The following is a 72,089-nucleotide window of genomic DNA, read 5'->3' on the forward strand; positions in this document are numbered from 1 at the left end:
TACTTATAAAAATATTTATGAGTGCTCTCCTGAATCTCAGTTTTGAATGGCAGAAATAATTTGCTGAAAGAAAAAATTCCTAGCTCAAATGTACCTAAGAGAATGGGGAGTTTATCCAAAAGGCTGGCCTCTCATATTTACACAACCTGTTTCAATGAGCTACATGAATTATATCCTGGGCACTGAAAGTGGTGGGAACATTCTGTTATTTCTTCATAAGCCAAAATGTGTAAATGTGTCAACAATGCCTGCAGATTTCTCAGACACTGCCTTCCAGATTGTCTCTTTATTCTTCTTCTTTATTTTCTGCTTCTTTATTAAGACAGATCTACAGGACAGGACAAGCATTGACTTGAGACCTGAGTCTTTGGGGTTCCTTGTAGAACTCCCACTGACCAACAGTGAGCTTCAGCAATTCTTCGTTATGGGGTCCTGATATCTATTTGTAAAATGAAGAGCTGTTAATGGATGACTTTTAAGATCCCTCTTACCTCTAAAATTCTAGCATAAGTGAATGAACAAATGAAGAAATAAATGACCGAATTAATTATTGAGCATTCTGGTCTAGTTCTACCTAATTTGTCTTTCTTACAATCAAATTGAGTGGCATTACTCCAATATGCATTTTTGAAATGTATTTAAATTATACGCTAAATGTTGATTGAATATTGTTGACTTGATGTAATAAATGTTTATTGAAACCTTTTTTGCCAGACATATGTGGAAGATAAAAGAAAAAGGCAGTCAGTCATTTAAATATTTAAATATGTTGAGTGTCAACACTATGAATGCAGCTTGAGACCAAAATTAAATATCAATTAAATAAAATTTGATTAAATACAAATGCACTATATCCATAAGGAAGAATTTGGAACAAAGTATTAAACCAAGTCTGTTCCAATGAAAAATCCCATGTCAGGATTTGTCCAAATGTCTTTTACTCCTTTTCCTAGAAATCTACTACAGTCGATGTGAGAGAGCACCAAGAATACTCCCACCAATATATACATATGCTGTGTTGTGCTAGGGCGCACAAATCCTGCCTTGATTTACTCATGTGCAACTCCATTAACACTGTGAGAAATTCAGGGCAAAGTTTAGTTTATTTTTCAAAAAGGATCATGTTGTTACATATTCCAAATAACACACAAACTCTTTTTGACTATAAAACCGATGATGTGCAGCCGTACACATTTAGGCTACTCAGCTTTTCATTGACTAAATGTCTTACTTGTTTGACTCATTCTTTATGGCAGATATTTTTAAAAGCACGATTTGACAAAGAGAAAAATGAGGTGAATTTCTAGAACCATAAAAGCATGGAGGCAGAAATTATAGGAAAAATCTGAAATTTTAATGCCAAAACATGGTGAACATGCTAAAATATGGGAAAATGTTGCATACATTATTTGGCTTGAAATGGACAAAAATTATCTATGTGTTTGAGATAATCTCATTTGAATGTTGTCCTTTGTTTAGTCAGATGGAGTAAGTGCTGCCTCTTCTGTGCTGAATTTGGAGAAGTTGATAGAGGGGGATCCACGTATAGATGTTGAGCCCTGACAAGAGATTGGAACCAGGAAGTAAAGGTAAAACAGGAGGTCCTTCTCTAACTTACCTTGCCCTGAAATCAAACCTTGTATTTCTCTGTGAGCAAATGTGGGAAGTAGCAACCTTAGACAGTCCACACTCTTTGATGTCCTGCCCCCTGAGCACACACAACCTACTCAGTCAGAGTCACATGGTAATTGACAAACAGAGTCAGCATCATTGACTATGAAGTAGGAACTCACCAAAGGAGTCTGTCCTCACGTTTTCTGACTCAACACCTTGTTAGCTATATGACTTTGAAAAGCCTTTTTATTTCTCTCAACTGTTTACATCTCTTAAGAAAAAAGAGATTTTTTAACTTTGCCAATGACTCTTCCTGTCCTAAGTTTCTGTCTCTAAAAAAATTTTTAATGCTACATAAGTTGACATGTTATTTTACCATAGCATTATTAAATATAAGGCAAGATATAGTGTGTAAGAATATAGTGTGTATATTCTGTACTGTAGCATTATTAAATATAAGGCAGAATGTATTGTGTAAGGTAGTTAGTGAAATAGCAAAACAGCTTATGGTCTGCTCAAATTTGAACCTAAGTGAAACAGGAAACAAAAAAGGGGTTATCCACATTAATCCTTGGGTTATTTATTGACTCAGAACCAGGCTGTCTAGATCTATGTTGTTCATGGGGATGGATAATGTTGGCTGCTTTCAGATATATATAAAGCCTCGAAACTGAGTATGTCAAGTTAATACAAATGTACTAAATACACATTATGTCCCTTTGGCATTAAAAATACAGAAACATAGGTAATAAAAGATGCTACTGCATTATTAAGTTTTGACTAAATATTGATATATTTATATTCCAACAGGAAATGATTGAAGCATATGACAAGATAGTCTCTCTGAATCCAAGGAGCTTAGGATGGGATGCTGGGGAGAAAAGACAAACACAAACAAACCTGTAATGGATCCTCCCAATATAATAAATACCAATGTTAGACACATATTCCTATAACAAGTCAACTTCTATAAATATAATAGAATCAAGGACAAGAAAAACAGATTTTTTTTAATTAAGGAGAAGGAAATTGGCTAATTGGGGGATAAGTGAGGTGGGGTGACTGATAGAGTGAAGGTAACCAGGATCAGAATCAGAAAACACAAATCAAAGATTTATATTTTCTCTATTACAGATTAGTGAATTTCAGAGTGAAGTGATTACTCTTGAGGAAACATGGAAAGGTAAGATCTAGGAATATTAACACAGAGACCTAATATCTTATAGTGCTTAATATGTGTTAGGCACTACTCTGAGTATTTACATATATTAGCTCATTTAATTCTTTCAACAGCCATTTGAAGGTAGTACTAATATTATCCCTATTTTACATGTGATGAAATGGACATGGAGAGGTTTAATGACTTGCCCCATGTCTGATAGCTAGAAAGTGGCTGAGCTGGTTATAGACCTGGGCAGTCTATGTCCAAAGTCAGCACTCTCAACCGTGATGTTGTATAACAGCCAAACGAGTAAAAGAGGGTGTCCATTAAAATTATAACCTATGACAGCAAAAGACTGGAGAATGGCAAATACTCTGGTTCTCAAAGAGGAAACTATGTTATAAAATACTTCAGAAAACACTCTTAAATAGATTATTAAATTATGTTTTATTAATACTTGAAAAACAAATTGTTGATCATGTGGAGTGAATGTTGTTTCCTCTGGAATAAATTATGCCAAACTCAACTCATCTTTTTTATCTTTATGGTTGTTATAACTGATAAAATGTGATATAACAGGCATATTGTACCTTGATATCAGCAGAAGTTTTTCTGTTTTAATAAAGATTACAAAAATCTTCAAAATGATCTTAAAAATGAAAATTAAATAAAATCTTGATGATTTTGTATAAATAGATTCATAGATAGCTACAATGCCTCAAAAGTACTTATAAATGAATCAATACAAAGATGAATGGATGTCTCTAGTGATGCATGAAAACTTTTGTATTTGGGTTAATATTATCCATAATCAAGAATAGGATGAGTGGACTGAGTAGGAATTTATATTTTTAAAAAATGCTAAAAGTTTTACTTGACTAAAAGTTTGACACATTTCAAAGAACATGATAGTCAAAAATGGTAATGCAGTCAAAGAGAGTGCTATCAGAAATTCCATGTACAGAACAAGGGAGGTAATAGATGGCATAATTTTAGGATCGCATGTAAACAATTACGTTCCATGTGAGTGACTCATAATGAAGGGAAATAATTAGGAGGGCAACCTGGATGGTAAAATTTTGAACATATCATGAATGAATAACAGAAGTTCAATCTGTAAAACGGGTGTGTGTGTGTGTGTATGTACGCATTCACATATGTATGTGTGGTCCAGACATAAGTATTGAGATTATGTTGATTTCTTTTTGAGAAACAGATGAGCATCATCAGGATGCTCTGATTCACATTTTAACAGGACCACTCTGTCTCTATTTGTGACAAAAGAAGAGTGAGGTAAGGATGGAAACAGAAAAATAACATAGATCAGCGGTCTCCAACCTTTTTGGCACCAGGGATCGGTTTTGTGGAAGACAATTTTTCCATGGACGGGGGCTTGTGGGGGGGATGGTTCGGGATGGCGATGGGGGAGCGGCAGATGAAGCTTTGCTTGCTCGCCAGCCGCTCACCTCCTGCTGTGTGGCCTGGTTCCTAACAGGCCGTGGACTGGTACCCCGGGGGTTGGGGAACCCCGACATATATGGTAATGATCTAGAAGAAAGATGAAGGTTACCTGGATTGGGATGATTCAGAATGATAAAATGCTATTTTTTTTTTAAACAACTTTATTGGAATATAATTGCTTTACAATGGTGAGTTAGTTTCTGCTGCATAACAAAGTGAATCAGCTATACATATACATATATCCCCATATCGCCTCTCTCTTGCGTCTCCCTCCCACCCTCCCTATCCCACACCTCTAGGTGGGCACAAAGCACTGATCTGATCTCCCTGTGCTATGCTGCTGCTTCCCACTAGCTATCTATTTTACATATGGTAGTGTATATATGTCCATGCCACTCTCTTTGTCCCAGCTTACCCTTCCCCCTCCCCGTGTCCTCAAGTCCATTCTCTACGTCTGCGTCTTTATTCCTGTCCTGCCCCTAGGTTCTTCAGAACCTTTTTTTTTTTTTTTTAGATTCCATATATCTCTGTTAGCATACGGTATTTGTTTTTCTCTTTCTGACTTACTTCACTCTGTATGACAGTCTCAGGTCCATCCACCTCACTACAAATAACTCAATTTCGCTTCCTTTTATGGCTGAGTAATATTCCATTGTAGATATGTGTCACATCTTCTTTATCCATTCATCTGTCAGTGGACACTCAGGTTGCTTCCATGTCCTGGCTATTGTAAATAGAGCTGCAATGAACATTGTGGTACATGTCTCTTTTTGAATTATGGTTTTCTCAGGGTATATGCCCAGTAGTGGGATTGCTGGGTCGTATGGTAGTTCTATTTTTAGTTTTTTGAGGAACCTCCATGCTGTTCTCCATAGTGGCTGTATCAATTTACATTCCCACCAACAGTGCAAGAGGGTCCCCTTTTCTTCACACCCTCTCCAGCATAAAATGCTGTATTGTTTTGGCTTTACCATATCTTTAAAGGTGAAGCCAATAAGATTTGATGGTATTACCTGTAGGATATGGGACACCATACGCCAAGATATTTGGCCTGAGCTATATTTTATTCATAATAAAATTCCAAAATTTAAAGGAACCTTAGAAACCTTCTAATCAAACCTTTGATTCTTCAAAGGAATTCTTTCTACAATAACCTGCTCCCGCTTGAACACTTCTGTGACAAGGAACTCACTATCTCACATGGCACCCATCCTATTTTAGAGAAGCTCTGCTTTTAAAAGCTCTTTTTCTTACACCAAGCTAAAGCCTGTTTCTCTGTGATGGACAAGTGTGCTATTATGATTTATAAAAAAGAAATATATAGTTGGTCTTCCTCCTCATTTCTCGCACAAAGCTCCTAAAACTCTTGGGAATTCATAAGTGATAAGAGCAATAAATGTATTTTGACATTCATAACAAACACCTTTCGAACACATCTGAGTTTATGTTAATAAGGTGATTTTGGAAAGCCTCTAAGGATGGGGGCTGGTCATGAAGGGAAACAACCATGTGAATAAAGGGTTGGAACTTCCAGTCTCCTTCCTTCAACCTCTGGAGAGGGGAAAGGGGCTAGAGATTGAGTTCAGCCACCATGGGTCAATGATTTAATCAACCATGCCTATGTAAGGAAGGCTCCATAAAAACCCAAAAGGTCTGGGTTTAGGGAGCTTCCAGGTTGGTGAACCAGAAGACATCTACATGCCACTGTGCCTGGGTCCCAAACTCCATGGAGACAAAAGAACCTGCATTCAGGACCTGGCCCTATGTATCTCTTCATCTGGCTGTGGATTCCTTTAATATCCTTTGTAATAAACTGGTAGTCTAGTGAATAAACTGGTTTCCTGAGTTCTGTGAGATAATCTAACAAATTAATTAAACCCAAGGAGGGGGGTCATAGGAACCTCTGATTTATGGATGGTTGGTCAGAAGCACAGGTAACAATGTGGACTTGCAACTGGCACCTGAAGTGAGGATGATCTTTTGGGACTGAGCCCTTATGCTGTGGATCTGATGCTATATCTCTGAGTAGATGGTGTTGGAATTGAGTTGAGTCATAGGACACCCAGCTGGTGTTGGAGAATGGCTTCGTGTGGGAAAAAAATCCCACATATTGGAATTCGTGTCAGAGAGTAACAAGTAAATGATAAAAGATGAAAAACCTGGTAGGAAGGTGGGTAAGAGAAAATGATGGAGGGACTGTATTTGTTTCTTCACACAAAACATGGCATGTGTCATTAGGTATATAACAAATATATTTTTCACTGCCTGAGCAGTTTGGAAGACTAGTATTGGGTCATAACGACCATAGGATATTAGTTCATTATTTCTTAATGAGGTTTAAAAAGAATAACATTAAAACATCTTCTCTATCCACTATGCTTATATATATGTCTTGTTGATTCAGTGAGTTTGTATGCGATGATGGTGGTTTTGAACAAATGAAAAATACCATTGTATTCTAATTTATGGTACCTTGGTGTCCTAAATCTCAGTTATATTTAAGTGTACATGCCTTTCAATAAGGAGTGATCTACAAAATATAAACCAGTAGTTTGGCCAGCAACTAATCAGAATGGATGCCAGTTTGCTTATCAGCTGCATATCAGCCTGCTTCAAACCAGGGGAGAATTAAACTATTTGACTGCTGAGCTTAAATACTGCATATTTCTATTTTGTCTTTATTGTAATGAGGAAGCCCTGTCTTTAGCTCCTGCTGTGCACTTTTGGAGGGTCTTCCATATGGTTGCTAAGTATTTTGGCATTTTCCCAACTGTTACAATTGGGTCAGTGGGGGGGATTGTGTGGGAGTAATAAAACAAGGGTGACTGCAGCAGGGAGGAATACGATCACTAGACACATCACAGCTTATTGCCTCTCAGGCACTCAAGCACAGCTCAATGCTATTCATTACAACAGGCAGCCAGGGCAAACCGCCTTTTTGCTATAGAGCTTACCCCAAGAAAGGCCGGGACTTGGGGGCAGAGGCTGTTTCCTGCTTACGTTTTTTTTTTTTTTTCCTGTTTCCTTACTTCTTCACCTTCCCACAATATCTCAAATAACTTGAGAAGGAGTAAGATACCTATACCTTGCATACTACTATGTTACTCTGAGAAAGTTTTCACGAGCAGACTCTTAGCTCAATTTTAGCAGCAACAGCGGGATGATCAGTGGCCCTGAGGGCTTTGATGTCTCAAGAGGGGGAAAAATGGGGAAGGAAAGTCTGACTACCCCAAATACTTAAAAATCCTTGAGACATGATTCTTAAAGCCAGAGGTGACTGATAATACCGATACTATTATTGAGGTGTCTTCCTATCATAAATCACATCTTTGTAAAAAAGTACTATAATTTTCATTCTGTGGAAGGCAGTGCTGCTTAAAGCACTAATAGATTGGGAGAAAAAAGTTCAAAGCAAAATTAAGATTCCAAATAGCAAAATAATATATTAAAGAGATGTGTACACACAGAAAGAGAAAGACACACACACACACACACACACACACACACACACTCACAAAATGAACGATGAACTCAAGGTCTTGATCCAAAGACAGTATTTCCCATATTTACGCTTATACACAGAAGGATTCTTGAAATAATTCATTATGCTTTTCCTTTTACATAATATGGAGCTTTTTTCCACAGTGAATACCAATGTACAGGTATGTAGCATTCTAATAGGTTCACAGTGTAGCCATAAATTTTTCTTGAGCAATTACAAGAAATTGAGATATTAAAGAAATAGAGTTGGAGACATTTAAACAGGTATACAACAAATGTGTATGGATTTCTTTTTTCATGTTTCCAGCCAAGAACATTAAATAAAAAATGTTGCCTTAAGGGAGCTGCTCCCATTCCCGTCCTCCCCCGCCACTCCCAAGCCTAGAAACCGGATCCCCGGAGACCCACACCTGATGGTCAGAGCCTCGGGCTCAGGGCCGCAGTGAGCGCCTCGGGTCCGGCAGGGGGCTGCGTGGGCGGCGTCGGAGAGACCGCTGAGCGAGTCAGGGCCCAAAAGAGCGTGAACTCCCGAGACAAATACCACCGGGGCTCGGACCTCAGCATTATCACCAGCCCCTGCACTTATGTATGCCTTGATACAGACAGCAAGGGGATGGTCGTAAATCAACTGGTTCCAGGACAACCCACGCTTGTCCTAGGATTCTGGGGACCCCCCCCCCCCACTTCCAGCTTCTCCGGGGCAAGAAGAGCGCTAAGTAAGGCTCATCTCTGTCAGCTTTCAGCACGGAACCCGCACCTTGAAGCCACCTGACACCGCCCGCAGTCTCCCACGCACTGCTACCACCTCAAGCCTCGCATGATTCGCCACACCGGGACGCTGCAAGCGGGAGAGCGGGCAGCAGCTGAAGTGAGGGCAGCGGCTGCAGCTTCATGCGCCGCAGTACGCAGGCGCACGCGCAGATCGCGCAGGCGCCGCCTGGAAGTGACTTCTCCAAAAAGTGTCTTAGTTCGCGGTCACCTGAGCTGAGGGCAACTCTGTTGCGGCAGGGTTCGTGGATACCCGCCCTCCGCGGGTCCTGCCTGGAGACCCCGCCCTCTTCTCTTGCCCATCCGCTCCGCTGTCCCGAGCCCTCCAAAGGCCTGTCCTTTCCCTCCGGTCTTTCCCAGTCGCGGGCCGGACCGGGCCGAGCCGGGCTGCCCGGGCGCGGTCCCTGACCATGGCGTCCCTCTTCAAGAAGAAAACCGTGGATGGTGAGTTCCAGGCCGGGCCGAAGGGGCCCAGCTCTGTCTTTCCCCGGCGTATTTTGGGGGCTTCCGGCCGCGATTCATGTTGCTGTCCCTGGGGGCGGGGCTGGATCAAGTGGCCCCACAGGTGACCACTTGACCTACCTCGTGCGTCACTTTTCTGTTTCCCTATCTCTTCTGACTCACCCCACCTCAACCTCACCTGGGCAGTCTGGCTTCCTCTCTCTGATAACATAGTCCTTAACAGCCCCGCCCCCAGGTTTCTCCTTTAGCGGGATCCTGAGCATCCAAGGAGGCAGGATGTGGCTGGCCCTTGAGTGTCATTAGACTTGGTGATTTGATGAATTTCTTATTGGTTTCCCCTGCTTGGTTTACTGCTCCTTCAGTTTGGAGCCGTACTACTTCTGGGCATCCAAACCGGAAACCTGTGTTGAGGTGGGGGAGGGTGTAATAGGCTACTGTTACAAAACGAACTTAGGTACGGGCCGGTCTTGCCCTAGGAACACCCCATCAATAGAGACGTGAACAAAATGCTTCTTGACTGACACCGGTAGAAAAATTAAAGAAATCCAGGGGAAGTGCCTGGATTTAGTTTTCATAGTAGATTTTTCTCCCTTATGATTGTCTTTTGCTATCTAAAGAGATATGGTATGCATTATCTGCCTAGAAGTTTACATTTTAAGAGACTTGCATTGCTTCAGACATTTAGCTCAATGTCATGTTAAGGGGAAAAAAGTGAATGTACAGGAACATACAAATGGGTATTTATAAGGAATGACTGTAATATGTGTTTATGTAACTGTTTAATTAGTCTTGATAATTTCATTGACTCTACTAGGAATCAAATTCATTCAAGTTATCTAAAAATCGTGTTTCTCATTACATGTTGAATCTAGGTTGTTGCTGGTTCAGTCGAAGAATCACTTCTTTGTAAGGGTCTAACTCTGCCACAAAAGGAGCAGTGGTAGCTAGACAGTGATTGGTACAAACAGGGTGGTCAGTCCAGACCTGGGGTAACTCCTTCATTCCTTTGTAGTGACTTTTCCAAGGCCAGCACAGTTATTTTGTGGAGGATGACAAAAACATATCTTTACCCTGCCACCCTACCCTTTACTTCAACACATAATGGCATTTTACCCCTAATTTATCACAGAGCATAATAATATTTTCGCTTATTCTGAGTGGGTGAAATTGGCCTTTTATTAACTGAGAAATACCACTTACAATACCTGAAATAACTACCAGGTTGGGATAGGAAGTAATACAGTTATGTGAATAGAGTTTTATGTGTGTTTTACCTGAGAATCCTATTTAATCTTTAACATGGCACTTTAGTTTTTCAGTGTTTCAGTACCAGTAATATGATTTTCAGTCATTGTATAGTACTCCAGGGGAAAAAATTGTTCATTTTTTTTGTTTCAGTTTTATAGAGTGAGAATTTACTAAACAGAGGAAAAGGGTTGCATCTTTCTTACTGTGATGTTACAAATTAAATTTTAAAAATTAACATTAAAAGCCAAACATCCTAGCTTTAATTGCTTGATATCTGTCAAATATTTACAAAGACATGAATATCAGTTCTATATTTTCAGTGCTGTGCTTCCTGGTGCTTTTGGCAATCTAGTGACTATTGTACTTGAAGTATAGAGCAGAAAAAAAAAAAAGACAATGAGGATGTGCAGTGAGGGTGTTTAACTGTATATTTATTTGAAGTTGGGTTAATTCATCCAAGAAATAATGTTTTTGCTAAATAGACTTATTTGCGAGAAAAAGATCCTAAGGACTTTTGGAAGGAACTATACTACTGTCTTAAAGATCTGTGTATGAAATTTCTGAATATAAATTTGGCCACTATGTACATTTACTATAACTACCAAACTGCATACTTGATGTTTTCTTAAATTATCATGTCAATTCAGATCACTTAATGACATCTTAACTGTCGATCTGATCTGTACTTTCGTTATTTTGATCTAGAGATTTACTGATGTTTTTATTCTTTGTTTTATCAAAAATAAGGTGTTTTGTTTAAAAGGTGACAGCATTCTTCTTAGCAATAATGAGGCTATATATTATGAAATTAAATGTATTCTTATGCATTTCTCCCAGATCCTTAGACTCGTTGATTATTGATCACAAGATCTTTTACTGTATGCTGTCTTTTTATCTGTTTCAGCAGCAATGAAATTCTGATATAAAAGGAAAATATGTAACTGCTTATAGAGCTGGAGAATAATTGAATCTTTTTGTCTCTTTGGATTGGCTAGAAGAGTTGCATACTATATCATTAAAAAATACTGCACATGTAAATTAAAAAGGGAGACAACATTACAGCACTTATTACTATTCAGAGTTATGTTTAATTCATTTTTGACATAAAGATGAACAAGTCTCTGCAGTATATACTTTGTTACAAAAATTAATGAGAATTGTACCTCAATGCTAAAGAGATTCTTTTGAATTTGAAATTACAGTTGAGTACTTTTACTGATTTATAAGATATACACATATATATAAGGCATATATATGGCAATGTGTTTATCTACAGTGTTTTTTTGTTTTTTGTTTTTCTTTTGTTTTTTTCCTAAGTGGACTAATGGTGACCTATTTATTGAAGCTAATTATGAACCTATAAATCAGGATGCCATGAGGACTTGTCATGAATGCACAACTAAATATGCCTCTTAAAAAGTGAAGTTCTTTAGGCACTATATACTTTTTGTCTGTTATCCTCAACAAAGACAAATTTGAGGTATTAGTCTAAGTTAGCACTGTTAGCATTTTGTATCAGTATCTTATTTAATTCTTACAAAACCTATAAGTACTATTATTATCCCCACTTTGTATATGAGGAAACTGAGAGGCAAAGGACTAAGTAACTTGCCCAAGATCACACAGCTACTAAATTAACTTGGCTACGGGCCGGTCTTGGGTACAGGCCTGCAGCAGAGCCAGGACCTCATCTCTTTGGGTATTACCATTGTTATTTCTTCTTATTGGAGAGCCTGTGGCACAGTTTAATTTTGCTGTTCTTGCTAAGTACATGGAATTCTCAGCTTTTGGTAGGTACCATGTACACCTACCTTTTGTCTGTGAGCCAGACTCTTTTCTCTCAGAATTAGTATTAGAACTTTAATTTCTAATGGTGGTAGAACTGGAAACAACCCTCCTTTTCCTGACTCTCCCTTAACCCAACATTTTCTTAGGAAGTATTTTCCAGTCTCTTTTTGCTCTTCATCGAAACCTCTCGAAGGAGTGGTGATGTCTCCTATCTTCACTTCTTTACTTCTCTGATGCCCCCCATTGTACAGCAGTTTGTTTTACATCTCATGTAATGAATGAGATCTTGCTAAGATCATCAGTGACTTCTAGATCACCAAATCCAGTGGTCATTTTTTAGTGATCATCTCTTGGGCTTATGTTTTGCATTTGATTTTGACAATAATTTCTTCCTTGAAATTCTCTTTCAGCTCGCATGACATAACACTGTCTTAATTTTCCTCAAATTTTTCTGACTACTCTTTTTCTTTTTCCTTTTCCTTTTATGTTTTTCTTTCTTTTTTCCTTTCTTCCTTCCTTCCTTCTTTCCTCCCTCCTTTCCTCCTTTCTTCCTTTCTTATTTGAACCTGCCCTTTAAATGTTAGTATTTTTCTTGGTTCTATCTTGAACTACCACTATTCTAATCGTACATTCTCTCCCTACATGATCTTATCTAAACTCTTATGGTTTTAGATATAACCCAAGTGCTGATGGATCCCAATTGTGTATCTCTAGATATATTTTTCTGAGTTTCAGACGAATGTATCCAATAGTTTGCTAAGTATCTCCGCCTTGATGTCCCAAATACCTCAAATTAAAACAGATCCCAAACAGAATTCATCACCATCTCCTTCAAGTCAGTTCCTTTACTGGGTTCTCCTCTTCTAGTGTTTGGCAGTTCTTGATTTTGCCCTCCACCTTCAATTAATTACCAAGTCCTTTTTCTTTTGCCTCTTAAATGTTTGGCACATATGATCTTCCTTACTCTTATTCAGATCCCATTTATCTTACACTTTACTATATCACTTTTCTGTGTTTCTTTCCTGTAACTTCATAGCCTTTAAATCATTCATCTATTGGGTTGGCCAAAAAGTTTGTTTGTTTTTTTTCTGTAAGATGGCTCTAGTAGCACTTAGTTGTCTTTAACTTCATTCGAAACAATTTTGTTAGATTGTATGTAATGGCTGTCATATCAGCGTGCATTTAAAAAAAAAGACTTATCAAAATTGGTGAATTTTTGTATAGCCATTTTAATATTGAAGATGGAAGAAAAAACAACATTTTCGGCATATTATGTTTTATTATTTCAAGAAAGGTAAAAACGCAACTGAAATGCAACAAATGATTTGTGCAGCATATAGAGAAGGTGCTGTGACTGATCGAACGTGTCAAAAGTGGTTTGCGAAGTTTCCTGCTGGAGATTTCTTGCTAGACGATGCTCCACGTTCCGGTAGACCAGTTGAAGTTGATAGGGATCAAATCGAGACATTAATTGAGAACAATCAATGTTATACCACACGGGAGATAGCCGACATACTCAAAATATCCAAATCAAGCATTGAAAATCCATTGCCCCAGCTTGGTTATGTGAATCACTTTGATGTTTGGGTTCCACATAAGTTTAGCGAAAAAAAGCTTCTTGACGGTATTTCTGCATGTGATTGTCTACTTAAACGTAATGAAAATATTCTGTTTTAAAAACAAATTGTGACAGGCGATGAAAAGTGGATACTGCACAATAATGTGGAATGGAAGAGATCGTGGGGCAAGTGAAATGAACCACCACCAACCACACCAAAGGTCGGTCTTCATCCAAAGAAGGTGATGTGTATATGGTGGGATTGGAAGGGAGTCCTCTGTTATGAACTCCTTCCAGAAAACCAAACGATTAATTCCCACAAGTACTGCTCCCAATTAGACTTAACTGAAAGCAGCACTCGACGAAAAGCGTCCAGAATTAGTCAACAGAAAACGCATAATCTTCTATCAAGATAACGCTAGACTGCATGTTACTTTGATGACCAGGCAAAAACTGTTACAGCTTGGCTGGGAAGTTCTGATTCATCCGCTGTATTCACCAGACATTTCACCTTCAGATTTCCATTTATTTCGGTCTTTACAAAATTCTCTTAATGGAAAAAATTTCAATTCCCTGGAAGACTGTAAAAGGCACCTGGAACAGTTCTTTTCTCAAAAAAATAAAAAGTTTTGGGAAGATGGAATTATGAAGTTGCCTGAAAAATGGCAGAAGGTAGTGGAACAAAATGGTAAATACGTTGTTCAATGAAGTTCTTGGTGAAAATGAAAAATGTGTCTTTTATTTTTACTTAAAAACCAAAGGCACTTTTTGGCCAACTCAATACAAAGTTGCCTGTGTGATTGATATATATGAAATCCAAATCTTACTATGCTATTCCTCAGTATAAATCCATTTGAGTCTCTAGCACTAAAAGGATCAAGTGAGTGCTCTTTAATAAGGTATGTATAGCCCTGCTTGATGTGGTCCTTGTCTTCCTTTCTAGCCATGTCATTTTACTCTCCAAGAGCACTTCTCATATTCATCTGTATATACCATACTCTTACCCACTCTGACATATTTTAAATTATGATGACTTTATGCATAGAATTCTTTTTTTTCTTCCTCTAGCTTACTTGAACTGTCTCAGGTTTTTTCTTTTTCTAGAAATTCTTCTTTGATGCCACCTCAAATTATGTTAAATGCCTCACTCCTTGTGTTCCCCCCATCTGCTTCCCGATTTGCATTCGCCAGAACCAAAGTAGATCCTCACGCACTTCCAAAGTTGGATTATGCTTTTTCTAAGTTTTTCCTTCATTCCACATTTGCAAGGTTGCAGAGAGTCTTCAGCATAAATGAAAATAACTGCAGCAGTTTAGAATTTAGAGACTAAATTCCAAAATAGTAGCATTTACTAACCAAAAGTTGTGTTCCCAGTATCCAGAGCTTACTATAGTCTACGTCCATATTATCGCCACTCACCTCGAACCTTAGTACAAGTTTAGAGATAATTTGAGGAATGTTACTGACAGTAGAGGAACAAAGCTTCTTGGGTTTTGCCTCATTGGGGTGGTATCCATGTATGCTAGTTTTCCAGAGTTCAGAACCTGTGAAGTTTTGACTAAGTTGGATAAATCTGTCAAGAGTCAGTTGTGATGCCACATTTTTTATAGCTCAAGAAGGAATAAAATTTACCATCTATATAAATTATATCCCCTTCAGAAACATTCTGCTTTCTTCCAAGTAAAATACAAAATTCTTATGGTGCTACCTACAGTAAGTACCCAGATCTTTCCTAGCGTGTTGTGTGTTCCCAGAGTGATTATTATTCTGAATATTTAAAAACTCAAATTACTTTCTGTTTGGTCCCTAAATTCTTGGCACACCAAAGAAAAATAATTGAATAAGGGATTCAGGAGCACCGTTCTCTCTTCTAAGCATTTTTCTGAGCAAAAATTCTCCATACTTTATTTATTTATTTGTTTATTTTTAGGAATGTAGACTATTCTCTTTTTATTTTGAACAATTTCAAATCTACAGAAAAGTTGAAGTGACAGTATTCAATGAACACCCATTTTCGCATTGCCTAAATGCACCAATTATTAACATTATGCCACATTTGCTCTCTCTCTCCCTCCTCTATGTGTGTATGTCTTCATATGTACTTATATACACATATGTGGGTTCTTGTTGAACTATTTAGGGTAACTTACAGACATAATGAAACTATCTCTGAATAGTCCACCAAATATTTCCCAAGAATAGGATGTTCACCTGTATAACCACAATGCCATTATGACTCTCAAAAAATTTAATAGTATACAATAACATTATTTAATATGGAATGAAATTCAAAATTTCCTCTATTGCCCCCCCCTCCCAAATCCATTATTGCTGTTTTTGTTGTTGTTTGTGTGTGTGGGAGAGTGGTTACCTGGGTGATGAAAAAAGATTTCCCTTCTTACATGGCATTTGAGGGAAAAACAGAATGTTGAGAAGAAATAGTCATGTGATGATCTGGTACGCGAGCCTCCTAGGCATAGAGAACAGCGAGGCAGGAGGCCCTTTCAGAAGCCTAGGAACAGATATTTCTGTAGGAAAATGTCTTTCCTCTGTATTTCTCCATCCCAAGCATGATACCAAAGACTGGTATTTCTTTTCGGGCTACCATTTTCTACCTTCAAGTCCATCCATATATCTGTGAGACTGTTCTTTCAAAGGATCATTCCCTCATTCCCTTACTTATCTAAGCTGAAAACTGCCGTTTGACAGTTTTCTGAAGCTGTTATTGATGATGATGCCAAAGGCTGTGTCTTTGAGAACCACATAAGACCCAAAGATCTGCCAACAGCTGACATCTCAAAACCTTACTTCAGCTCTTGAAAACACTGATATTTTAATAATAATGAACAAATTTATTTCAATGAATTCCTCAGGGCTTGAGTGACTTTTGAGACTTTACTGGTGGGGGGAAAAACATTCCTTATTGCTTCCTTTTATCCTACCTTAGGGCTAGACTCCTATTCTCTTCTTAGTGTTCTACCTCTTCCAGGTGAGTCCTGCTGTGGTTTTCAACTTCAGCCTGGTTCTTAAGTGGATCTATGTATAGAGTAAAGCTGTTGGCATGATTCTCTACTGTCCTTTCTGTTTCCTATAGTTTATTTATTTTTGTTTTTATTTTTTCTTTTTCATGTGTTTAAAACTGATTAAGCTGATACCTTTTCTCCCTGATTTCTCATATATCATGTCCAAAGCCTGAGAAACAAGTTTGCTTTGCATATCAAATACTGATTTCTCCTCACCCACTCTCTTATTGTCATTGTTCTTCTGCCTCTGAGTAAATTTGGCTTTTAGAGCCGGTATTTTCTGGTTACTGGCCTTTAGTATTTGTTTCTTACCCCTTAACCTTTGAGTTTGGAGCATTTTTCAGTTTTTTTCTCCTCATCAACCTAAGAAGGTGGTATAGTCCCAAATGGCCAGGACCCCGATCCCCCTTTATTGTTCATTGGTGAGCTCCACCATGACTGCTGTAGCTGAACTCACACTCCCAGCTCTTCTGTTCATAGCCATGATCAGGGTTTACCTAATATCCATTGTCCCACTATACCAGTGCCACAGTACCCACTATTTCCATCGATACTAGCTTGCAGAGCTTGCACATGAAATCTGAAGAGGAAGCTCACTTTCCTCTTGGATCTTGATCTCCAAAACCCAGTTAATGGAGATGGTAAAGCAGGATGTGGGAGCATTTTGTGCTCCTTTCTCAATCCATGTGATCATTAGATTCAGAATAATTGGTAGGCAATAAAGTTGCATAAATCAAAATGATTTTTCTCTGAAGAAATACATTTAAAAGCAGAAAAAATCTGTTAGATTAAAAAGTCCATCATGACCTTATAGTAAAGCGGCAAACCCAGTACACGGTAGTGCGGATGCTGTCTAAGAGACCAGCTTGAATCCAGCTGAGTGGTACAGTCGGTGAGTTGTGCCTTAGCGCTCATGGGGCAGTAATCCTGAACTATCCTGAAAGCTTGAGACAGGCCCCCTCCCTTTTCTCAAAAGATAGGCACTTTAGAGGATATTACTCACAAATTAATAAATGTCCATATTTGCAGTTGGTAACCACTTTTTGCTTGAATCCTCAGATGTGCAAATAGCATGTAAATGAGCAGGGTCTAGAAGGACAGCCATAATTCAAGTTGGGGCTTGGCCTCAAACCCCAGTAGAGAATTCTAGTGAGCTAGACCACATGGGAGGCCCTTTTAGATTTTATTTTTTATTTTTTGGCTTTTTTCTTTCTTTCTTTTTTCTGTAAGCAGATAGGCCTTATTGGCTCAGAACCAAAGAGTACAGAATGAGCTTTTCTGTCTGTATCTTCTTAAGCCCAAAATTTACGTCAGTGATCTTATCACTCTAATGTATACATGTGTTCTTTTGTTCAGTAAAAAGAGCCTGAAAGGCTTGAGACAGGCTTTAGTGCCCAGAGTGGAGCTGGCCTGAGTGGCTTTTTCTCAGTGTTGTGCTGGGTGTGGGTGAGGAGAGGGTGGTGGGTGGGGGAGTCCCCAGACCCTTTGGACCTCATCAAATGGTAACAGAGCACGCCACAGGCACTTCCATGTATTTTCACAGTTTGCAAGTTCCCTGTAGCCACCTGTTACGAAACGCTTCACAACACCGCACGAGGTAGAAGAAGTGCTGGCGTATGAGAGTTCAGGGAGTGCTCTTGACTCGAGGAGGAAACGGGATGGACAGGGAAGCACAGGATAGGCAGAGCCAAGCGCTCCGTCTCTCCTAGGTCAGCAGTACTTGCACATATTTCTGTCATGGTCATAACTCAGAATGAAAAAAGGGGACAGCAAAAAATTATAAGAGAAACACCTGATTATTTCAGTGTTACATTTTTCCATTGTAGAAAGGTATCTATCGTAGTTCAGATTTTACTATGATAATTTGTTAAATTATCAGCCATCTTTTTTGATAACCAATAGATTTTATTATATATTTTTAAAGAAATGTGTTAAATTATGACTATAAGGCAAATCCTTTTACATTTTGATATATATTTTTGTGCTGCCTTAGATTACTGTTAACTAATATATTGGTATAGTTGACACGAAGTAAAATGGGAATACAGATAGGTAAATAAAATAAAATGTGTTTCTTGCTCTTAAAGAACTTGTAATCTTAGGAATAAATCAGACCTACTAAGAAATAAATATGATTGGAAATAAACTTGGCCTTAAAAACATTAAAATAGTCTCAGAATCTTTCTCATATTATTCCTTCTGAATTATCTAGAAGACCAAATCATTAACTGGGGGTTTAGTGCAGGGATTGTTTTTAAAGAAAATTAAAGAGTAATTTGTTTTATAAGATACACCTATCATCTCATATGAAAAAATATTTTACTGCCTTTTCCTACTTACCTTAATATGTTTTAAAGTGTTATGACTCTGTTTTAGTATAACATTAGATGCTCTTGGTTTATAGCCTAGAACTGTTTAAATATTAATAGGTCTATTAACAATAGGCTGTGGAATATGCAGTAGTTAATTTTCTTTATTTTCCTTCTCTTATATACAGTGACAGTTATGGTACACATAGTTACATAAAATTAAGAAAAGTGAAGTCAAACTATTTTAATTAAATTATGTTTTGTTAAAATTTCATGTCATACTTGTTTTTCAACAAAGATGGCTATATCTGTTCTTTACTCTGATTCTCTGACACCAACTGGGTGTCTCCAGCAGTTCAGTTCAATCCTAGCACTAACTGTCTGGAGTTAGCACAGACCCCACACCACAGGTTAAGGGCTCTGTCCACAAGGCTGTCCTCACTTAAGAGGCCAGTCGCAGTCCTAGATTACCACCAGTACTTCTGACCGACCAGCTATAAATTCTAGTGTCACCACAACTCCCTCTTCAGGTTTGGTAATTCACTAGAACAACTCATAACTCAGGAAAGTGCTTTACTTAGTATTACCATTTTATTATAAGGATGCAACTCAGGAACAGCCAAATGGAAGCAAGTTATTATGCAGGGGGGGGTGGGGTGAGGGGTGCAGCTCAGAGCGTCTCTGCCCTCTCTGGACATGTTACCTTCCCAGAACATCAATATGTTCACGAACCCAGAAGCTCTTCCAATGTCTTTGTTCAAGAGTTATTATAACCCAACCTCTGGCCCCACTCCCCTCCCCTGAGGGATGGGGCTGAAATTCCCCACCTTCTAATCAAATATTTGGACTTTCTGGTAACCAGCCCCATCCTGAAGCTATCTAGGTGTACCCCTCTCTGAGTCAAAAGATGTTTCTATCACTCAGGAAATTCCAGGGGTTTTAGGACCTTTGTGCCAGGAACTCAAGCCAAACACCAAATAATGTATTTTTCATTATGCCACCCAAGTAATGAAAAAAATGTATGTGAATAACATTCTAGATCTTAGCAGTCAAGGCTTTCAGTAGTGTTTCACAGTGCTTTGCGCTGTGTCAATTACCTGGTCACAATTCAACTTATCAATACGGTGACTTCTCTTTCAGTCCAGTACTTTTGTAACTTTAGGAGACCGTCATCATTATTTTAATATTTCATCTTATCCTAGTTGAGTTCAGGGAGTTTTTAGTATACAAAGGGGCTGTACTCTAAAAGTTCATTTGTAATTTCATAGTTTTAAATTTAGGGCATATTTTCTATTGAAATAGTAGGATAAGTGGTGAATGTTTTCATACCAATCCATTGCCTTGGGCAAAATAGGGAACTAAGACCAAAAGATAAAAATTTGGAGGGTTTAAATGTTGAGGATGAAAAGGCTGATGATTGTTTTGAAAGGGGAAATGAGAGCTTTCTTTGTTATTTTGTTTAGTATGAATCTGTAGATGTCAGAGGAAAAATATCATGTGTTGTGGACCTAATTATGTCCCCTTAAAATTGGTATGTTGAAGCCCCAACTCCTAATGTGACTGTATTTGGAGATAGGGTCTTTAGGGAGATTATTAAGGTTAAATGAGATCATGAGGGTGGAGCCCTAATCCAATACGACTGGTGTCCCTATAAGAAGAGGAAGAGATACCAGGGATGGGCACACACAGATAAGAGGCCATGTGAGGACACAGCAAGAAGGTGGACATCTGCATGCCAAGGAGAGAGGGCTCAGGAAAAACCAACCCTGCCAGCACCTTAATCTTGGATTTACAGCCTCCAGAACTAGGAGAAAATAAATTTCTGTTGTTTAAGCACTCAGTCTGTGGTGTTTGTTATGATAGCCCTAGCAAACTAATAAGTCATGTTATTTTAGAATAGGATCCCGACCAATGCTCCATGAAACAGTTATATCTGAGAAATGTTAATAGAGATTTCTTAAAAGGGATCCTTGGCTTAATAAATTTGGGCAACAATCTCTCACATATTCTCCCCTTAAAGATTGACAATGTATATTCTTATGTTAAATGTTCTTAGAAGCCTTGAAGCAAAGAAATCGTTATTTTTTTTTTCCAACTTGAACATTTCCCAAATATATTTGTCTATAGAATATCTCCTTCCCTCTTTTTAAAATGAAACACGTTTCCCATCCAGAAGGAAGTTGGTGGAGGGAGAGAGCTCCCTCTCATTTCACCTCCCATGTAGATATTGTATGGTTTCATATGCTTATATTTAAGGAACATATAGAATGTGTTCTTAGTAAATCCTGAGCATGAGATGTCCACCAATATAACTTCATTGAGAAACAGAGTAAGTAAAGGAGGAGAAATAGATGTCTTGTATGTAGGATATAGGAGCTCTGGCATCTTATTTTAACTTTTATTCAGAAAGTCATTGTAGTTGATTAGTTATATTCTATATAATGACTTGAAATGTTTTTCATTCTGTTTTAACAGTGTTTTTATTGATATGGATCTATATTTATAAGGATTATATCTCTGATAACTTTACTTTTTGTTTTCCTAAAAACTTCACAGTGTAATAGCATATTTAAAATCAGAGGCCTTGGAATCAGAATGCTGTATGTGAATCCTACCACTTTTTCTCCCTTGGGCAGATTACCTCACCAAATATCAATTCCCCCCCTCTGAAACAAGTGAGATAATAGTACCTACCTTTGGGGGTTGTTGTGAAGCACTTACTATAGTGTCTATTACTCAGTGTAATTAGTTATTTGTATTCTGAGTAAAGTTTCATTAAAACAGAAATGTGTAGAATATAAGTTGTGATGCTCCATCACTAAAAAGGATAACGGTTGCTTGCTTTGCTGCTGTTTTAATTGAGATGAAAGTCACATGACATTAATCATTTTAGAGTGAACAGGTCTGTAGCATTTAGTACATTCACAATGGTGTATAACCACCATCTCTAGTTCTAAAACATTTTCATCACTTTAAAATAAAACCTTGTATCCATTAAGTAGTGACTCATCTGTTCCCCCCTCTCTCCAACTCCTGGCAACTATCAATCTGCTTTCTGTCTTTGTGGATTTACCTATTCTGGATATTTCATATGAGTGTAATCATAAAAGACCATTTGTAACTGGCTTCTTTCACTTAGCACGCTTTTGAGGTTTATCCATTTTGCAGTATGTATCAGTACTTCATTTTTTAAAATAACTGAACAATATTCCATTATATTATATGTATATACCACGGTTTGTTTATGAATTCATCAGTTCACGGATATTTGGGTTGTTTCCACCTTTTGACTATTGTAAATAGCGCTGCATTTGTGTAGAGTATTTGTTTAGGTACTTGTTTCAGTTCTTTTGGGTGAATACCTAGGAGGGGAATTGTGAGGTGATTTGGTAATTTTATGTTTAACTTTTTGAGGAACCACCAAACTGTTACCCACAGTGGCTGAAATAATTTACATTCCTACTGGCAAATCAACACTTATTTTCCTGTTTTTGATTATAGCCATTTTGGCAGATGTGAAGTGGTATCTGGTTTTCCTCATGACTAATGACATTTTGCATCTTTTCCAAGTGTTTATTGGCCATTTGTGTATCTTCTTTGGAGAAATGTCTATTCAAGGCCTTCACTCCTTTATTGAGTTGTTTGTCTTTTGTTTTTGAGTTGTCAGAGTTTTTTATATATTCTGGATACTAGACTCATATAATTTACATATATTTCCTCCCATTTTCTACACTGTCTTTTCATTTGATAATGTCCTTTAATCACAGTTTTTAATTTTCACGAAGTCCAGTTTATCTATTTTTTTCTTTTGTTGCTTGTGCTTTTAGTGTCATATCTAAGAATCAATTGCCAAATCCCAAATCATGTAGATTTACTCCTGTGTTTTCTTCTGAGTTTTATGATTTTAGCTCTTATATTTGGGTCATTAATCTTTTATGAGTTAATTTTTATATATGGTGTTAGGTAGGGGTCCAATTTCTTTTTTTGTGTGTGTGTCATGTGGATATCTAGTTTTCCCAGTGCCATTTGATGAAGAGACTGTTCTTTCTGTTGTGGTGGTGGTGGTGGTTTTAAATCTACCTCTTTACTAAAAAGGTACTCTAGTGAAATGATTAAGATCACTGATTCAGGAGACAACACTTGGATTCCTTGGGCACATTATTTAAACTTGCTAACACTTAGTTTTCTCATATATATAAAATAATAGAAAAACCAACTCCATGGCATTATTGTGAACATTATACTGTATACTGTATGTAAAGCACTTAGCAAGATTCCTGACAATGAGGGAAGAGTTTTGGCAAACATTACTATCCATATCTGTGATCCTTTGAAGAAATCACTATTTAGTAACAGTTAACCCAAATGATAGTCTGTCAGTCTCAGACTAATATTTTAAGTCTTCAAAAGGTAAGGCTGGGACTTCCCTGGCAGTCCAGTGGTTAAGACTTCACCTTCCAATGCAGGGGGTGTGGGTTTGACCCCTGGTCGGGGAGCTAAGATCCCACATGCCTCACAGCCAAAAAACCAAAACATAAAACAGAAGCAATATTGTAACAAATTCAATAAAGACTTTAAAAATGGTCCACATCAAAAAAATCTTTTAAAAAAAAAAAGGTAAGGCCGGTGGATCCAGATGAATTGAGATAAATGAGAAAGACATTAACAATGACTGGACACTTACAATATATCATGGCATTGTGTATGTTATTTACTCCTTAACAACAATCCTAATTTTGTAAGAAACCTGAGGTTTAGAGTGTTAACTAACTTTGCAAGGTATCATCATATAATTATCAAGTGGCAGAGGTGCGATTCAAATCCAGGTCTGCTTCATTGGAAAGTCGGCTGCTTCACTCTGTTATGATGACTTAGTGTAGGAAAAAAGATTTAATAAACACATTGCTTGTCTTCCTTCTTGGAATTTCATGTAATACTGGAGTAAGGAGAGATGAAAAGGGGGTGTGTGTGCGTGCGCGTGCACGTGTGTATGCATATGACATATATATATATGCCATATAAAACATTGTATAATAATCAGTTCTCTAAGGGAGTACTTTACTGTGATTTATATATACTTTTGGCTAAACTATTAGCATATTTGCATATTTGCACTTCTATAGTTTTTTATATAATCAATATTTATAATTTGTTTTAACATTTGATTAATTTTTAGTATATTGAATTGAAACAAAAAAAAATTTAACACCTTGTAAATTAAGGTTTATTTATTTTTTTTATTGAGGTTTCTGAGTCCAATATTTTAAATGGTATTGAAGAAGATTTTACAACTCATACATTTAGGTGTCTTTTGTGGTTCTCTTAGATGTAATAAAGGAACAGAATCGAGAGTTACGAGGTACACAGAGGGCTATAATCAGAGATCGAGCAGCTTTAGAGAAACAAGAAAAACAGCTGGTAAGTAGAACATTAAATTTCATTTTAACTTTTCAAACAAATGTAGAAATCAGTGTTGGAATAATTAGTTAACTAAGAAAAAGACACGACAGGTGGTAAGTGATTTACTTTACTAAGAAATGACGTTTAACGTCTTCCTGCAATTTCGGCTTACCTTTGTTTACTGTATCATTCTGCTGACTTTTATCAGGATTCTGTGTATTGTGTATTCTGCTGATTATATTCTTCAGTTTGTGAAAGACATGAATGCCTAGGAAGAAATATTGCTCAAAACAGAGCCACCTTCTTGTCAGTTAACAGCAAAGATAAAATAGTCCTAGAAAACAAGACAGTGTTACAAGAAAATAATTGTTAACTCATAGGTGTCTTACTTGATATTTTAACTGTTATTGGGTCTGTGATAATAAATGTACTTTTTTAATAGATTGGCTATCTTTCTGTATTTTTATGTTATACTTTTAAATGTATGTTGCTTAAAATATTTTTAAAAACCAGCATGATTGAGGTATAATTGACATGCAGTTGACTGTACATTTTTAAAGCATACAATTTGATACATTTTGACATATGTATTAACTCATGAAACCATTACTACAGTCAAGGTAATGAACATATCCATCATCCCCAAAAGTTTCCTTTTTCCCTTTGTAATCCCTTCTACCCATCCCTCCCTGTTTCCCTCCATAGTTAGGCAACACTGATCTGTCATTGTAGATTAGTTTACATTTCCTAGAATTTTATATAGATGGAATCATAAAGTGAATTCATTTTTATATGGCTTCTTTCATTCATAATTATTTTGAGATTAATCAGTGTTGTTACATGTATGAATACTAACTCCTTTTTATTGATGAATGTTATTTCATTGTGTGGACATTTCACATTTTGTCTATCCCATTCACCAGCCAGTGGACATTTGGGTTATTCCCAGGTTTCGGCTATTTTGATAAAGGTTGTTATAAACATTCAGTTGAAGTCTTTGTTTGAACATATGTTTCCTAGTGGTGGGATTGCTTGGTAGATCACAGGTTAAATGTATGTTTGACTGTATAAGAATGCTAAACAATTTTTCAAAGTTGTTGTTCCCACCAGTTATATATGAGAATATATATATAACTATAATATTTTCTGTTCCCACCAGTTATATATGAGAGTAAAATTGTTTCACATCCCAGCCAATAGTTGGAGTTTACAGTCTTTATATTTTATCCATTCTAGTGGTGTGTAGTAGATTGTCATTTTAAATTGCATTTCCCTAATCACTAATGATGTTCAGCATCTTTTCATGTGCCTGTTCACCATTTACATATTTTCTTTGCCAAAGTGTCTATTGAAATATTTTATCTATTTTTTTCATCAAGTTGTTTTCTAATTATTTAGTTGTGAGAGTTCTTTATATATTCTGAGTGCAAGTGCTTTATTAAATATATGTTTTGCAGTTATTTTTTCCAGTTCTTGGCTTGGTCCTTTATTTCCCTAAGAGTGTCTTTTGAGGAACAGAAGATTTTTATTTTGATCAAGTGAGATTTATTATTTTTTTCTTCTGTCATTTAGTACTTTTAGTGTCCTATCTAAGAAATCTTTGCCTAACCCTAAGTCACTAATATTTTCTCTGAGATTTTCTTCTAGAAGTATTATAATTTCAGTTCTTACATTTAGGACTGTGAATCTTACTGAATTAAATTTTATTATGTTGTCAGGTAAGGGTAGAGGTTCACGTTTTGCATTTGGATATTCAGTTGTTCCATCATCATTTGTTTCCCTATTCAAATATCTTGTCATCTTTGTGGAAAATCATTTGTTCAAATACACGTGGGCCTCATTTTTGACTCTATGCTATTCCATTGACCTATATGACTATTCTTTTTTTTTTTAACATCTTTATTAGAGTATAATTGCTTTACTATATGACTATTTTTAAGCCAATACCACACTGTTTTTACTAACACTTAATAATTAAGTCTTAAAGTTATATAGCATTAACCCTTAAGTTTTGTGCTTCTTTTTAAAATTGTTTTGGCTGTTTTAGGTGCTTTGTATTTCCCTATGAACTTTAAAGTAAACTTGTCAATTTCTACAAAAAAGGATCAGATTTTGATTGGGATTACATTGAACCAATTTGCCATCTTAACAATATTAATCTTTCAACCCATGAGCATGCTATATCTCTCTATTTATTTAGATTAAAATTTTTCTCAGCAGTATTTGCACTTGTAATTATACTGATCCTGTGCTTCTTTCATCAGATTTCTGATTTTGTTTTGCTGGTATTTAGAAATACATTCATTTTTTTGTATATTGATCTTTTATCCTGTAACCTTCCTAAACTCACTTATTCTAGTAGCCTGTTTGTGGATTCTGTTCTATTTTATTCTATTCTGTTGTCTTATTTCTACATAGACAATCATGTCATCTGTGTAAATAAAATTTTTCATCTTCCTTTTCAATCTTGATGCTTTTTTTTTTATACCTTATTACACTGGCCAGAACTTCCAAAGTTAAAAGTGGTTTATAACCTCTTTTTATTGATTTTAGGGGAAGACATTCAGTCTTTCATCATTAAGTATGACATTAACTGTAGGCTTTTTGTAGAGGCCCTTACTCAGGTTGAGGAAGTTCCTTTTGCATCTAGTTTGTTCAGAGTTTTTATCGGGAATTAATTTTGTCAAGTGATTTTTTTTTTTTTTTTTGGCATCTATTGAAATGATGATTATGTAGTTCTTCTTCTTTAGTCTGTTAGTATAGTGAATTACATCATTGATGAATTCCAAAGCTGAATCAAGCTTTTGCTACTGGGATAAACTTCATTGGTAATGATGAATTTTTTAAAAATACTTTTATTTCAATTTGCTGAAATTTTCATAAGAATATTAGCATCTCTGTTCATAAAAGCTGTTAATTTGTAGTTATCTTTTTGTATAGTGTCTTTATATGGTTTTGACATCAAAGTATTGCTGACCTTAAAGCATGAATTGGCAAGTGTCCCTTACTGTTTCATTTACTGGAAGGGTTTGTGTATTTCTTTCTTAAATGTTTGATAGGTTTCATCAGTAAAGCCATTGGGAGTGAAGTTTTCTTTGTGGATAGACTTTAAGCTACACAAAAATCTATCTTTGTGGATAGATTTTTAAATTCTAAAATTTTCAATTTTTAGAAAATAGATATAGAATGGATCACGCTATCTACCTTTCTGAATGAGATTTGGTAGTGTGCATCTGTCAAGTAATTTGTCCATTTCTACTAAATTTTAAAAGGTAATGACATCGTGTTTATAATATTTTTTGTTATTCTTTAACATCTTTAGGATATAAAGTGATGCCTCCCTTTACATTCCCAATATTTATCGTTTGTGTGTTCTCTCTGTCTCGGTTTTTTTCCCTCTTCTGACTGGCTGATGGTTTATCAATTTGATCAATTTCTGGTAAAAAACCAGCCTTTGATCTTATTAATTTTCTGTATTTTTATCTTTCCTAGTTCACAGATTTCTTTTCTTGTTTATATTATTTCCTTCCTTTTGTTTATTTTTTTTTTAATTTTTATTTATTTATTTATTTTTGGCTGTGTGTTGGGTCTTCGTCTCTGTGCGAGGGCTTTCTCTAATTGTGGCAAGCGGGGGCCACTCTTCATCGTGGTGCACGGGCCTCTCACTATCGCGGCCTCTCTTGTTGTGGAGCACAGGCTCCAGACGCGCAGGCTCAGTAATTGTGGCTCACGGGCCCAGCTGCTCCGCGGCATGTGGGATCTTCCCAGACCTGGGCTCGAACCCGTGTCCCCTGCATTGGCAGGCAGATTCTCAACCACTGCGCCACCAGGGAAGCCCTACTTTATGTTTTATTTGCTCTTCTTTCTACTTTATCTATTTTGAAGCTGACGAGATATTCATTTTTTTAATGTAAGCTCTAACGCTATACATTTCTAAGAATTATTTTTAACTGCAGCTCACGCGTTTTGATATGGGACATTTTCATTTTATTAATTTAAAATATTATCTCATTTCCCCTCTGATTTTTTTCTTTAGCCCATGACTTATTTCAAACCACATTGTTTGATATCTGCTTCTGTTTTTCCTTTCATATTTTTCTTACTGCTTTCTAGTTTAATTTTACAGTAGTTAGAGATCATACTTCGTATGCTTTGAATCCTTTTATATTTGTTGAGCCTTGTTTTCTGTTACAGAATATGATATATTTTGGTGATTTTTTGTTTTTTAGTGTACACTTGCAAAGAGTGAGTATTCTGCTGTTGGCAATGGAGCTTTTAGTAAATGTTGCTTAGGTCAAGTTGGTGATAGTGTTTTTGTAAATCTTCTGTATCATTACAGATTTTCTGTCCATTTGTCCTAACAAGTACAGCAATATACTTCAGAAAGGAGTTGTTGATACCCCTCATCCTAGTTATGTATTTGTCTGTTACGCCTTTCAGTTCTGTCAGTTTCTGCTTCATAAATTTGGAAGTACTGTTTTAGGTGCGTACACATTTAGGATTGTTTTGACACCTTTATGTATTAATTCCTTTATTATTATGAAATGCCCCTTTTTATTCTGGTAATACTCCTTTTTCTTAAGTTTTTTTGATCTGGTTAATGTAACCACTCCAAATTTCCAGATTTTAATAAGTATTTATATAGAATATATTTTTCTATCCTTTTACTTAGCTTTATTTAGCTTTGTTTTGGTAATTAAAGTTGGTTTCTTGAGATAGCATATAATTGCCTTTATGTTCTTATCTAATCTAACAGTCTGCCTTTTATTTGAGATAGAGATGGACCTTTTCACCTAACATGATTGTCTATATTACTAGCTTTAAATATACCACTGTGGTCTTCTTTTTTGCTATCTCCTACCAACTCTTCGTTTGATTATTTATTTTTTCCTTTTTTTCCTACCTGCTTTTGGTTTGAGTTTTTAAATTCTCTTCTGGGCTTTATGTGAGTACTGTTTTGTAGACTTGTTTTGTATTTCTGGATGAAGGTACTAGTTCTCTCTTTTCCATGTAAACATGTAGAATAAATTTCCCTCTCAAATTACTATTTCTCTGGCTTTATACTAGCCTCTTTCTCTTTTCATAATCAGGGTGAAATGGTATATATGTTCAGTCTATTCTTCTTAAATCATTGAGGACTCCCCCTTAATGATTTTGTTCCCCTCTTTTTATTTCCTCTCTTAGGAATTAGAAATTAAGAAAATGGCCAAGATTGGTAATAAAGAAGCTTGCAGAGTTTTAGCCAAACAGCTTGTACATCTAAGGAAACAGAAAACAAGAACTTTTGCTGTAAGTTCAAAAGTCACGTCTATGTCCACACAAACAAAAGTGATGAATTCCCAGATGAAGATGGCAGGAGCAATGTCTACTACAGCAAAAGTAAGTGGGAACCTTTATATCCATAGCTTTATGATTTTATCTGAGATATTTAAATGTCAGTATTCAGATTAGATTCAAATTAAATTTAAAGCACCTTCTGATATATATGTGGTACAGAATCTTTGTAATTTTTTATAAAATAAGTTATAATACTACATAATCCAGATAAATATTTCTAGATTTTTTTATTGATTTGTTTTAATATAAAATTTTTTGTTCCAGGGCAGTTCCACTGTTCCAAGATTATATGTAGCTTCTAAATTTTTAAAATTGACTTAAAACATCATTTTAAGATTTTTGGTCTTATTTCATTATGCCATAAGTTTTGGTATAATAATTTGAATAATAATTTTCTCTTGATTCATTTTCATGAGTGTGTCAGAAGGACACATGAGTATTGTGAGAAGAATTTATCAGTTAATTTTTATCAGGAACTTAAGTTTAACTTACAGTCTTTACATTTAAAATAATTAGTGTTCTTACTATAGAACTCAAAAGACTGTGAGCCTTTCAGACATTTAATAAATAATGAGCTCTTTGATGTATATTAAGAATTGTGAGAAATCAGAAGTTCAAGACAAAGGCTCTGCTCTCACAGATCTTATATAGTTCAGTCGGGGATGGGAGGAGGTTAAGCTGTGTCTGAAAAGGAAACTCACTATACATCAGTCTATGCTAGGTTTCAGTAAACTGCACAGATCCTTGAATAGTACTTACTGTACATAAGATGGACACATTCTATTTCCATGTGTTCTGCAGTCTAAAACGCAATTATACTTGATCTGAAAGACTTTGCAGAAGACCTAGGTCTTAAATATCACTAGGCTTTAAATAAAGGGAAGAAAGAATATGAATGTGAAGAGCAAAAGGAAGAAAAGCCACAGAGGAGAGAAAGTACAGGTTTATATTAGGAAAATAGTACATAACAGTTGATTCTCATTATTTGCAGTAGTTACGTTCTATAAAGTCAGGAATACTGAATTAGGGAATATCAAACCATTGCTCCTAGGGGAAATGCAGGCTTAGGTTCCTGTGAGCCTTTGATCACAATTTTTGTCAACCAGTTTATACCTAACCTTGTTTTGTATGTTTCTGTTGAAAGACACCTTACTTATCATAGTTGATCATTAACACTGAACTCGTGGTCAGCAGCACTGTAACTCATGCCTGAAAAAAGCTTATCTAACAAATGTATTTTTTCCACATTTGTATTTTTTCCAATTTTTCCACATTTGATGCAAGGCACGTCACGGACTTCTTGCACTTAGAAACGCTAGACCACACTTTAGTACATTTTAACCCCCAGCCAACCAAAGGCACAAAATAAACTGCAAAGAAGACACGAATTTACAGTATTGGTGCTGAGTCAAGATGGCAGAGTGTCACCTTGCTTGAACTAAGCTGGCAACGTGTGTTGGGTGACTCAAATGTTCTGCAGCTCTGTGCATGTCCACAAATGAGCACAAAAGTACTGCAAGTGTTGACTTGTTACAAATATATTTTAGTGAGTAGGCAAATTCAAAACTAAGGAATCCAGAAATAATGAGGATCAAGTATAATTGCCTTTTAGACTGCAGGACACATGAAAAGAGAATGTGTCCATCTTATGTACAGTGGCACATGTGTTCCTTAAAAAAACAGAATGTTTCAATATAGCTTTGTTCTGTTAGTTTTTACTCTCTAGGAATCTTAGTCATTTTACAGTGAAAAACACAGTTAAAGGCAAAAACTTTTTTTCCCTTTTTTGGTTTTACCAAATTGACAGAACTAAACATCTGTCTAATTTGAGGAAAAGGTCATATCTGAAGATCACACACCTGGACTGGATAACGTTTCAATAATGTTGAGGAGGAAGACTACTCATTTTGCAATTTTCTGCAAGTGATAGGGGAGGAAAAGGTACCTAATGTGGTCCTGCCATATAGTAATGTATGAATTAGTTTTCACTTAAATTTCTCAGAAATGTATTAATTCAGGAAATACTTGTTTAGGTCCCCTAAGTAGGAATTATAATAAGTGATGGAGATGAAATGGAAAGCAAAACCAGGCAAGGGCTTAACCTGTAATAGGTTAAAGTCAATTTAAAAAGCAGCCCATTTGAGATGTAGTTTAGTGCAGTGATTAAAAACATAAGCTTTGGAGTCAGATTACTTGGGTTCAGATCTCACTTGGTAGCTATGTAACCTTAGCAAGCTATTTCACCTTCCTATACCTTCATTCTCCATTTGTAATGGAGGGGAAATGGTAATACCTAGCACATAAAGACTTGTTAGGTTTAAATGTCAATTAACTTTAAATATTATTATATGTAAAGTGCTTAGAACAGTGCCTGGCACACAGAAAGCTAATATATATAGGCATTAGCTGCTCTATTATCACTGTCAGCATCATTGTTGTTTTTAGTATATTTTTGTAACAATAATGTAATTTGCGAGTAAAGTAATATAATTTACACCAATAAATAAAATTTTATCTATAGTGAGTAGGATTTAACAGGGGTATCTATTCTAACCTAGGGTGTCAGGGACTACTTCCCTAAGAAAGTTGTATATAAACTGAAATCTGAAGTATTGATAGTGAAAGCAAATAAATAAGAGCATTCCAGGTGAGGGACAGTATATGCAAATGTCCTGTGGCAGGAGGAAACATGGCACATTTAAGGAAATGTAAGATCAGTGTGTCTAGAGGGCAGTGGGGTAGAATGAGACTGGCTTGTTAAGCAGAGTTCAAATGGTGCTTGGTATCACAGGTCAATTATGGAATTTGGCTTTTAATACTAAAAGCAATGCAAAGCCACTGGAGAGTTAGGTATGTGTGGGCTGGTGGGGGGTGGGGGGGTACAGTGTCATACTTGCAAAGATTACTTTGGCTGCAGCATGCATAAAAGACTGTTTGCTTTGTATCTTTGAAACTGACATATTTCATATAATACACACATATAATATATACACAGACACATGTAATAATAATATATAAAATATTTTGGGCTTACTAGGTGGCATTAATTTCTTTTAATAAAGGTAGTTGTGAATATAAAATGTAAGAGAATTCTTTTCACGTATTTTTGCAAAACTCAATGTTTTGAACATTTCTTGAAATCATGGTTTAAAATGAATTAATAGGTTAAATATGTATGCTAGTATATCCTTTAATTTAGACATTAAAACTTTTGAAAATTTTTGAAAAAATTAAACAATTCTTTTTAATTTAGACATTACCTGCTTGCCACATTATAGGCAAATGTAGTTTTCCCATTTGAGTAGCAGTGGATTTTATGTTGTCAGTGTTTTTTATTATATAATTTTTTGCCTGCTGTTCAGATGAGGTTTTTCGCAGTTGTCTTTATTATATAGATGTTAAGCAGATGGTTTCCAAATGAGCATTTCATTTTTTTCTAGAATACTAACACTATTATGTTTGGTTATGGTAGAATATCTTTAAGAAACCTGCCTTTTTTTGATGTGCTCCCTTTGGACTTATTCCATAGTAAAATTTTCATAATTATGTAGCTAACATGAATCTTTTCATATATTTAGACAATGCAGGCAGTTAACAAGAAGATGGATCCACAGAAGACATTACAAACAATGCAGAATTTCCAGAAGGAAAACATGAAAATGGAAATGACTGAAGAAATGAGTAAGTTTAATAACGTGTAATGAAATTCACAGGTTTTTCTCTTTGAATTAACACGTTTATTTACTAGCAACCTCATATTCTCATCCACGAAGGCACAAATGATGAGAAAAGAAATGATACAGCTCCCTTCTAGATAGATGACTATATTGTAATTTCATTGTATTTTTATAGAAGGCTCAAATTTCTATTAACATTTAACTGAAGGAAAAATATAAAATATGTGATGCCATATTTCTATGCCATATTGGCCTCAGCAGTTTTACTTTGTTGATTAGAGGACGCAAACCAACTTGTGAATAAAATAACTCTTCCTGGTATAAGTTAGATAGTTTAAGAGTTGTGTTGATTCTTTCATACGATAGAAGATCTATGAATGTATATAAAAGATATATTTATATTTTTTCATACTATAGAATAATGTATATCTATCTATATATAAATTTAATGTATATATTTCATGCTATAGAAAATCTATTTATGTTGGAGGTAGAGATAACTGAGTTCTTTCATTCTTTTTTCTTTTTCCCTTTCCAGAGTCTAAATTTAATATTTAATTTTCTTCTTTTTGAGTATAAACTAAAGGCTGTGGTGGAAATATGAGGAATAAAATGAACAAAGCTATAAAAAAATGTATCATCACACCACCCAGATATAGTTAGTGTTAACATTGTATATGTCTTTCCTATATTTTTCCATATCTTATCAAGTGATATAATATAACATGGACAATTTTGAATCTTACCTTGCCTTTAAAAAACAGTAGTATAACATAAACATGTACTCATTACCTTGAATTTTCTCTGAAGTCTTTTTTTTTTCCAATGGCTTTAATATTATGTAACATCAATATACCCTAATTTATTGAACCATTCTTACATTGGTCAATAAGATTGTTTTAAAATGTTCAATGTATTTGATAATCCTTTGATAAATATGTTTCTTTGTCTGAATTTCTTCAATGTTATTAGAGTATTAACTTTTATAAAGCTTTTGATTCATACTGCCAGACTTTTTCCAGAAGGACTATACCCATCTTTATTTCACCGATAACGAATGAGTGACCCTTCACAACACCCTGGTCAACATTGAATCATTATTTGTATGATATGTCAAAGCTGGCATCATTATTTCGCAAAAATATTTTCTAATTGTTTTACAACTATGTAGGGATATGCCAGTTTAGTTCTGCTTATCTGCTAGCATTTTAATTTAACGGCATTTATTGCATAAAATAGTATCTAATTAAATTACTAGGATTACTAAATTTACCTTTGTTCTAGTATTCTGTTTCAGAGTATCTATTTTCCTTCTAAGGTTTAATGATACTGTACATGTATCTTTGATAGTTCCAAAAATTGTTTACTTTAGTTTTTACTTTGAACCTTTACTTTCAAAAATATAATTTTTCAGACATCATTAGTGAATTTTTAATGGCTGAGAGAATTGTCATTTATATAATGATCACGGTATCTAATATGTTTATGTGGATTCCAGTGATGGCACAGGTGTGAGCAGATCTTAACAGAGGGATTAACTATTCCATTAAGCTATAATGAAGAGAGTCAATAAGCTTGTAGTTAAAACTTGTATCTGTCACAGTTCTTGTTTGTGTTTTAGTAATTTGAAAGTGAGTCTGAAAGAATAGTAGTTATTGGTGGTTACTTGTTTTTTCAGTAAGGTATTTTAACATTAGTATTTTCACCCAAAGATAAATTCAAGGTTTAAATGGACATGTCTTTCTCCAATTAGAATTTATATTGTACAGTGTTGTGCCAACGCTTGTTCACATCTAGATTTTGGAAACAAGATCTTTGGGAAATTCTTATTACATCCTGATTACACCATTCTGGTGTTTCTCCTCCATCCTTTTCTTTCATTTTTTCTGCAAGCAGTTTTTCATTCAGGCCCTTATAAACTCTGACCTGGACTCCCCACCTCCCTTGTTACTTCACTACAATCTGAGTATCACTGCTAAATTATTTTTCTAGAAGCTTACCTCTGAGTGTGCCGATCATATTCCCGCAGTGGCTTCTTTCTGACTACAAAATAAAATCCTACATTATAAATCAGAAACAATTTTCAGGTCAAGCCCCTTTATTTTGTCAATGCAAATACTGAGGCCCAGAGAGGTAAAGTGACTTCCCCCAAAGTTGCACAGGTACTAAGTGGAAGAATTGAGATTGTAATTAAAGTCTTAACATTCACTTTACTTCTTCGGAGATGATAGTCCACTTTTTTGGCCTTAAGCTCTTTAGCTTTTTCCAACTGACTTTATACTATTAAACTAACACAAAAAATTAAATTATCAAACCATGCTCAGACAAATCAGAGATCTTAACCAATATCAAGCTTTAGTAGCAATGTCAAGGATACAAGCTATTAAGATGCACATACAAAACAAGGAGAGTGGTGGGACATCCCAAATGACTCTCCAGATCTTTTCTTTCCATATCAGACATAAGCTCTTTGACCCAGCATAAGAGATGATGTGTCCAATAGGTTTGCTTATCATCTCATGTTGAAGAGAGCATTTTAGGAAATATATTAAATTTATACCTCAGATGGTCACCTACCTTATGTGTTATTTTCTAGGAAGTCATGGATATAAACCCATAGATAGTAGCTATAGCAATACCAAAGCAAAAACAGCCTGCTAGGAGCATTCCATAAACAAGGACTCTCTTGCTAGCAAATATTAGTCTGTTTACCAGGAGCCCAATTAGCAGCATGCTTACAGAGAGATCAGACTAGGTTACTTGTCTTTCTTTCTCTGGGGGCATTCCCCGGTGATCATGTTAGTAATGATCACAGGCCGGTTGCTTTAATTCTTTCCTTCTCAACCATTTTCCATTTATACATCTTAAATAACCAAACAGAGGAACTTACTCTTTCTTATATATATTCCCTATTGCCTTCCACCATGTCTTTGCTCACACTACGCTATCTCTGTTTGGTTAAATCCTATGTGTCCTTCAAGGACCATCTCACATATTACTTCCCCCCAGGTGGATATACTCTCTTCCCTTTGAAGCTTTATAATCATTTACCTTTCCATTTATCACAAATTGTTTATTAATTTTTTTCTGTTCTACTTAAATGTAAACTACCTAAGATCTTTACTTTTCTCCATCTATTCATAAATTTTATTTGTACTGTGTAAATTACATAGTTGGGCCTTTTTCTAAAAATATAAACCTAACCTGAAATCTGTTTGAAAGTAACTGCTTTGTTTCCTCCCCTTCTCTCAAGTCAATGACACACTTGATGACATCTTTGAAGGCTCTGATGATGAAGAAGAAAGCCAAGATATTGTGAATCAAGTTCTTGATGAAATTGGAATTGAAATCTCTGGAAAGGTATGAATGTCTTATTCTCTCAGTTGGAAATATTTTCTCTACCATTTGTGTCACTTAATTGTTTTAAGTTTTCCTTTATGTTAGGTTGTATGTTTTTAATATTTGTTTGAAAAGTAAATTACACCTGTTTGCAGCACATCCTTTATGTCCTATCCCTAAAGTTTGATAATACACATTTTTTCTCTTTTTCTCTCTTTAATATAGATGGCCAAAGCTCCATCAGCAGCCCGAAGCTTACCATCTGCCTCTACTTCAAAGGCTACTATCTCCGATGAAGAGATTGAACGGCAACTCAAAGCTTTAGGAGTAGATTAATCAAAAAAGCCATTATATTTTGCCTATTATAATTATTTAGTATAAACCAGGCACAGTGCAGATTCCTTTTACAAAACACATTTATTTTGAAAAAATGAAGACCGTGAGTAAACAGTTGTTTCCTAACCCATGGCTGTTTTGAATCTTTTGCCAAAGAATGACAATGATGCAAAAATGGGAACAGTTTGGATTTTAATTAAAACTGTTTAGGAGTGATGATGTGTAAAATGTTGACTTCTTTTCTGCATGGCATAGAGAAATTATATTCATTACTTAGTGTCGTTTATGTTCTAAATCTTTTTCACTGAATACAAATCTTGTTAAAGCCACTAGGCACCAGCTTAAAGAGACCTGTAAAAATATTAAAAGTATATCATTAATTCTGTATCTGTTAACTTGTCCTTTGTTAGCGATATGTATTATGACCATAGGCGGTTCAGCTGCCAAATTATTTTTGAATTACCTGAAAGAAGAGTGCTATTTAAACATCTGTCTTAAACAAAAACTGTTACGAGCTTTTCTTTTTTTTTTCCTTTGGGAGAACATTCTAGTTGGTAAGTTTCTTTCCTTTCAAAATGTGCTTGGCACCTGCCTTAAATAGCACAAACATATTGTGCACATCTTTAAATCATCTTAACTGACAGAAAAGAATTACATTTTAAACTCAAATTGAAGCCTTTTACAAAAATTATCCAGGCTCTTTTTTGTAAAGCTTATAAAAGTGAATTAAGTATAATTAGCAAAAAGAGACACTGAATTAATAACATTTTATAGTAATAAAACAATATATTTTGATCTTTCTGCCAAGAACTGAGGAGATTTTCTCCATATGAGTTATAATTTAATCTCTTTAGTTTTGAACTGTATTAATGTGTACACTGAACCCTCTAAATTGAAGGCATCATTCTCAACTAAATAACACTACTATGACAGTACTTAACCTAAATTTTAAAAATTAGCATTTTTTCATGGTAAATAAACTACAACTTTGTCCGAAATTACTGCCTGAATGTGTATTAATGTATTAGCTGCATTTTTTAAGGTAAAGTTGCTATGGTATTTAATGTATGGATAGAAAGTGAGAATAAGTGAAGAAGTGGCAGATTAGTTAGAATTTAGAATTAGGTTAGCTTTGAAAAATGATGTTGTCATATATGGGTTCTAGCACATCCCAGCATAAAAACTCTTCTGGAGGAGATCAGATAGCTGTAACCTGGTTAATTTGGGATAATGGATATTTTGGACTAATATGGACAACATCAATACATTTTAGGACTAGTAGACATGTGGCATATGGATTGGTGGGAAAAACAAAAACCTACACTTTACAGTCTATAATCCATAAACCATTTTATAATGTTCAAAGATAAGATTCCGTTGATAATATTAAATGCAGTTACCATGAACATTGATGGGTCAAAACATTTTACTGGATTATGGAATGTTAACCCAGAACTTGTTTTGATTCTTGGATGTACATAATAATGCTAACTAACTTTCTTGTTTACATGTGGGGGGTTTTGTTTTTAAAATTATTTTGTTAAAAATAAATCCCAATAAAGGTTTATTGCTGTTATGCTTTTTTTCCCTTATCTCTTTAACTCTATTTTTGGTTTCTGCTGAAGTTAAAAGTTTTATGCATATCTGGTAATTTTTCAAAAGACAGACTGATTTTTATTACTTTCTTGGAAGGAAAAATTAGATAACTCTGCTACTTACATTTTAACAATAATTATCTTTTTAAGAATTAGCAGCTGATACAGGACTGATGTTTGCGAATGGAGTAAGTCTAAGACTTGGTGGTTTTACATGAAATTTATCTGATAATTTCTTTCCTAGAACTTCCTGGGGATAACCATTTTTAAACAGATAGGTCTTAGAGCTTATTTTTTAAATTTCAGTCAAAAACGGATGCCACAGAAGACTTTGGGATCCAAAGGAAAAAGTAGAGTCATTCTGATTTGGCTACATTTATAAAATGCTCTAGTGGCAGTTTTCACGAACAGTCACTATAAATTTGTAATGTTACGCTATCCTTTGCTAAAAATAAAACTTCCTTTTAGACCCTTAAGATTATGAAACAAAGATTCTTACACACTGAGTTTAATGAAAATACTGATTTTTTTTTTTTTTTTTAGCTTGATTTCCCTCATTTCCTACTTCTGGCAAAAGGATTTCCTTAACAGCTGTAGTCAAACAAAAGTTTGCCAGTAGAAAGAGAGCAGAGGAGTATAGCAATTTCTCTGTTACTGAAAGGGATGCAGCCCAATGTCATATCCTATTACTGGGTGTGAAAGTCATGGATGGAGGAGATTGCTGAGTCTCAGAGAAGTAGAATGTGGTACAGAAATGTCAATACTCATCTTAGAAAACATAAAATGACCATCTGTCAGACGACTGTGTTGCACAGACTGTACTCTGTGCTCTGAGAGGAGCACCTGGTCATGGCAGGGATAGTGGAAATGGGCTCAGGAAATTAACACAACACTGAAAATCAACTATACTTCAATAAAATAAATTTAAAAAAATTTTTTAAATGATAGTGACCTTGTAGACCAGAGTGGGGAATCTAGTAGCCTGTGAGCTTTATGTTATTTGACCTGCACAGTGGTGTGTATTTTATTCTTTGTAATGAATGCCTTTAGGAGAAGCCCGCCCTTGCCCCTTGGCCACATGTGCATTCCTCACTAGCCCAGTAGCGACACTTCTAGCCTGATCCCAGTGGGCCCAATTTAAACATGCTCCCCTATTTCAGACACTGCCATGTTAAAACAGTGTATGTGCAGATCTGAAAAGAGACCTGTGATGACTTTCTCCTTTGATGCCATTACTCTACATGAATAGGGTTTTGCAGCTACAAAAAAATAGATCACCTTTCCAATATCCTTTCTGTAGAAGCTGAGTCCCATAAAGGTATTTAAGACCATCCCTGTAACTTACTTCCTTCAAGAGTCAATTGGATTGAAGCCTGAGGATCCTGAAGTCTGATTTGAGGTACCCTGCTACTGGAACAGCACACACACTTCCTCCTCCCCCACAAGCCATCCTCCTAAGAACCTGAAAACGCACTACACACACACACACACATACACACACCCCTGTCCCCAAACACTGAAAAGGTTTCCTTTAACTAAATAAATACTTCCACCATTAGATATGGAAAGGTAAATTACATGAATGAGTTTCTCAACCACCTCTACAGGCTAAAATTGAGTATACCAATAGGAAAGGGACAAACAGATCTTTCCATTTTAGCGGAACTCTACTGAATTCCTGAAGATTTACCACAGAAGAGCTCACAAAAACATGAGATGGAAAGGCTGTGTGGCTAAAGTCAGCTTTTGACGTTTATTCCCAAATGTATGAACACATAGATACTGCACAGCAAATCACATTTGTCATTTGTTTAATTGCAGTTTAGGATTCTAAATTACATTAACCATTTTCTATTTTTTAAAAAGGCCAGTATCTGTTAAAATTCTATCTCAATATAGTTAGAAAATAGAGTCTCAAAACTCATTTATACAAATGAGTTAATAGCAAATACCAGTGCATTTATAACCAATGAATAGCTAAATAACTAAGGAATTGCTATTTCAATATTAGGTATTGATTCAAAATATTTTTAGGGAGAAAAATTGGTTTCCAATGCTAATTGCATCTAAAGTTGCAAAGAATGACCTTTAAAATGACTATCTGATAATATGATCTAAACATACATCTGTAATGATGACTAAGCATGTATACATGCGTGTTTTTGCTATATAATGTCAGATTAAACATTCCCAGCAGTTTCATATTTTAAGTGCAAAAAGTCTGGATTTTAAGTGCAATAACTATTCTAGATTTATATTGCATTACATTTGCTTCTATTTGCAAGTTTCAAAGGCATGCATATATGTATTTTTAGGTGTGTATATATGTATGTACATTTTGCCCTGCCTTTTGCAAACTAAAGAATCACTCCCCCAACTAATGTATGCTTTAAGCAGGTGAATTATCAAGAGAAAGTACTTATAAATCCACGTAGCTGAATAATTTGGAATTTACTCTCAAATAAGAAAAGCCTTTATATAGATATAGTAAATATATATATATAATATATTAAATATATTATATAGTTAAATATATATATTATTTAAAACCTCCTGGGTGCTAGATGTGTGCTTAAGCATGGATGATCAGGCCACTGAAAACTAATTTTTTTAAATTATTATTATTATTGGGGTATAGTTGTTTTACAATGTTGTGTTAGTGTCTACCATACAGCGACATGAAGTAGAGTTCCCTGTGCTATACAGCAGGTTCTCATTAGTTATCTATTTTATACGTATCAGTGTATATATGTCAATCCCATGAAAACTAATTTTTTTTGTTGTTCATGATATACAAAGTTTCTAGCCATCCAATTAATGCTGATTATGTGTGCACAAACAATCTACATAGATTATGACCTGTATAATGCTTAGTCTTTATTAATATTACAAAAAGCAAGAGACAGGACAGTATAGTTTATTTAGTAAGCATTCTAAATAAAAAAATTTAGTCTAATTGTTCCCATTTTTGTTACATAAAATAAGTTAGATAAACATTGCCAGCAGATTGACATTCAAAATGCAAATAAAGTCATTATTTGATAGTGCTATCACATTACAGTCTACTTCTGCCTACAAGATTTAAAGAAGTGCATTCTTTTTTTAAATTGAAGTATAGTTGATTTACAATATGTTAATTTCAGGTGTACAACATAGCGATTCAATATTTTTACAGATTATATACTCCATTTAAAGTTATTATAAAATAGTGGCTATATTCCCTGTGCTGTACAGTGCACATTCTTATAAATTAAATAAATATGTCCCTTAAGGTACAACTCTCTGAATTGAAAAGCTCAATATAGCAAACTTTTTTATTAATAATAAATCATATTCTAACCAATTACATAAAAAAAAGATCATCTTTTCTGATAGGACCCCAGATGATTTTCTAGGTTGTGAGATTTCAAAAATAAGTTATGTTATTAAATTAGACTCCCTTCAAGTTTGTAGCCATTGTTAAGAGCACTCCCCTTTGTTCATTTAACAAAGACTGCATGCCCGTTGTGAGCATAGGCTTTCCCAGACCCTGGAGAAACAACAGCAAACAAGCCAGACATCTTCCTTGCACTTTTACAGCTTACAGAAATAGCAGTGTGGGGCTCAAGAATCAATAAAGCATATTTTCTAAAGCTAAACATCAAAAAAGCTAATGTCTGGGAAGAATAAAAAGAACATAAATTAATATTTCTACAAAGTTCTTTTGAAACACTTCTTTGGGCTCTATGCCCTAAATGTTAACTTCAAAGGTGTCACTTCTAAGATTTATTCCTAAACGCAATAATAAAATTCAAAGGCCCCTGTGGTTCTTAAGTGCAAAACTTTTAGTTCAGGACTTCCCTGGTGGCGCAGTGGTTAAGAATCCGCCTGCCAGTGCAGGGGACACGGGTTCGAGCCCTGGTCCGGGAAGATCCCACATGCCGCGGAGCAACTAAGCCCATGCACCACAACTACTGAGCCTGCGCTCTAGAGCCCGCGAGCCACAACTACCTAGCCCACGTGCCACAACTACTGAAGCCTGTGCACCTAGAGCCCGTGCTCTGCAACAAGTGAAACCACTGCAACGAGAAGCCCGTGCGTCACAATGAAGTGTAGGCCCCGCTCACCTAACTAGAGAAAGCCCGCACACAGCAACAAAGACCCAATGCAGCCAAAAATAAATAAATAAATAATAAAATAACTTTATTAAAAAAAAAAAAATTTAGTTCAAACAAACTATGAGCTGATGGTAAGCAGGCCATCAGTTAAGGAATTTTCTAATTGGATCTTCTCTGGTGATATTCTTTACGTGACATTACTGACTAAAATATTAAAAAGCAGATACACAGCCTTTGGAAAAGGAATCTTTAAACTAAAAGACCACTCCCGTGTGTGTGTGTGTGTGTGTGTGTGTGTGTATGTGTGTGTATAAAGAGAGAGGGAGAGATATATTGAGAGAGAGAATCACTGTTTTATTCCTATTAGTCTCTGGCTTAAAAAGTACAATGTGGCTTCGGAGAATAATTCATCAATATAATTTAAATTGTCGTATTTATTTTTAAAGTAGAAAAGAAAAGCTTCTGCAAAAGTTACTGATATGATTTTTTTTTTAAGCTAACCAAAAAACGAATTTCTATTTTGGCTGGAGAAGAGAAAGGAATGAAAAATAGAAAAACTGGCTATTACACAATAGGAAATCTTATCTGCATTCAAGATGCTCCTTAGAAATAGTAAATAAACTCTGATTCAGACTTGTTTTCACCCGTTTTTCTCTTTGCCTTCGGTTGCAAAACCAAACCCTCACTACTTCTTTCTCCAGGTTCAGTTCTTCAGCCATCCGCAAGATCTCTTGAGAGGAAGGTTTATTCTGTTCTCCAAAGTGTCTCTCCAGAGCGTCTTTAGCAGCAATACTGGGAGGTGGGGAGTTGACAGGAGAGAAAGGGAGATTGGATATATTTAGGGATGTTTTCGGCAGATCAAAATTGTTAGGTTGAATTTCCTAAATATTAACATAAAAAGGAAATTTAAAGACTCCGAAAACACCTTCAAAGCTCTTCAACAAAGATAAATGTGCAGTTTGTTGATCATTTGGATGCTTGCTAGTCTTACATAGGCTACCTATACCAGAGTCACAGGAAGAAATAAGTAGGGGGACCCAGACATTCTGTTTATCCCACTTTGTGCCACAAGAGGGCACTGACTTACTGAGAAGGAAATAATTCTGTACGCATTTCTAAATGTCCCCCTGAAATCATTTATTTACAATAAATGAAATGTTTTGTGTACAACTAACCCACTAAAACAAAAACTGTATTTTAGCAATTCCTCTGTGAGCCTCATGGAAATTACAAAAAGATCAATGAACAATCTTTCTGGCTTGAAATGCAAGGAGTTACCTTGAACTTTATGCAGCTAAAATACTGATGACTAGTTTTGTTATTTGTAATAACATAGATACCATACTGCCAGAGCAAGACTTATGTCTAAAAGGACAATAGAAACGGTCACTCTGTTTAGAAGTGATTGTCCAGTTTCTGTTTTATCCAAAACTTGCAGAGTAAAACTGTTCTGAATCAAACAATACATGTTTTTCCATCAAATTTTAAATTTCCAGCTATATCTCACCAGTAATTTATTAAATGTTATGCTTTTTCACCTATCTTATTTTCTTAATTGACTCTATTCATTTTTATGTTACATTGAACCTATATTATGCTTAAATGTTCATTCCATTTGTAAAATATCTTTTTCTTCTCCAGTAACTCTTAATATCTCAAAAGTATACCTGATAGTTGTCCTCCGTTTCCTTTTTCTTTCATTTGCACCCACTTTCTCATTGTATAAAGCTGTGATGGGGAAAAGATGAAATAATTACAAAAACAAAGTCTTTTTATTTTAACTATCAGACTTGGATTTAAAATTTTCTTTATAAAACAATGCAAAATAAAATTACCATACATTTTTGTTTTAAAGTTTTGCGGTCTACATCATTTTAGATTACAAGCCCTAGATTAAAATGTTAACACAGAAATAAATACTAACTTCTCGAAAACAATTGTCTTTAAATCCTATCCCTACTTTTAGTTGGAACACTTGCTCTGAATGCTCTCAAACCTTGCTCTTTATCCAGCCTTGACATTAATATAAGGAGATAATTTTATTACAATAAATTGCTCATCTAACAATTGCTTGTGTGTGCAAATGCTCTGGCTACACTTATATTAGGTTATAAAAATGATTCATGTTTAATTACTACAGTATATAGCCCAGAGGCAAAACAATCTGGATGTGTTAAAAAGAATCATTTTAGCACTTCACACCTATGCCATATTGTCTAGAAGCTTTCCTTATACAGTTTATTCTCTCACAATTTACATTCTCAGTAAACTTATTTCTACCCTCGCACTGGCCTTGCTTTTTTTAGTGTGATGAAACAAGATATTTATTTATTTTTTATTTATTTATTTATTTTTTTTAATATCTTTATTGGAGTATAATTGCTTTACAATGGTGTGTTAGTTTCTGCTTTACAACAAAGTGAATCAGTTATACATATACGTATGTTCCCATTTCTCTTCCCTCTTGCATCTCCCTCCCTCCCACCCTCCCTATCCCACCCCTCTAGGTGGTCACAAAGCACAGAGCTGATCTCCCTGTGCTATGCGGTTGCTTCCCACTAGCTGTCTGTTTTACGTTTGGTAGTGTATATATGTCCATGCCACTCTCTCACTTTGTCACATCTTACCCTTCCCCCTCCCCATATCCTCAAGTCCATTCTCTAGTAGGTCTGTGTCTTTATTCCCGTCTTGCCACTAGGTTCTTCATGACCTTTTTTTTTTTTTTCCTTAGATTCCATATATATGTGTTAGCATACTGTGTTTTTCACGTCAAAGAGAAAAAGCAAACCCAAACCAAACTTCATGCCTCTCACTTTAGCATTAATCCAACCAAGGGAAGGCACTGTTTTCAGGTTAGAACATCACTGAGTCTCCAGAAACAACTTTAGTACCTCCTACTTGCTCGGCCTCCTCCAGCCATTTGGATAATATTGCTTTCAGTTTGCATGCATTTTTGAAGCTGAGCTGCAGGTTTTCAAATCGGCAGATAGTTGTTTGACTGAATTCAGAGCCATGCACAGCCGCCAGGGCTTCCCCAACATTTGTTTGGGTGTATCCTGTGAAAAAACAACAAAGGCCATGAACTTCAGTTTTTCAAGAAACATTCATTTTGGTCCATTATTGTACAAATTTGTGTATCTTTGTCAACTATTAATCACCACTTTTAACCATATATTTGTTGGCAACTTAGAATAACAGTAAGGTTCAGTGTAGAATTGTTCAGTATTTCAAAAAAAAATTCCTTCTAGTTAATAAATTACTTTTTTAGAAGTCAAAAGAATTCAGGTAGGAACATCTGCCATTCATAATATTTAGCCAGATTGGTTAGATGTGTCATAAACACTTTAGAAGACATTTAAAAATTCTCTCTTAATCATTATTATTAAACATCTGATGATATATACTCAAAATCTATAGTATATTAAATATAATGCATAAAATACATGGTGATATATCATAAATATTTTTATCTCAACTTTAAGAGTGAAAAATTCAACATGTTGAAGATAAAACTAAGAATTGTGTTTACTTTCCCTAAAAACATGTTTATTATGAGACTTTGATCACACAATATTTTATGTATACCTCCAAGCCTATTTATGATATCATTCGGTAATGCTTCTATCTCCAGGCAAAAAGTTCTCATAGATTGTCTCAAACATTTTTAGAATACAGGTTGATAGAAGCCATCGATATAGAATTTGAAACATTCACAGCAATATAAATAACAAATTGAAAATGAATGTTATAAAGATGCCTACTGCTGTGTTTATGACAAATAGTTCCTACATATTAATTCAGGGCCTAAGGCTATATACCTGTATGCATAAAATGATTACATATGATGCCCATCAATAAATATCATTAAAAATTACCAGTGGCTCATTTCACAAATGCAGAAGTTTGCACCATCATTTCAATCCATTAAAAAATACATTTCATGCATTAAAATCAAGGTTAATTATTATGGTTATTTACATTAAAAACACTTTTCAATAGAAAGTGAGCAAAGGCTATGAACAGACAGTTCACAGAAAAGGAATTACAAATGACTGTCAAACACATGAAAGAACATTTCACTCTTCACTCATAATAAGAGAAATTTAAAATGAAACTACCATGAGGCACCACTTTGACCTATCTGATTTGCAAAGATCCAAAAGATTTAAGAGCATCTTTTTCCTTCAACAACTATTTTTTTATTCTATGTGCCAGTCACTGTTCTAAGTGCTGAGGATATGCCCCTAAGGAGAAAACAAAAAAGAAATAAATAAACAAAAAACAAAGTACAAAAAACCCCTGCATTCATGGAGCTCATATTCTGAAGGGTGGCAAAAGAGACACCCATGGTGGTAGTAAAATTTGGTACAACTTCCACAGAGACCAATTTGACATCTATCGAGATTACAAACACACATACTCTTTGATCAAGCAATTTTGCTTTTAACACTTTCCCTTCACATGTATTTATATAGGTGCAAAATGACATTTATGAAGTTAATTATTGTGGTATTGTTTTCAGTAGCATAAGATTGAAGGCCATATAAATTCCATCAGCAGGAGACTGGTAGTATATTCATAAAATGGAAATTGTCAGATGCATTACAGAAAGCTCTCTAAAAAACTAATATTGAAAGCTCTCCAAAATAAATAGTTAAATGAAAAAAAATCTGTATGAAGAAATATATGTATCTGCTTATATGCATATGCATAAAATATCTCTGGAAGGCCACACAACACTGATAAACAGGAAAAACAAGCAGAAGGGATACATTTCACTTATACCTTTTTAGCCTTTGAATCATACAAAGGTATCTATTCAAATAAAATATAGGTAAAAAAGGCACTTCAAAACTTATCTCTGAAAAAGAGTACCATTAATTTAGAAATCTATGTATTTTGGCTACTAAGAATTTACAGGGAAATGAAGGTTTTTGTAGGTTTGTCATCATTCGAGTAACTTACATCCACAGTAGAGATGTAGAATGAGAACTGTTTGGACTTTTGAGCAGAGTGTCAGAGACTGAACAGTAACAGAGTAAGAATTTGCAGAGCAGGTTGCGTGCCCCACTGCTCATAACAAGCACATACCTAGCTTAATTCTTCTCACTTTAAATTCATTGGCAAACTTTTCAAGTTCTCGGATTTCTGGAGAATCCATGTCTATTGGCTCTTCAGCCAACTTGCTTTTCCGCCTGAGCTCCTGCTTGAAATCAGCGGCTGTGAGGTCCTCTGCCAGGAGAGGCTGGTGCATGGGAGGAAAGCCATGACTCAAGGTGTGGTCGGGAAACTTATAAAGACAAGGGGCTAAGCTCCCTGTAACAGCAAGAAAAGGAAAGGACCATTTGTAATTATCCCCCATTTCTATACATGCAAGAGTTTGGCCCATAAGATTATTCTGTGACAGCCAGTCTCAATTCTGAAAGGTTACCTGACATTCAGTCTTCTGAAATAGAAGAGTAGCTTAGTATAAATGCGATGATTTATCTTCCACCTTCCTGGGAGCAGCAAAAACAAAAATAATGCAAAGCCAAAGGAAAGAAGCAGGGACTTACAAATAATTAAAATAGAAATAAGCAAATTTCACAGAAGTGTGAGTTTTCCATCATTTTTTTCTCTTAAAAGACATCTATTCCTGGGAATCTGAGGTTCAACTTTAACCAGAATGTTCATATTCATCTCTGTTTTCTTAATTCATTGAACAAATAATCTATGATGTTTGTTATAACCAAGGCACGTGGTTAAGGGCTATGCTGGGAAGTTTTCGTAGGACTGAAAAATTGATTTTACATTATTAAGAAACCCCACTGTTTTTTCAGTAAATGCTTAATTTAGTAAAGGCAGGTAAAAAGAAAATTATGAGAACACAAAATACATTAATATGTTTAAATAGATTCGACGTTAACAAGCGACAGACATAAACAAAAAGTAATTTTTGAAGTTCTATTAAAAAGTCAGCAACAAGAGTTCTTGAAAAGTATAAAATATAATGGAATCACTTCCTGACAATTATTTAGAAAGCAAAAATAAGTGGCAAGGAAGGGTGCAGTTCTAGATATGATAGGTAATCACCCATAAATGATGAAACATTGAATCCATTTAGTGAGTTAAATAAATCACAAAAAACTAAAAGACTTAATTTTTTAATTGCTTCTAGATTTCATTCTTCATTTGGAAAGAAGAGTCTGCCTCAGTTGTGGAGCGTGGGTGAGAGGATGGTATAAGCCAAATTCCCACACATTTTATTTCTGTTTTCTTCATCAGTACTTTACATTTTTATTCATAGAGATTTAACTTTAATTTATATTAAATGACACCTGTATAACCAAGACATTTTGATGTACATAAAATATGCAATAATTAATAATCTTTCTTATGAGTACAAATAAGTATTTAAACTAAAAATGAATGACTACAGAATACCTGCAGTAATCATTCTTAGAAACTTACTGAAAAAATACATCAAGTTTATGCTACCTATAATTTCTCTATAAATACATTCACAAGTCAGACATGATTAATAGTGTATTTTGCCAGAATATATAAAGCTTACATTAATATATCAACACGTAATGAGCAAAGAATAGTGTAAGTCAGCAAATTGTTGGCTTATATTATTTACATGAGAATATGTAATTATATAGTGTACCCCTATCCAGTAGACTATATTACTTTTCTGAAGCAAAATACACATACAAGTGAGAAATTAAACAAAATAGCATAAAATAAATTTAGCCGTTTCACAGATGTAAAAAATATACAAAAGAAACTATTCCTGTCTAGAGCAATTAATGTTACTTCTAAAAATCAAAATTATCCAGTTTTATTTTTTTTAATATCAATTTTTAATTTATTACATAACTCAATTTGTTAATGTTTATTACCTTTGGGGTTCATTTTTAGATTCCTATTAGTTTTAGATTTCTGCTAGTTGAACTAAAAGAAAGGACTAATATATAAAAAAGAAAACTGATCACTTTTATTTTAACATTTACTTAATATTTATCTCAAGACTTTTCTTTTGCTTTGCTTTCAGAGTTGACTCTTACACATATGAAAAAATCTTCACTTCTTTCATCATTCAGAAAGAGCAAATGCCACTTAATACACTTAATGATGAAATACTCTGAGAAACAGTAAAAACAGAGAGACAAATCAGGCTGCTGTTTTATTTTGCATATTTAATGTATTTTAAGGCACTTTGCATAACTCATGTAATCTGTGTCAAATTATTTTTATTTCACATAAGTAATTTGTTGCATATCGTTTACATGAGATGCAGAAAGGTCTGAATTTGTTAGCAATCTTGATCACTCTTTTCAATTTTTCTTGCTGATAATAGTTGCACTGCTACAAATCTCCGTGCTGTGTTCATTTTACATTTGTCATCTTCTTATCCTTATATAAACAAATGAGGTAGAAAAGATATATATTTTTTTACCCACAATTTAAAATTTGAATAAAAACAAGTTAAATAACTCTCCTTGGGTGCTATGATGAATTCACTACACAGTTGAAACTAGAAGTGAAGTCCAATGAACATTGCAGTAAACCAAATCAAAATAATCAGTTCATTTTTCAGGTAGTCTGTACTCAGGGAAATCAAATAACTTTAAAGATTTCTGCATCTTAAACATATTTGGCTACATTAAACAAATGCTTTCAGACAAAAGTATTATATTTATTTAATAAAATATTGGAAGTGTGCCATCTCTATTTCTGGAAAACTTTAAAGCTAGTTTATACATTATAAATACTCTGGAGAAATGCACATTTAGCAAATAAATTTGAACATGAGTCCATAAAAAGTACACAGGAAATACCACGTTCAAAAGTCTGGCATCCAGAGGAAAAAGGAAAGCACAATGTGTGACATGTTTTTATTTTTCGTTAATTGAAAGTATCCACAATTATCTGCAAGGACACGGTTTTCCTGGAACTAACTGTAAACAGAAATTCATGACAGTCACAAGCACAGCCAAACAACCTGTGGTTTCTATCATATGATCCTATATTTGGGGGAAAATGGGGAGTGATTGGTATGGTATACATGACAAGATATTTAAAATGTTTTTCTAAAGCCTGGATTATTGAAAAGTCAGGTTGGGGAGGAGGAGAATAAGATGCAGTGAGTCGTGTCCAGCAGAAGTTTCATGAACAATTTCCAAAACATCGCTAAAGCAAAATTGTCTATAAGCCTAGAACAAGCGCACACCTAAATAGCTTGGAAGTGTTTGTACATTTTTTACAGCCCAAGATGTATTTTCACACCGCAGATTAATCCACCACAGCCTTTCTGAACTGCTCTGCATGTACTTCTGGGTGGCGGAGGAGGGAGAGGAACAGAGGTGAGTCTTTTAAAGCAGGTGATGGGGAGGCCATGGTCTTGCCTTGCGGGGACCTGGCTCAAGGTTCTGTGATACAGGGCAGGGGGCTCTTCTGCATCATGTGGCTCAGCCAGATGCTAACTGACAACATCTCTGAGGTTATGAAGCTTTAAAAGAACAAACAGGGGAAGCAGAGGGACACAGTGAAATACTCCCACCTTGCTGTAGACATGCACAGCAAAGTGCATTTGAATATTTCCATTTCTTTTTTTCTTTTGTCCTCATGCATGACAACGTGAAACAAATCATAAATTTGAACTGTGATTTTTTTTCTCTTTTGTGCATTTGTACATCCTATTCATGTACAACAGGGTCCTCTGCCTGGTTTTATAAATTAGGTTGATTTGGAGCATAGCCATGCCTGTTTGTTTAAATATTGCCTGTGGCTGCTTTACAATCACCGAGTTGTGTAGTTGAGACAGAGGCTACAAAATTTAGGGAAAATACATAGTGTCAGTGCTACTGAAAGTCCTTTCATGATCCAGAGGCAAAAGATGGTCAGAATTACTCCTTCCCTTAGTGTCAACACAACCAGAATAAGTTAGGGAAAAGTAAGACTAAATAAAACAAAAAAAGACAAAAATGAAACAGAAAAAAAAAAAAAAAAAAGACAAGAATGAAGAGATGGGCTCCAAAGTAGACTATTTCTCTATGTCACTGTCAAACAGATTTCTGTTACCCTTTGCCTTAGCCCAGGTGGAAAGGGCACTTGCAGCCATACTAATCTTTTCTCTTATTATCCACTTCTCATAAGAAAAGAACATCCATCTTCTTGATTAATTCCCCAATATCAGCTATTTTGCTTTCCTGATAAAATTAATTTTTAAGCAAGGACTCTTACAGCACATCTTGGGTGGCCATTATGTCATAACCTTGCTGGATTTAGCAATCATTACCATGTAGCTGATTTGCCCAGTTTCCACAGGACAGTGGACAAAGTACGCAGCTCATTAAGCTTGTTTTCTAACTTTGACCCAGCTTTAGAAACTGGAGAACAGACACAATGTCAGATACCCAGGAATCAGAGTTTTGAAGGGTTTTTGTTGTTATTTTGGTTTATTTTGTGTTTTTCCAGAAGAGATTTTTGAATAGCATTTATAATTCCCTGTTTCCTATTATCTATACTGTAGGCTGTGGAATTATCTAAAGTCTCAGGAGAAAAGAGACAGAAGAAGAAATTTAACTGAGAATGTATCTGAAGAGAAGATCAAGGAGAAAACCAGGTTGAGTTGGTACAAAGTTGCCACAACTCAACTCTGATAGACCTGTGGTACCCACTGCAACTTGGATATGAAGAGACTGACACTTGGAGATGCTGACTTGAACAAGGTTTGTAATTGGTTCCTGGTGTGGCTAATTCATTTAATCAAATCAGTCATTCTCTTTGGTATGCCCACACCTGGGCTATGAAGCACAGGGGATTCATCTGATCTTTAGAGTCCTCCCTACCAACCTTAACAAAATATTAGCTATAGCTCTTGTCTTCCGATGGGTTATTAATTTAATGAAATGCTCAAACTAAATGTAAGCATCAGAGTATAGTGACAAAATAACCATAGTCAAATAAAGCAATTTCACACCCTTTGAAATATTGTTCTTTCTGCAGCTTCACTTTTATATGGAGTATGTGACAATGAATCTGTCTTTGTTGTTGATGATTAGACGCTTCTGTGGATCGTGTGGAAGCAGCTGATTTGATAAACGCCTTGAGACTTCTCAGAAAATTCAAATGACATTGCCAGGTTTCTCTTGTGTTTTTTATACCTTTTCTGAATTCCTGAATACTTCTGAATTCTTGTGTTTTACAACTCAATTGGTGTAGCTTCTCTGGGGATGACGGCAGAAAGGTTCAGATTCTCTGAGATTTAATCGGCCATGATGCAAAAGCTAATTACCAAATATATGTCAAAATAGTGACATTGTAACAAATTATAAAGCACACCACATTTTAATGATATCCCTCTCAAAAAATATTCAAATATAATCTCTATGCTTGCTATGGTGAATTTTTCTTTCAGTGACAAAATATATTTAATTTTGGTTTAAGACTACAGCAATACCTCCAAATCTTAGGGCAATTTTTCTCGTGATTGTCACTAACCCAGGCTTTGAATCATTTTAAAGGGCTTTTCCAGGGGTCTCTCCTTTTCAGCTTTTAATGAGGAAGAGAGTTTGCTGAGCCTGCCAGGGAAACTTGTACCAGCACAATCTGAGCTGCCTGTGGACTCTCAGTGTGAACCTGGGCCTGTTCTCTCCAATCCTGGAAATTGGAAGGGTGTTAGATTTCTCAGGTCAGCTGTGAACTCCGCAGACACTGGCCTAGATCTGGTGAGAGGGAGGTGGTAGCAAAAACCGTCCAAAAGTATTTGGTCTGTGGCTGGTTTTATCTTTGTGCCAACCTCAATCCATTCCTGCCACTTGCTGGGTATAGAGGGCACCTATAGTTGTACTGGGGTTCCTGGGACATACTGTAAAGGAAGAGCAAGGCCTTTTTCCTCCAAGAAAGGGCAGCACGTGGCCATGAGCTTGTTATTTCCAGTATCCATAATCAAAATGTGGTGGAGGCCACAGAAGGCATTCTGCCTGCACCTCTAATGGCTAAATGCACATTATTCTATTTTATAATGAAAGTAGTTCATCATCGGGGGCTGTTCTCATTAACCATGAATACTGACTAACTACTACGTATATGAATCATAAATGATCTGTTTTCAAAGAGGAAGAAAAAATATGGCTTTCTTTATTTCTTACTTATTAAAGAGAGACATTAGGATTTACAGGTAACCATTAAGAACATCAGTTTTCATTTTATATAAAGGTGAGGATACTAGTTTATTCAGAATGCTGCCTAATAGAAGGTAAAAGAAGCTAATTTGTTCTGGAATATTTTATTTTAAAGTTTTAATGTTTTACTGAGTCAAACAGAGAAATTCTGAGACATTAAAGGTTGGTGAACTAAATTCTTTGTTCAATTTTATTTCAAATGTATAAGCATAAATCCATATTTGATTTTTTATTACCTACTCTGGATAACAAAACACAAGAAAAGATTTCCCTAATATGTGATTTCTCTATCCAGAGTTTCTCAATATCACACAAGCGTGCACACACACACACACACACACACACACACACTCACATTCTTCCATAGATCCTTGGTAGTTTATTGTTACCCACAGTATTTCTCTCCCTGCTGCAGAAATAAATATAAAAGATTAAGGGATACCCAAAAAAACTTCTGTGCCCAGCAAAATTGTTTCTATGGCCATATCCTAAAATTAAGTCATAAACTTTGTAATGAGTGGATCTCTTAGGTCATATTTTTTTTTCCTTAAGAAATGTGCTATCAATATCTTCATGCAAGTGTCAATAAACAAGTAGTTTATCTTGATCTAGTGATGGTTTACTTATCCAAAGGGAAAAAAGATATGTAACTTCAACTATTTCAATCTCATCTAAGACTCAGAAGCATCTCAGACAGGGCTGCCGAAGACTCAACTATTGCTAAAGCAGCTGCAAATCACTCTTAGCCTTCAATGTCTTATTTATCTTTATGGACCAAATGGCCAGAAGAAATATTGTGATGAGGAAGATGCTCTATAAGTTGGTCCATCTGGTAGCCACGTAAGATTACTGAGCACTTGAAATATGGCTAGTGCAACTGAGGAACTGAATTTTAAATTTTACCTTATTTTAGTTAATTTACATCTAAATTTAAATAGACACATAAGGCTAGCGGCTACCTTATTATTACTATAGGCAAGCCCACTAATGGCATAAACAAGTGACAATGAGCAGTTTGGCAGTAGAGAATTAAAATAAAAATCATACAAAGCAAACACAAGAGTTAGGAAGCATAGCAGTTCAGAGGTGTGTAGAATAGGGGCAATCAGGTATAACTATTATGGTCTCTGAAGACATCACAGATCAGAGAACATTTCAATAAGTGGTGGTTTTACCAGCATTTCCAAGGTTAAGAGATCTGAAATTCATGATATACTCTGGTCAAGATTCCCTCAGACCCAGGAAATCCATCCAAGTGTCCCCAAACTCAATCTTATATGTAAAGACAATTTTTCTTACCTGCCATCACTCCATAGGTCGATGACTGGTTTCCATAATGACAGGAAGGAACAGAATAATGAAGTCCTGTTGCTGTGGTTCCCAATGTTGTCACCAAGAAATATGTGCACAAACATTTAGGAGTTTGGATCAAAGACAAAATAGACGGGACTGGTAAGAAAATGTACGAGGATTCAAGACACATTCGTTTCATTTCAAAAGTACACGTTTAAGCTATTCTTAAAGTTATATGCCAATAATTTGTTCTCATTTGGCGGCGGTTCTCTGATGAGTAGGTTAAAACTGGGGGTTGAAATTTGTCTCAAATAATGAGATCATGAATCATCAAAGTGGACTAGAGCCTTCATTAATTATATCCTGTGCTCTGTGTTGGGGTGATTGACCAGTTTGAAAATTGGCTAATTGGAAGTAGCCAAATTCTCGCAGGTTCCACCCAATATAGACATTGCAAAGAACTGACGAGAGGATAGTTTCTTAAAATTCTTGTATAACATAGTATAATACAGTGGTCTTTTTCTGGAGCAATGAATACAGAAATCAACTCCTGATCAGTCTTTACTTCTGCTTATTCACCTAACAAATTTTTTCCATCAAAGAGGAAATGGCAGAGCCACTAGCCTTTTATTGGATATAATAATAAAAACCCCACTAAGTTCAGAGGCTTATGAAAAGCCTGCGACAATGTATGATGTATTTAGGTTGGTGTTGAAACCATGAGGTTGTAGGTTTTCTTCATGCACACAATTAATTCAACAATTCTAATGATGAAGCTGGTTAAAAAATAAGTTCATTGATTGTTGAGTAACTTGAGGTTTATAAAGGTTGAACCTAGCATATAAACTTAACCTCATTTATAAATAATTATAGGTTTCATTGAATTAATGTGTATGTTGAAAGTATTATAAATTTGAATTACTAAACTTTTATCAAGCTTTAAACATGAATCACAATGGACTACTGACAATAAAATCACTAGCCAACGTTTTCTTATGTATTTTGTTTTCTCTTTTTTTTCATGATATCCTGAATGTAGTGGTGGGTTTTCATAAATAAAATTGTATCTTCTTGAATAATATGAGATATTATAAAGAATAGATTTAGAATCCTTTGAAAATATATGGTCTACCGATTAAAGACAAAATTTCTTCAGAAAGTAAAACATATTTTCTCTAACTTTAACTCAATTTTTAATATTTTAAAATATCTGCATAAATTTTCATTTTACAACTGACACAGAGAGAGAATTGAAGTCATTTTACTTTATAATGATTACTATGCATTCCAAAATTAAACAAATAAACATGAAACGCATTCAATATCTAAGTGCTCTTCTCATTATAATCACTATTTTTAATTCCTTACTTAGACAATTAGATGTATATGATTACAATTTGATGGAAAAATTATAAAAATCAATGTTATTGTTATTTAAAACACGTTAGGTCACTTTTACTGATTATGAATTTTTTTACTTCCAAGGTTTAAATACCTTTTGTTTTTCTAATTTGGGGAAGTAGTGTAAAAGGGTAGGCTAACTTACTAAATACATTATTTATTTATTTTTAAATTAGTTATTTATACATTATTATTTATAATTATTTATAAATTAGTTATAAATAATATTTATAAATTACTTATAAATTATTTATTTATACATTATTTACTTATTTTTAAATAAATAAATAAGGTTTTGACCTAAACTTGCTTAATTTTAACCTCAATTCCAAATTTTACTTTTATTCTAGCCAAATACTATCCACACACAGTAGATTAAGCAAACAATGCATTATCCTTCTCATCACCAACCTATATAAATGCCTATTATGTAAAATATACAATTAGCTATGTGATAATTGTTTAAATTTATTTATACCACACCTCTTTGACAAAAATACTTTATTACATTTTCCAAAAAATATGTTTGAGGATATTTTCATTAGTACATTTTAAATTAAATTCTGAGAATGTTTAGTAGATAAAAAATCACTACATTTATAATTTTCCCAAAGTCTAAATATATGATCTCTAGATACTTTAAAATTCAGCCGAAGATTAATGCCAAACTTACGTATAAGTTTGAAAGCTGCTTAATTATAACAAAAGATAAGGCTAAAATACTTTAAATCAGCATATAAATGTATCAAGTCAAATTTTGATTTTTAAATGTATAAAATTTAGTTCATATTTAGATTGCTTTTAAAACAAGTGGAAAGTGCTGTTAAACAGAAGACATTTACTCAACTCAAGACTGTTTATAAATCAACTTCAAAACACTTTGTTACTGCATAAAAAATGGACACATTAACAAAATATATTTATTTGCTTGGTTGTGTTTGAGACAATATATTTGAATTCTCAAGTTTAATTTTCATTTAAGAAAGTTATATAAGAAAATATAAAAACTTTGAAGCCTCTTCAGAACTCAATTTTGAGAAAATTCAACTCAGTCTATGGGCTCGAAATATTATATTGCCTCTAGATTTGATTTCTGAGTTTTTAATTATGCTAAAAATGTAAGTGTATTTAAACACCTAATTATTTTATTCTTTGAAACCCATTGTTGTTGGTATTGGGAATCATTCAGTTGTGTTTACTGTGAGGTGTATGACTGTTTTTAAACATGGTAGTAAACGTAATCTAAAAACCAAATAAATCTCTTAGATAAAGAAATAACACCTTTTAAATTATTTTACACTATTTCTTTAGCTTTGCTCTTTATCCATACATGTCTACGTAAAAATGGTTTTCAGACTCACTGTTTATTTATATAGAAAACAGATCTCTTTCATAATAAAACCAACAGTAATAGAAATTACTACACTTACTAATATTTCTTGAAAATTTTCTTAGGCATTTTGACCTCTTCAATATCCTGAATATTTAACTTAACACCAATGAAAATAAAAGAAGCAATGAGATTCTAAACTAACAAGATTCAAAGCGTCCACCCTGACATTTTAGGCCCAGCCACACGTAGACGGTTATTGGAGTCAGTACCTGTGGACATCACGTTGGTGGCGTGGTTGGAGACAGGTAGGCACTCGGCAGCGCTGTGATGCATTATCAGAGGCAGAGTTGCAGAAGACTCAGAATTCAGAGGTATAAAGGTATCAGCCGAAGTAAAAGGTTGGCAACTCATTCCCACAAAACAGCAGAAAAATGAGGAGAAGTGCTGCTCCTCAAGTCAGAGTTTTATTATATCACCATCTCAAAGGGCTGTTTCAAATCTCACTACCTGCATATATACATCAGGGAGGCTCTGAGCACCGGGAGGGCGCGTGCTGGTATTTATACTGCAGGGAAATCCCTTTATACATGTTAATCGTCTTTTCCCAGGGGTATTGCTTCATCAATCTGGACAGTCTTCCTTCTTACCCAAACATAATCCATGCCCAAGAGGGGAAGCTGGTTCTTGGGTACAGACTGAAGGCAAAGGAGAAATATGAAACTTTATCTGACAACTTCAGTAATTCAGACCTTTTAGAAAGGAATCAAGAACTTTAAAAAAAAAAAAAAGTGTCCCTCAAAGAAATAACACTACAATGAATTGAAAAACACTAGGTGTATTTTTGCTACTAACAAAATGATAAATTTATACATATGAGATTTTTTCTTTTTTTGCATAACCTCATTAAATCTGCAAAATAACAAAACAAGAGAAGTACACGCTACATAATTTTAAGAAGCAGAATTTTTAAGTTTAAATTGAAAGAAGCATAAAAGACTAAATGTGAGAATGAATATATTGCCAACTAGTGATTCACACTCAATATAATTCTGAAAAACTATAAAAACAATTGAATTTTTACTATATCACAAATAGAAAATGATAAAATATTAAATAAAATTGTAGTAATTTGTAGAGAAGATGAACATTAGTGATAGTATCTCTCCCTTGGTTTCAATTTATTCAACAACAACATACACGTAGTGAGCTCTTACTAGATGTCAACACTATTCTAGTCACTTTCTACAGTTATGTCAGCAAATGTCACATCTTTGTGAGATCTGTACCATTCCCACTAACCTTGATTGTGCCAGAGCCTCTGATCTTTGCCATTCCGCTCCAGAAACTGCACTGGGTGCAAACTTTCCACACAAAATATATTGACATTATAAGACTATGAAAAAATAATATACTATAAACAATTGATTCAAAGATAATTATCAGTATAATGATTTCACAATGATCATGATCTCTACATATAAATGAATGAATGCAATACTGTCTTTATTACGTATACTAGGGATAATATAGGGACCAGAAGTAACCTGACAGGCATAGATATTACTGACATAAGCAAGGACTTATGCTCCATTAGATATTTTTGAAATTTTATATTATAGAATATTTACCTTGGAATTGGTTGCTTTGTGCTAAATTTAATGTTGATATTGATGAGAATACACTTTCCAAAACTTGAAATTTGAACTCTTGTCATTAACCAGTTAATATTTTGTAGAAAAAAGATGCTATAAGGTTGCCCAAATCATCAGATATTGCCTGAAAATATTTATTGTAAAAATTACATATTTTCCATTCTGAATTCTCTTTGAAGCCCCATTAGTCTTTTCTAATGAGAGAAGAAGGTTACAGGTAATCAAAAGTATTTATTTTACTTCTGCAGAATTCTTATAATTTTCAGACTTCACATATACAAAAAAGTATTTTTTGATGTGTTTATAAAGAATTTTTTTATAAAGAGATTTGCTAAGAAAATTAAATTAAAAGTTTATAGGGCATCAAATAATTTTAAAAATAAACTAAATGATATTTAGAGAGAATAGCACTTGAAAATTGCCCCTAATAATTTTGCTATAGTTTGAGTCATTGGAATATGTCAGTAAAGTATATCAACCAAATGATAAAGAGGAGCACTGTAAAACTTGCCTGGAACAGCAACAAAGAACTTCACCAGTATTTGCCATCTAAAATTCTAAAATTGCAATTTTAGACATAATTTCCTTAATAAAGGTTTAAAAAATGTTAACTAATTTTGCTGTGAAGTGGAAACCAGACTGTTACAGTTAAAATTGTGTAAAGCCAGGAAGTAGATGTTCCCATTATAATCTTTACTTAGCACTGTAAATTATTAATTTATCAGATTTTTAAATCAGCTTTTGTACACAGTTTTGCTTTTGCATAGTATTGAACTATATTACTCTATTACAATTTAGCCGTTTATTGTTGGGTGTTTGTATTGCTTTTTGCTTTTCACTTTTATAAATAACAATGCAATTAACTCTTTGTCCAAAATGTTTTTTTTACACAATGCATTTTTACAATTTATCTATAGGATTGTTTTGAATATCCCTCCTTATGATGGGTTCTTAGAAGTGGGATTATGAGTTTGCCTTATGATATTTTTAAAGTTCTTGGAAACATTCTTAAATTGCTTTAAAAACGAAGGACTTTTTATTTTTTAGAGCAGTTTTAGCTTCACAGCAAAACTGAGCAGAAAGTACTAAGAGTTCCTATATGTACTGTGCTCCGACACATGCACGGTCCACCGAACATCTGCACCAGAGTGATACATTTGTTACAATTAATGAAACTGCAATGATACATCATTATCATCCAAAGTCCACGGTTTACATTAGAGTTCACTCCTGTGTATTCAACTTGTTTGAACAAATGTTTAATGACCTGTATCAACTATTGTAGTATCATACAGGATAGTTTCACTGCTCTAAAAATCCCCCTTGCTCTGCCTATTCATTCTCCCCTTCCTCCTAACCCCTGGCACCATTGATCTTTTGACTGTCTCCATAGTTTTGCCTTTTCCAGAATGCCATGTGGTTGGAATCATACAGTATGTAGCTTTTTCACATTGGCTTCTTTCACTTGGTAATATGCATGTAAGTTTCCCCCAGATCTTTTTAGGGTTTTGTAGCTCCTTTCTTTTTAGCTCTGAATAATATTGCCTTGTTTGGATGTACCACAGTTCATCCATTCACCTACTGAAGGACATCTTGTTACTTCCAAGTTTTGGCGATTTTGAATAAGGCTGGGGTATACACCTGTGTGCAAGATTTTGTGTGGACATAAGTTTTCATCTCTTTAGGATAAATACCAAGGAGCAAGGTTGCTGGATTGTATAGTAAGAATATGTTTAGTTTTGTAAGAAACTGACAAACTGTTTTCCGAAGTGGCTGTACTATTTTGTATTCTCACCAGCAGTGAATGAGAGTTCATGTTGCTTCCACATCCTCCTCAGCATTTAGTGTTGTCAGTATTTTGGATTGTGATCATTCTAGTAGGTATGCAGTAGTATTTCATTGTTTTCTTAACTTACTATTCCCTGATAGCATATGATGTTGAGCATCTTTTCATATTTATTTGCCATCTGTATATCTTCTTCAGTAAAGTGTTCAGATCGTTTGTCCATTTTTAAATTGGGTTGCTGTTTGTTCTTATTGTTGAATTTTAAGGGTTCTTTGTATATTTTGGATAACAATCCATTATCAGATATGTCTTTGGCAAATATTTTTTCCCAGTCTGTGGCTTGTCTTCCAAGTTTCTTTTTCAAACAATTTGTTCTATTATGATTTGGTTTCAAATATCAGGAACAAGTTGAGCAAAAAATAATTGTTTATTATTAGGCGATACAGAGGATTCTTGGAACTCACAGAGGTCAGGCCATAGGGAGGGACTGAATAGGAAATGAAAGCCATCTGCCACATCTCTCTGACTCTCCTATCTCCTTTACTCTGTGTCTCTCACTTTTTAACTCTCTACAATACAACCTATGTTGAGTCCCTCTATGGCCACCTCACAGATCTCCAGATCACACCTTAAGCTTTTAACCAAAGAGATTATTTTGCCATTTCTCAGTCTACATTTATGAGAGAAACATTCTGATTGGCCATGGCTTTTGTTGTGTTCCAGAAGCACAACATGGTTGCCTGTGTCCACATTTGTGAAAGGATTGGATTGCACTGGAAGCGTTCAGGCATTTGTAGACAATGAGGGATGGATTGCTACCTGGGAAGACACCCTTAAAATGTGACTGATGCTGTTCTGCAATTTCATAATAGCTGCAGTAGAGTAAAACTTACATTTTTGTTGCTTTCTCAATGGTATTAATAAACTAAATTTTAAACACTTAGCTCTATTAGTCACTTAAGACAGTAGCATTTTATTAATTTAATTTGCATTTTTATTGCTAATATGCTATATTTTCATATTTATATTAGCTATATGTATTTATTGTTTTGTTAATAACAGATGTTATGTTTTGCCTTTTTACTTAATATTTATTTTTATTATCAATTTGTATGTGTTTTTTAAATATATTAAAACATTAATTTTAATTGTCATTGTTTCATTTTCATTGTTTCCATCATTTCATGATTAAATTTTTTAAAATTTCTTGTTTGTCTTTTAAATTTATATTGGATATTGACATACATAATGTTTTGTGCATGAACTAAATATGTTGATCTTATCCTTTGTGCATTTCTTAATGATTTTAAGTTTTAAAATTCTCTTTTGTCTAGAGGTTTTGTTTTTGTTTTTGTTGTTTTTTGTTATTTTGGAGCCTTAAAAAATTCCTCTTAACATTTTAAGCTGGCGTATGCATTATGTTTCTAGAGTTGATTTATTTAAAACTTTTTTCTACTGAGATGTAATTGATATACAGCACTGTATAAGTTTAAGGTGTACAACATAATGATTTGACTTATATACATAACGAAATGATTACCACAACAAGTTCACTTAACATCCATCATCCCATATAGATGCAACATTAAAGAAATAGCAAAAAAATTTTTTCCTTGTGATGAGAACTCTTCAGACTTACACTCTTAACAACTTTCATATATAACATACAGCAGAGTAAATTATCTTTAATGTTGTACATTACATCCCTAGTATTTATTTTTCTTATAACTGGAAGTTTGTACCTTTTGACTACCTTCATCCAATTTCTCTTTCCCCTAACCCCCACCTCTAGTAGCCACAAATTTGATCTCTTTTTCTATGAGTTTTATTTGTTTTTGAAGTATAATTGACCTACAACACTATGTTAATTTCTGGTATAGAACATAGTGATTTGATATTTCTATACATTTCAAAATAATCACATTGATAAGTCTAGTTGTCATCTGTCACCATACAAGGATACTACATAATTATTGACTATATTCCCTATACTATATATTTCACAACTGTGACATTTATTTTGTAACTGAAACTTTATACTTCTTAATCTCCCTCACCTATTTCTCTCCCTCCACTCACCTCCCCTCTGGCAACCACCTGTTTTTCCTCTGTATTATGACTCTGTTTCTGTTTAGTTATGTTTGTTCATTTGTTTTGGTTTTTAGATTTCACATCTCAATGAAATCATACAGTATTTGTCTCTCTCTGCCTGACTTATTTCACTTAGAATAATACACTCTTGGTCCATCCATGTTGTCACAAATGGCACAATTTCATTCTTTTTTATGGCCGAGTAATATTCCACTGTATACATACACTGTATCTTATTCATTCATCTATTGATGGGCACTTAAGTTGTTTCCATATCTTGGCTGTTGTAAATAATGCTGCAATAAAGTTCATTTATAATTGCTTAGATACTAATGAAAATTATAGCATAATTTGAAAACTATCAGATAAATAAGAAGAAAAATCCACTTCAAGTTAAGATAATAAAAGAAAATATAGCAGACGTCTTGGTGAGGCACATTTGTTAGTTTGGTTCATTCACTGTAGCTTCTCTTCAATTAAGTAAACAATTATTTTTTAAAAATAAACTGAGTTTTGACAGAATAATCACATTTTGACAAAAATATATAAACCCAGAAAAAATGCTGTTATGTTATTAGGAAATAATACTCAAATCTATTTGTCTCCAGGTAATAGAAGTGAAATCTTTTTTTCTTTTCACATCTTTTTTCTTAATTTTTCTACATTTTTGCATGAGTTGAGCAACAAAGTAATAATTCAGCATGTAGATACATTTTGGAGCCAAAATCTTTAGGCTTGAGCTCAAGCTTGACACCTTAATAGCTATGAAGTGACAGGAAAATAACTTCACCTTACAGTGTCTCAGTTTACTTTTTCTATAAAATGGAGATAATACTAATAAGTTCTCTATAAATGTTAACAATTATTAATATGTGAATTTTAAAATAAACATTTATGCTTATTAAGCCTACGTGCTTTATGGTTATTATTTTCTTTGATCCTCACATTAATCCAGCAACCTAGGCACTGTTTTACAGACTGGGAAACTGAAGAATAGAGAAGTTAAAGACTTACCAAAAGTCATACAGTAAGTAACAGAGATGGTATAGGAATCCAAGCCATCCATTTAAAGCCTGAACAAGCTACGTAACACTGCCTTTTATTGTATTAGGAAAAGGTGTATTGATTTTGAGGTTTATTAACTATAGTTCCCTGACTCTTTCTACATATCTTTATATTTAGACTTTTTGCTTGTCACATGACTTTAGGGAGAAAACATGGAAAAAGAGCTAATTCTCTACAAGATGTAGTATTCTCACCTTCTCAGCATATGGGTCTCTGTATAAACCTATATTAGTTCCCAGGTGTATTACATGAATAATATAGATATTATTTCTTGCGGGGTAATGGACTGGCACTACTGAATAATTTAATCCTATTCAATATGTTCAATTAATGTTAATATTCTTTCTTTACCAATTTGTAATTCAAATCACTTTGAACTAATTAGAATATATATAGATATATATATGTTACATATGTACTCTCTATATATAAACAGAGAGAGATTGAGAGAGAGGAGAAGGAATTAAGATGGGGGATTCCCATCAGGATATGAAAATGAATCTAAATTAATTTATTCAGTTAGTGTAAGTGACAATAAAATGTAGTATTCCCACAACTCAACATTTGAGAAGATGATAGATTTTACTCCAAGCAGTTTTTAAAGAAAAGATTATACAGACATACGGCTTGAAAAGAAACTGTTACATTGGAAGCAGACATTATTCAAAACATGCAGCAGTCATGCATGTCATATTTAGCTCTTTGTTGATTGTGAAAGCAGCAACGAATGTGTGCATTATGCAGTTTATTCTTGCTTAAATGCTTTCGTATCCAGAAATCAAGGTTCTTTATTGCCCAAAGAAGAGATAATGTCAATGACTTGCAGCCTTGCTGAAGATGAATGCTTTCTTAATGCTGTCTAAAGGGTAAACTTGGTACTTATGGAAAATAAATGTCAAGCTGAGACACTGACTTAGGAATGATGCTCTTCCACAAGGGCCATATCTCTGTTGTACTATAGTTCATGGGTAGATTTATTATTTGCCTCACTCACTTAATAGAGTAAGTCTTGTCTAAACAATGGACTGCTGTGCTTGAATTAATTTAGTCGGAAAACATCTTTGCTCCAAGTTTCATTAGACAGCGTTAATACATGATGCATAGAGGTATGTTTTGGAGTGAGTAAATCTTTCACAAGAGGTGTTTGCTATTTGAACCTAAATTAGAAATTATATTGTTATTCCTTATACTCATGGTGTAAAAAAAAAGGTTAGCTCCTTAGTAGTCTTATTGGGTGACACAAGGATATCATGTGGTGTAACAAGAAATGTATACAGAACACAGCAAATTAATTGATACTGTGCCGAGTGAGTCTGACTCCTTTTTTCATTTAGGTATCTCTGAAGATGAAAGAAGCGAATGCTTTCCTTAGTTACTGCAGTGAGATTATTTAATTATAATCATCTGGCTGTGGCTTAGTTCAGGACACAAGATAATCTAATGTAGGGGTTGTAGAAGGGGGACAAGGTAAACAGGGGTGCAAAGTAGGAGAAAGAAAGGTGTTTCATTTCCTCTGATAGAGATCAAAGGCTAAGTTTGATTATTTGGGATTGCCTCAGTATTTTGTGTTCTGTTTGAGTGGGGCTGGAATATGTCAACTAAAAAATTCAGTTATTTATGTGTGATTCACAACGTTTGCTAAAAAATATTTCACTCAAGTTAATGTGGTAATCATTTCATGATGCATATAGTCAAATCATTATACTGTACGCCTTAAACTTAAACAGTACTATATGTCAATTATACCTCAATAAAACTGGAAGAAAAACATGTTCTTAAAGTGACGGTAAGCTAGGCATTATAGATCATAATGAAGAATTAGAAGGCTTTCAGAAGACAAATTAATACTATGTTCTGCTTTAAGACTACCTCTCCTGAAATGTTATCTATACCATTTACTCCTCTTCTGCTTAGCCTATGCTTTGTTTTTTTTTTTTTTTTACTACCATGTTTATGCTGCTTTTATATTTCCTACTTATCAGGCAGCAATGTCATGAGCAGATAAAGCGTTTTTAAATTTGTGTGATCATTTGAGAAACAGATCTAATAACCTAAACTTTCATAAATCTATATTATTCTGAATCAGATGTGGCTATATCTATTTTCAGTCAATGATTAAAATGGGGGAAAAATGAATGGCTTGATGAATGTGGGAGAACTAAGTAGCAGCGTAACTAAATTTATTGAAAAACCCCAGTGCCTGAGGGTCATTATTTAAGAATAGTGCTGAGGGCTGCTCTTGGCTCACAGGCACACAGTTCTGGTTAGTGCCCAATTATTAGGAAAGAACATTCTTTTATTGTAAACAATAAGACGTTTTCTAATTTGAATTCAGATTCAATTATTGTTTATTGAACATCCACTCTGTGACCCATTTGTGCTGTGTTTTGAAATATATCATGTTACCCCAGCATATGTTATTTAATTGAGTGTAATTTTAACAATATCCAAGTGATTTTATGCTGATCTCTGTTCTATATTTTCCCAACATTGTTAGATATATAAATTATTAAATGTAAATCTGTTATTTATATTTCTTTAGTTGAAAATACTTCCTTTATGTTTCTTGTAGTGTTACTATCACAGAAATATCTAAATATTCTGACTTGTACTTACTTTAAAAATCTTAATCTCTCCACATATATTTTCATCCAGTACAAGAACTCTTTCAGTGTAGTAACTGAACAAGTCTGTGGAGGTAATTTCAATTCTTTATTGGGTGTCTTATTAAGCAAGTAAAGTGCATTTGTTTCTGCAGGGGAAAATGGAGAGAACAGATTAAAACAATTTAGCAATTAACCATATATGTTTGTGTCCTGTGTATGTGTATATGTATATATTTTTTATGAATAATTAGCTGCCTAGATCTTAGGTCTCTGAATAAAAACAGAGGTAATTACATTACTCCTGACAGGAGCCTAGAAGTTTAATTAAGAAAAAAATGAAAGGTTCAATAAAGGGTAAATAAAATTAGAATTTCTTTCACTGAGACACCTGCCTTGAACCAGATTGATTCTGCAAATGAAAACCACTCTGTTGTACATTAAAGAAAGGAACTATCTCTGAGGATAAAGCTGTTCTTCCCACGGTTCTCAGAGAACATGTAGAGTGTAAACAAAGTGTTTTGACAGAATTTTTTAAAGCTAGATTAGCTAAATTTTGAATTTTAAATAATGATAAATAATGAATCTTAGTAAAACAATAACTGACTTGGAAATGTTTATGACAATAAAGTTGAACCCAGAAAATAAATAAAACCAATAAATGTCATAAAACCAATGACATTGATATTCTTAGGATCTATGGAAGAATGAAAATTAAAAAGTGAGTTTTAATGGAGTCATCTATGAAACTGAATATGGTCAGAATCACCTAATTACTTCACTGTATGAAATAAGATCATTTAAAAATACATTATATATTAAAGTGAATATGATAATTCTATTTCTAATGAAAAATTGAGTCAATGAATCAGACGTCATGAATGATGAGTGATTAAAATACTGATAAAATTTACAAAATATAAAAAACACGTGACAATTATTTTGCAAAATACATTTCCCTTTAATAAACAAATGTATTGACTAGTTGATACATAGTGAAATAAACATGTTTCTTACTTGCCTTACTTTAACTCTACATATTTTCCAAGGGGTCAAATAGTTTGGAGAGGGTGAGGGGAAAAGTGAAGGGGAAAAGCAAGAGGGAGTTGGGGGAAGGGAGATGAAGGGACAAGAGAGGGTTAATGATATGCCATGTGTTTAAAAGATCCACTGAGAATCTTGTGTAACGGTAGGTAGGAACAGACACATGAGACATATATAGCAGGAAACTCTGGTCATGCTTCACATGTGATAGATATAAAAGACAAATATACCACATCATATGATTCAGGTAATTATGATATAGTAAGCACCATGTAAAATATTACAAAGAATTTTGTCTTTTTAAATTATTCTTCTTAGTACATCCTTTACTTGTATTTGATATCCATAATCTGGAGAGATAATTTAGGGAAATAAGAAGGATGAAAATAGGAATAGAACAAGTTCCTAGAATTAGCCAATTACGCAAGTTTGTAAAGCTAACTACAGAATTCCAGTTTAAAAATGATTAGTAATGAGAACAAAAGTTCTTCAGAGTTCAGGGAAGCTTTGTAATATTTTAATTGCTCTTTTTATATTGAAGAACAAAGTACAAATCATAAAGATATTGAGAAACGATGACCTAATGGAGATTAACATGTAAGCACCGAGAAAATCCATTTCATTTTTATTCATACCTGAACTTTGGACACATACTTCTGTTTAATGAATATTGGTGCATTAAGCAGAAAAACATCATCTGTTCAAACACAGTTGGTAGTTTAAGGTTTCATTTTTTTATCAAACATCTTGCAAACCAAGCAATTTCATCAGCATATTCAAATCAATACCCATCACCTGTAAAAGGTCACTTGTAACACTTTGGAACATAAAACAGAGAAGGTAAGATTGTTAACTTAAAAACATTAAAATGAAATTCTTTTCTGACAAGACAGTTTTTAATCTTTTATACTTACAATAATTTGTCAAATTCTACTAATAATTTCAAAATAATTTATGCAAGTATCAATGTGAGAATTTTGTTTTTGATGTAGGTGCCTTTATGAATCAGTAGGAAAAGAAAGAGTTATTTAATAAATGGTCCTGTGACATTTGGCTCACTATTGAAAAATACATTGGAAAAAGAGCTTCACTTTGGAGCATATATCAAATAAGTACACATGGATTAAAGTGTCTATTATTTTTTAAAATGTTGTCTTACAAGTAGAATTTATAGGTGATTTTTTAATCTCATGATGGAAATTTCAAAGAAAAAAATAAAAGGATTTTTTTAAAGAAAAGACTTTCAGATTTAGCTTTACATACATATATAAAGGTCTGTATATCAAAATCACCATAAATACACTAATTTTAATACTTGCAGTTCTGAAAAAAATGGCAGTCATATAACCCAGAAAATTTTCTGCAACAAATGGAAATGCTGCATAAAATAAAGAGTTTTTTAAACATATATAACTAAGAGAGAGAGAGAGAGAAGAAAGATGAAAGAAAGAAAGAAAAAGAAAGAAAGAAAGAGAAAGAAAGAAAGAAAGAAAGAAAGAAAGAAAGAAAGAAAGAAAGAAAGAAAGGAAGGAAGGAAGGAAGGAAGGAAGAAAGAAAGAAAGAAAGGAAGGAAGGAAGGAAAAAAGAAAGAAAAAGAAATAAAGAGAAAGAAGGAAAAAGAAATCTTCAGATAATAGAAACAAACAAGGATAAATACGTTGGTGAATCTATACCAGACCTGTGTTGCTGGTATGATAAAGTGAATGCTTGCTTAGTAATAGTCGGGACCTTGGGTTTAGTGACCACACTAAACTATATATATTCACACAATTAACAAAAGGTATAGCTATCCAAAAAAATATTGAAGCTTAATTAAAGAAGAAAATAAAGACATTGGGCAGGAAAAATCAACAGTTATCCAATATAAAGCTGGATCACTTAGTAACAGAGTAAAAGAGAGACTGGAAATTGGAAGCTGAAATTCAGACTTTTTAAAAGAAGTTTGGAGTAGAGGAAAGTAAAGAAATTGAGTGGTAATTGGTGTAGGTAGGGATATTCATAAAAAGCAAACCTTACAGAGACCGCTCTGGATGGAAGCCTACAAATCTTTTGGCGGTCCCTGTTCCATGTTTCCCTTCCTCTCTACTCTCACCACAAGGACCCATCTCCACCTTGTACATTTGAAGGTGTCAAGCTCCAGGAGACACTTGCCTGCTACATAGAAAAACAGTACCTATGACATTGGGAATGGAACATCTACAAGGCAAAGCAAGTTCTGTCAAAAACAACAATCACATGCCACAGCATAACTTCAATGAGTATTTCTTCTAGAAGACTTCCTTCTCCACCCAACCACCTACCAAAAGTGAAGTTGGAAAACACAATTCTGGGGAAGGGATCTGAGATTTCTGCCTTATCTATGTTGTAGAGAACAAGAGATCAAATACAACAGGTCCAGAGAGGTTAGACAGCTTCTTCGAGTTCTCACAATGAGGAAATGACAGACCTGGAATTACCACCGAGGTGTCTGAACTCTAAAGCTGGTGTACGAGGATGAGACTTAAAACATCAAGAAATTTGTAAGAAACTGCTTCCCACCAGCTCTACTTTAATATGAAGAATCATGATAGGGCATAATTTCTTCCCACGAGGCTCTATAAAACAATTTCAAAACATCTATACATTTCCATTCAGAAATTCAGCTGTACAAGAAAGACTATAGTTGTTAATTTCTATAAGTAGTGTCCTTTTAAACTCAAAGACCCCCATCTCATAAGGCTTGTGGGAAATGTAATATAAGACATTCTTGAAAATCCACATTCCCACTCTTTTTTCAGGGGTCCTTAGTCCCTAAAGATGTGATCACACTGGTTACTGTTTAGATACTTTTTGTTCCAATCTACATGGTCACTCCAGGCCTTCATCGTTACACTACTGCCATTATTGAGAAACATAAATCTTTGGTGCAGAAGCGCTGGGTGTGAATTAAACCTCTTCAAGCACTTGTGTCTGTCCTTCCTGAGGTCCTTGGCTCCTGCCAAGGAGTTGTCTGCTAGTCTCCTCTTCAATACTGACACCACTAATACCGCTAATGGATTCTCTTAGCCCAAAGAGTTTGAAGGCGCCCATCTCCCTTCCCCCTCAAGTGCTTAGATTTTTGGAAACATAACCTAGAAAGCCTTGACATAAAAGTCATGGAAGCACTTGAAGAGATGGGAAGAGAAGGCGGAGAAAGAAAATATGGAAAAAGTAAGAAGAAAAATATAAATGAACCTCTTCAAGAAGTATTTTAGCCTAAATTCTAAGACTTACTTAAAGGAGATTGTGAAAAGAAAATATTGTTCGAGTTGAAGTCATTATGAAAATTATTTACGGAAAATTTGAGGCTGGAATCCAGCGTTGAAGAATGAGCAGCAACTGAACTGGAGGAAAGGTAGTTAGGCTGCAGAACTCCATGACCAAACGAGAAAAGCAGCAGAGGATGCTGGAGGGAACGCAGGGAGCAATCGGGACAGCTTTCCCTCCTGTCTCCATGGCCACTTGGGCAATATCCTAACTACACTACTGTTTTCAAATATTGGTTCTTTTAAAAATCCCAAATGTAACTTTATCCAAGTAAATAAGCAAAGAAATAATCTGAGATGTGGAGAGGAACTGGAGCATGTTGAATAATTCTTTCAAAAAAACTAAAAAGAATATTACTATTATATAATCCTTTTAAAATTTCTTCATGTGTATTTTTCTTTAGAATAATGGTTTTTCTACATTTTCTAAATTACACCTTTGAGATAAGCAAGAATCATGTCTGTTTCCACCTATTCCCTGGCCTCATCCGTTGCATTTGGAGGAGCTAGATGCTGGCATAAGGACATCTGTTGGTTTTAAATGTTCATTTGTGATGCTGTATTATCCCATTTACTGAATGCATAGCTTGTAGAAAGAACATCTACACCTTCTTCAATTAATATTTAGTATTAAAATCTAAAAGATTATATTTGAAAATGAAATGAATAATTTCATGGGAAGTTTTAAAAA

General features: G+C 34.5%; 2 protein-coding genes across 3 annotated transcripts; one reads left to right on the top strand and one right to left on the bottom strand.

Annotated features, from left to right (window-relative positions):
- The first annotated feature begins 8,647 nt into the window (after positions 1-8,647).
- CHMP2B (charged multivesicular body protein 2B) lies at positions 8,648-38,548 on the top strand. The gene is made up of 6 exons (XM_061192982.1): positions 8,648-8,950; positions 24,221-24,312; positions 29,479-29,673; positions 33,210-33,312; positions 36,562-36,668; positions 36,873-38,548. The coding sequence occupies exons 1-6, from the start codon at positions 8,917-8,919 to the stop codon at positions 36,981-36,983; spliced, it is 642 nt and encodes a 213-aa protein (XP_061048965.1). The 5' UTR covers positions 8,648-8,916; the 3' UTR covers positions 36,984-38,548.
- Positions 38,549-43,256: 4,708 nt separating this feature from the next.
- POU1F1 (POU class 1 homeobox 1) lies at positions 43,257-58,284 on the bottom strand. 2 transcript variants are annotated; one of them, XM_061192981.1, is made up of 6 exons: positions 58,143-58,284; positions 55,146-55,217; positions 47,767-47,991; positions 45,567-45,731; positions 44,343-44,403; positions 43,257-43,467 (listed from the first exon to the last, which is right to left on the bottom strand). In XM_061192981.1, the coding sequence occupies exons 1-6, from the start codon at positions 58,282-58,284 to the stop codon at positions 43,257-43,259; spliced, it is 876 nt and encodes a 291-aa protein (XP_061048964.1). The 2 variants fall into 2 exon arrangements, with proteins under 2 accessions (XP_061048964.1, XP_061048963.1); XM_061192980.1 differs by having other exon boundaries at positions 55,146-55,295.
- Between the last annotated feature and the right edge of the window lie 13,805 nt (positions 58,285-72,089).

This window comes from Eubalaena glacialis, chromosome 6 (assembly GCF_028564815.1).
Source record: "Eubalaena glacialis isolate mEubGla1 chromosome 6, mEubGla1.1.hap2.+ XY, whole genome shotgun sequence".
Lineage (NCBI taxonomy): Eukaryota > Metazoa > Chordata > Mammalia > Artiodactyla > Balaenidae > Eubalaena > Eubalaena glacialis.

Excerpts from the sequence above, each read along its gene's own strand:
- CHMP2B (XM_061192982.1), top strand. The coding sequence starts at position 8,917 with ATGGCGTCCCTCTTCAAGAAGAAAACCGTGGATG. Across the intron at positions 33,313-36,561 it reads GGAAATGACTGAAGAAATGA|TCAATGACACACTTGATGAC; the intron begins GTAAGTTTAATA and ends CCTTCTCTCAAG. Across the intron at positions 36,669-36,872 it reads GAATTGAAATCTCTGGAAAG|ATGGCCAAAGCTCCATCAGC; the intron begins GTATGAATGTCT and ends TCTTTAATATAG.
- POU1F1 (XM_061192980.1), bottom strand. The coding sequence starts at position 58,284 with ATGAGTTGCCAACCTTTTACTTCGGCTGATACCTTTATACCTCTGAAT. Across the intron at positions 47,992-55,145 it reads GACCTATGGAGTGATGGCAG|GGAGCTTAGCCCCTTGTCTT; the intron begins GTAAGAAAAATT and ends TTGCTGTTACAG. Across the intron at positions 44,404-45,566 it reads GGAGGCCGAGCAAGTAGGAG|CTTTATACAATGAGAAAGTG; the intron begins GTACTAAAGTTG and ends TCCCCATCACAG.